Below are 72,089 nucleotides of genomic sequence, written 5' to 3' on the forward strand. Positions count from 1 at the left end.
AGCAAAGCCACTCCATTCGTTTGCTTGGATCTGCCTTTCCTAGCCATTGAGTGGTAAGATCTCAAAGGCTGAGATCAGGTTGTAGGTGCAGGTGAGAAGAGTCTAAAGGACCACCATTTTCTAAATGTTTTAATGAGCCAGGAATTCTCAAATCTGCCTGCACAGAGCAAAGAGCAGCGCTCAGGCTCCACCCAGAATAATTAGACCAGACTTCAGAGGCAGGGCCCAGGCATCTGTAGTCTCTAAAAAAGATTCTTCAGGTGATTTTAACATTAGGTCAATACAGAAAAGCCTGACTGCCTGATAGTTCAGTTGGTAAAGAATCCACCTGCAATGCAGGAGACCCCAGTTTAATTTCTGGGTCGGGAAGATCCCCTGGAGAAGGGAAAGGCTACCCACTTCAAGTATTCTGGCCTGGACAATTCCATGGACTGTATAGTCCATGGGGTCATAAAGAGTCGGACATTACTGAGCAACCTTCGCTCACTCACTCTCATCTCATCTGTAGCACAGGCAAATTTTCTTTGAATAATTCTGCTATGAATGGTAGAACATGTTATTTATAAAAATATAAAAGACATGAAACAAAAATACATGATTGCTAATGTTTCGATTGTATTCAAATTTTTTATTTTTTGAAAAACTTAAGACAGTGATTTTAAATAATAAACATGGTATATTATAGACACTTTTTTTTAGACAGTTTATTAAATTTGGACTCCTACAGTTCTGCTGTGATGCTTTCTTCAACATGTACATAATTTCTTATCATTTTATCATCACTTCAAACTTGCTAATAAACAAACAATCGCTCTGTCTGCTTAAGTGAAGCTTCATTGGAAGGAAATACTCCACTATCACATAAAAAACACATATACAGAACAGTCATTTTTTAATATTTACAAACACAAGAAGTTTGTCCAGCCATTTTGGTTTTGCTGTTACACCGCCCATACTGAGATCAGCAAAAAACTAAGGAATAAGCAAGATTTCATTTCAGCAGTGCAAAAGATGGCATCAACCAAACTTCATTAAACAAAACCAACAAATCACAAACATGGTCAGCAAAATTCAGCTTGTATGACAATGACTTAAATAAACAGAGTGGGTCACAACTAGACTGGTTTGCACTGTGCAACTTTCCTCAGGGAACAATACTACCCCCCATTTCACATAGAAAGGAATATGCATCAAAGCCTTTGTTCATGAAGAAAATGCCCTTCAAACAAATTCATCATAAGGCAAAAAAAAAAAAAAAAAAAAAGAATGAAGCAGTTTGGCCCAGAGAAAGCTTGCATATAATGTGTACGTACACACAGTATATACAGGTTTACCAATACACTGCAATTTAAACCATGTATATACTCATTACACAATTAAATGAAACTGGCTCAGTAAAGTGAAAAAGTATTCATATAAATATGCAGTTATTGCTAATAAGTGACACATAATGTTTTGACATGGAAACTGCAGAAACTTAGAAAAGTGTTTGAAGCTGCCACATTGCCAGTGTCAGCCCTGCAGCAGGCGTTCATATGGACAACATGCCATCCCTTCCTGAAGAAAAAGCAAAAAAATTCCACAACAGTAAAAAAAAAAAAAAAGAGAGAGAAAAAGGCTTATGCACTGTCCCTTACATTTTTGCCTTTTTTTTTTTTTAAACAAAAATAAGTCCAGTTCACCACAAGTTAAGCACAACCTGACAAGCGAGTTTAGCGGCATGATGGGGAGAGAATAGTGAAACAGAGCATGCATTTACAACCGTCACTGTTCTAGTCTATTTTGTCATACAAACTGGAATACAAAAACCCAATTTAAATAAGACTAGACTAACAGGAATTAAAAAAAAAAAAAAAAACACACACAGTAGACTTAGTTGGATACTGATTAATTTTAAGAGTAAAACTCATTCTGTCCCCTCTTAATACTCTACTGCAATTTATTTCTTGATGGCTAGAATATTTATTTACTTAAAAAAGATATTAAATACCTGTATCATGAAATTACATTCTTTTTAACAATAAGACAGACTGTGTAAGAAAATAGCTCATGTGTGAAATGTGTCTGAAATGCATTTTTCCTCACAACTATCAAAACATCCACTCACACTAAAACAAACCCCCCTCCCCCCACCCCCTGACAAAAAGTTGAGGAAAGATGGGGTGGGTCAGGCGAGGAGCAGGGAAGGAAAGGTTCACCAGCACAGTGATTAACAATGGTTCAAGACAGAACCAACAAGAGTTGGTCAAAAAGATGCCTTCGAGACATGGCTACAATTAAAAACCAAACTCAACCACTTTTGGTTCATTGCGGTGAGATCGAAAAAATATTTCTCACAGATTCATATAAATACTAGACTCCAGCTCTCTTGTTATTATTACTTTTAAAGTTTTTTCCGTTTGTTTTTGCAAGGCCTAGCTACCATATTACAATTTATATTTGCTCTGCAACGACTACAAGAGGTAGGCATGAAGCATGAAAAAGTTTCTCAGTTAGTACCTCGTTGTGGGTGCTTCACTGCATAATACCTTTCACTTCAGACATGAAAAGGGATTACACCTTCTGGTCTCTTCTAACCACCCCAACAAAGCTGCTGCCATCTCATACATGTTCTAAGAGCGTACTCACCAGTAAGAAACTTTCTCTACTGAAGGATACTGTCAGTGTTTGTTGCAGAACATTCATTTATATATAGATTTATTTAAAAAAATAAACAACAACAACAAAAACCGAACCCAGGTTCCTAGAACCAATTCTCTTGATTCTCTACTTCCACAAAATAAAATACAACCATTTGGCCAAGACTACAGATGTGTTTTTTTTTTTTTCTTCCTTTTTTTTTTTTTCTTTTCACAGATGCAAGCGCCATGCAAAAATAAATTAAAGAACAGATACCAAAACATACATGTGATAAAACTACTGAAGGTAGATTTTTTAAAAGTATTTATATAAACATAATTTATAATACTTCTCTTTTCTCCTTTATGTACAGTCACAAAGCTGTAGTTATACATCTAGAATTTCCTCAGCTGTGCCTCCACAGCGCAGTCTGTAGCGACCAGTTCTCCAGCTTATCGTTGGGTCCCATAATGCCGACAAAAAAATGTATATTGTCATGGATTCACGGATGAACCAAGCTACTGCATAATCAAGTTTTGAAAAACACAGTGTGCCACCCTAGGAATTAAAAACACAAATTATTTACTGCCTGATTACAGACCCAGTTAAAAAGTGAAATGCTTCCATTTAACTCTATTAAATACATTACATAAAATAAAGTTTGGGGCTTCCCTGGTGGCTCAGTGGTAAAGAATCTGCCTGCCAACGCAGGAGACATGGGATCGATCCCTGATCCGGGAAGATCCCACCTGCCACGGAGCAACTAGGCCTGTGCCCCCGAGCCCAGGAACCGCAGCTACTGAAGCCTGTAGACCCTAGAACCTGTGCGCCACAACAGGAGAAGGTACTGCAGTGAGAAACCCACGCGCCACAACTAGAGAGGAGCCCCTGCTTACCGCAACTACAGAAAACCCCATGCGACAAGACCCTGCACAGCCAAATATAAAATAAATAAATAAAAACTATTTAAAAAATATCAAGTTTGCTTCTTTAGATAATGTAACTGTCATGTTATACTGGTTAAGAAAAATGTTCATTAGGAATAGAAGCAGTATTAAAATAAACTGCTACCCTAACATATTTTAAGTTTGAAGACTTGTCAATTTGCTTTAATATCATTTTTTTTGGAGTCTTAATAAAAGTGACTGTATTACCAGCTGAAAGCTGAAAATCAAGTTCAGTTTTATGTCCACATTCCACTAAGGAAACTAATGCTTAATTTGATTTTAATCTTCACTGGGGGGCTGAAAAATGGCTCAGACAGATTTTCAACTTTGCACACCCATCCACATACCTGGACACCCCTGAGTTGAATGTAGTCAAATATAAACCATGCCAGGCAATGACACATGAAAAATACCATAATATCCCATCTGAATACATGGTGGGCTGCCCATCCAATAATTAAACTGGCAACAAAGCATTCTGAAATTGGCTCACAAATTATTGTAGCAGGAAGCATGTTAATTCGCAATTTGGTCCACCTTGGGGAAAAAAAAAGGATTTTCTTTAAACAACAGCCTGATTACAAGACTGATCAATTTTTCTCAAAATGATCAACATTATACCCTGTTATTTAAAGGCCTTTTATATACACTTTAAAGAGTATTTAATGAATCTCTTTTCTATTTTTATTTAGTGTCTCAAAGAAAAATGTCTATCAATTCATTTGCATGTCCTATACTCGGGTGAGTAAAGATCATAAAATTCCAGGGGTAAAAAAGCTAGAAAATAGAGGTCAGCATAAAAAAACCCCAAAGTCTCAACATCTCTTTTTTGAAAGCTTACAATGGAAAGAAAATACACTGAGACAGTAACTTTATTTTAATGAAGAAGTTAACTTCTCTTTTCTGGAACAAAACAAAATCTGACTTTTCATTTGTTTTTTTTTTTAACCAAGTTAAGACCATGTAAAAATACTCCCCATCCCCTTTTTCTTTTAATGAAGTATAAAAAGAAGAAAGCCAGCTGACTTACCTGATCATTCTGGACTGAAATTGAGAAATTGAATACGAGCCAGAGTTTTGCATTGCAACTTGAGTGGACATTGCAAACCTCCAACCTCTGAAAATTAAGACAGTTACAAAATGAGCTATGATCATGAACACATACATGCAAGGATGACAGGTATATGCATTTATTCATTACTGTAAAGAGTAAGCAGCTTCATTTACAGTAGCCAAGATATGGAAGCAATCTGTCAATCAACAGATGAATGGATAAAGAAGATGCATTCCATGCATACAATGGAATATTGCTTAGCCATGAAAAAGAATGAAATCTTGCCATTTACAACAATGTGGATGGACATACAGGGTATTATGCTTAGTGAAATAAATGAGACATAGAAAGATAAATATTCTGTTATCACTTATATTTGGAATTTAAAAAATAAATGAGTGACTAAACAAAAAAGAGACTTACAGAGTTAGAGAACTACTGGTTACCAGTGGGGAGAGGGAAGGTGGGAGGGGCAAGATAGAGGAAAAGGATTAAAAGATACAGACTACTACGTATAAAATAAATAGGCAACAAGGGTATATTGTATAGCACAGGGAAATACAGTCATAATTTTGCTATAACTTTAAAAATGGAGTATAATATATGAAAATACTGAATCACTATGCTGTACACCTAAAACTTTATAATACTGTAAATCAGCTGTTCTCTTTTTTTTTTTTAAGTGAGCAACTGCCAGTGTTCAGGGTGAGCCTCATCCCAGGATAGCACCCTACATAGGGTGTATCATACTTAAAAACATTTCAGTCATTACAGAAGCCCATGACAGTACCACCTAAGAACTGGAAGGAACTACAACCCCTCAGTTCACAGTTTAATAAACTTAAAATACAGACATTCTGAAAGTACTAAATGGAGTGGGGCCTGTATTTAACAGTCTCTGAACACTATTATCCAAAAAAGGAGTAGTGGGGGATATGTATGTGAATATTCAAGAAGAAATATAAACAAAAGTGGCATTCCACATCTCACGAGAAACAATATGAAACCACAGACCATACTAACACCACCAGAAGATAAGTTTGAAAACATACTTCAACTTTTAAGATCACACCTTCAGTAAATTATCACACAAGGAAATAATCCCCTTTAAGGAAGCAAATGAGTGTCATTTTGTGATAGAGAAGTGTGATTAAGCCAATCGTGAATCATTAGGTAGCTTCTTAGCAACGTATCAAATAATCTACTGAGAAATTTCAAAATTTGAAATCTCATTCTTTAAATTTTCACCTACCAGCTTTATGATTGCACTGATACTTTTAATTCTTCTAAAACACATAAAAATTTACATTCATAATAATGAAAATTTACAGTCACAGAGAAGCTTCAATTTAACCACTTCAAATCACCTAAATTTTTTTTAAGAGTTTACATGTATTTATTTTTTAAATTGAAGTACAGTTAATTTACAATTGCAGTTTTCAAGTGTACAGCAAAGTGATTCAGCATATACTGGGTTGGCCAAAAAGTTTTTCCGAAAACCCCAAACGAACTTTTTGGCCAACCTGGTATATACTACATATAGGTGTGCTATACAGTAGGTCCTCGTTTACTTGATGGTGGTGGTTTAGTCACCAAGTCTTGTTCGATTCTTGTGGCTCCTTGGACTGTAGCCCACCAGTGTTCTCTGTCCATGGGATTTCCCAGGCAAGAATTCTGGAGTAGGTTTGCCATTTCCTTCTCCAGGGGATCTTTCCTACCAGGGATCATACCTGCATTGCAGGCAGATTCTTTACCACTGAGCCGCCAGGGAAGCCCCCTATTTTATATACAATAGTGTATATACATTAACCCCAAACTCCTAATTTATCTCCTCCCCCATCCTCCACTATCCCCTTTGGTAAACATTAAGTTTGTTTTCTATGTCTGTGAGTTTACGATATTTGTCTTTCTCTGTCTGACTTACTTCACTCAACATGATAACCTTTAGGTCCATCCATGTTGCTGCAAAAGACAGTATTTCGTTCTTTTTTTATGACTGAGTAATATTCCATTATATATTCAGATCACATCTTCATCCATTCATCTGTCAATAGGCATGTGGGTTGCTTCCATGTCTTGACTATTGCAAATAATGCTGCTATGAACACTGGGGTGAATGTATCTTCAAATTAAGACTTTTCTTCAGAAATATGCCCAGGAGTGAGACTGCAGGATCATATAATAACTCTATTTTTAGTTTTTTAAGTAAACTCCATACTGTTTTTGAAACCGCATTAATTTGAAGAATGTAGAGAAATTAGAATATTTATTGGCTTTATTAGTGTGTACCTGAATAATTAGTAGGAATTACATTATAAAAGTATTCAACTATTCTGTACTTACTAGCAAAAAATAAAATAGCTCTAACCCATGGGTTTAACAAACAGAAAAAGCCAACATAAGTTCGGAAATAAAAAATACAACAGCCTAATTTGATTTAATTTTCTTACCGGTCAGCTATTGCTTTGGCCATAAAGTAATCTTCAGCAATATATTGAGCAAAAGCTATAAGCCCTCCTGCTTGATCTAACACATCCTTTCTCATTAAACAAGACATTCCCGTCACACATTTGAAACCAGTGACATTGGCAGAGATATAGGACCTTGGATGAGAGGTTCCAAAGTACACCTGCCAAGACAAAACCGAAAACATATGTATACAATTAGAAGTTTACGTTAGAAGTATGATGTTTACAAATTCCTCTTCCTAATGAACTTAAGAATGATTGGGTGAACAGTCTATTATTCTTACATAAACTACCTGACTAAACAGTGGTACGAAATAATGTTTACATATAGCAAGCAGTCAGTAATTTCTAATTTGATTGACTACTCTTGTTGTTGTCACTTTTACAAACAAGTAGTATGTACTTCTGGGAGGGAAAAGTATACTTTATTCTCAAATAAATACTGTCTTTCCTAAAACTCCAAGATTTAAAGATTTATTGAAGTAAAACAACTTGGATTTAAATAAGAGAGGTGAAAATATCACTTACTGATATACGATATTAATATTGAATGTGTCTTCTTTTCATACTGTTCACATAAATATGTACACATCTACATACATAGGTATATGGACATATGTGTATGTGTATATGTATGCATGTGGCTATACACACATACACAGACAACACTCACAGGTACATCAACCAAGAGAACAATCCTATTTCTTAATTCCTTTTCCTGTATATTTTTGTAGTTAGCTGTCTCCTGCCCATGTCACTAAGCTTCTAAAATTCCCCATTTTTCAGTGTATTTTTCATTAACAGGGTGGACACTAATATTCTGTCTCCCATTTTACTGCCTCTTTCCTAGAGTGCTTTGTAGTCATCAAAAATGCAAACTCCTAAATTAATGGTAGAATAAAATGGTCATCCAAACTTACCCAACTTATCAGATATAAAACCTACTTATTATTTATATCTTAGAAATGTTGCCTTTTCTAATTAGTCATCTCTGTATCCTAGGGGGATTGGTCCTAGAAGCCCTGGACCAAAAATCCACCAATACTATTTGTGTATTATCTACACCTGTCAGATTACTTACCATACCTAATACAATGTAAATGCTACATAAATAGTTGCTGGCTCAAGGCAAATTCACATTTTGCTTTTGCAACATTTTTTTCAAATACTTTGAGTCTACAGTTGGCTGAAGCCACAGATGTAGAACTCACAGATTTGGAGGGCAATAGCAGCTCGAAATGGAGAGAAATGATCTTTCTTAAAGGCAGAAATCACATACATGGCATAAAATAAGCTAATAATCACAGATGAAGAATGCTATTCTTCCTACCTAACCTATACCCAGAGTGGAATGAAGCCCTAGTATTTGTGGGATAGAACTGAACCAAACTTCTAAAACTAAAAACTCCTATCTTAACTCCTTAAGCAGTTATTAAGTGAGGTTCTAGGAATGAGGTGGGACTGGGCACTATGATGAAGGCTCCCACAATTTCTTTACAGACTGGAATAATTTCTTGGGCCTATCTCCATTCACTTTAAGTATGACAGGGTGACTTTTAGGGATTAAACTTAAACTAAGGGAGTGAGTATAATCTGGGAGATATCTATTATTGACATACATATCAAGTTGGATATTTCCAAAACAAAAACATAACATGGAGCATAAGAATAAAAAGCATTTAATTTTAAAGCAACTACCTAGAGTTTCTTTACTAAACAAAAATTGTGGTATCTGGGCTTCCCCAGGGTCTCAGTGGTAAGCTTGCAGTGCAGGAGATGCAGGAGACTCGGGTTGGATCCCTGGGAGAGGAAGATCCCTGGGAGGAGGGCATGGTAACCCATTCCAGTATTCTTGCCGGGAAAATCCCATGGACAGAGGAGCCTGGCAGGCTATAATCCATGGGGTCACAAAAGAATGGGACAGAACAGAAGCAACTGAGCATGCATATACATGTATGATTCACACTGCCAAAGGTTGAATGCAAGCTTCTACACTGTACCCTTCACCCTCAGATGATTGCAATTCAAAAGAATATAAATACAGATATGATTCAAGTTGGTATATTTGGAGACTGAAACTATATACCCTTCTGTTATAACTTTAAGACAAGTCTTTTCTCCTAATGTTTAACACCACAGGAATGGTTAAGTATAGGACACACTTATATAACAAACTATGATCCAGCCAATAAAAATTACTTTTATAAAATAATATTAATGATATGGGGAACAGTTTATGAAGTACAAGAATAAGACACAAATTACTTTTAGTATAATCTCAACTTTGCTTTTTAGAAAGTACACAGAGGAAAAAAGTCTTAATGCTAAAATAAACTAATTTTTAAAAAGAGAAACTTCCTCTAACTGGCAGGGTTTCTGGGAGTGGTTTGTGTTTTGATTTATTCTGCTTATTATACTTCCTCCTAACTTACAGTAAGTGTCCTACACGTAAGTCTGTATGCTGTTAAAAGGTGTGGAGTAAAAATGGAAAACATGAATTGTTCAGATAATTTTTAGAAATCTGTTGTAGAAGGAAATCAAGTGGATTTTACAATGATTCATACAAGCAATTTTCCTTTTTTTGTATATATTGACATACTTCATGATACTTAAAATGCATTCTTTTCAGACTGGATCTTTGAAAGAACTGTATAACACATACTTTTATGTAAGTCAGTAATCTGGAACTGAACTCAAGAATTGAAAGTAAGGACCACAAGGCAAAAAGAATATACTGTGCTAAGCTGGTGGTAAGACCACCAGGTGTTTCGGGGGCACATCTGTTCCTTGCCAGAGCACAGTTCAGTTGGAAGGGATTCCGGGGCCCCAAGCATTTGTTCACTGATGAAAACAGCTCCTCTCAACTTAAGGCTGCCAGTACTCAGCAGGTTGTGTGGGTGCTAAGTTGCTTCCATCGTGTCCAACTCTTTGCAACCCTGTAGTCTATATAACCCACCAGGCTCCTCTGTTCATGGGATTCTCCAAGCAAGAATACCGGAGTGGGTGGCCATGCCCTTCTCCAGGGGATCTTCCCGACCCAGGGATGGAACCTGCATCTCTTGTGTTTCCTGCACTGGTAGGTGGGTTCTTTATCACTTGGGGAGCTCACTCAGCAGGTTAAAGCAGACTTCATACAGTTAACTCCAGGCACCTCAGCCCACTCTCAGCATAGCCTCAAGCTTCTGGGAGATTAGGGATCTGATAACAAGCATATTATCTATAAGCACTGTACTTACCTGTTCTAGCGTAGCAGCAAAGCCCTGTCTGTCTGCTACATATGGCAGCCCGTGAACCAGCCCTACTTTTTCTGTCATTTGGTTAACCATGTCCGTGAGTGTGTCTGGAATCACTATGATGCAAAAGAAAAGGTGCAGAGGGAGAGAGGAAAAAATTTCCTTTTAGTAAAATGCCCATGAATGTAATATATTCTGTGATTTACTAAATTCTTAATAAATGTTTTCTTTGAATATAGGTCTAATAAAATGAATCTCAATCACTTTTCTGAGTAGAATAGAAAATTTCAAAATGGCTAATATATGGTAGGGAATTTATTCTGGACCTTTGCAGGCTGTTAAATACCTAATATGTACCAGAGGTGGGATGTATCTTGAAAATGTTAACAGTCCCTGTTTCTGAACCTCCAGACTGGAATAATGGACAACGTGTCCTAGTGGAAAAGGAACAGGAGCAAAAGTCAAAGGACCTCAGTGTTCATTCTGGCTCCTGCATCGCAATCACAGGAAATGAGCCTCCTCTTTCTGAGAGTATGAGATGTTCTTTCTCTTAAAACCGCTAACTAGAACTGAATGAATATACCTGATGGAGGTTCGTACACTGAAAACACAACAAATATATGACAGTAAACAATTTAAGACAGCAGATGTGAAAAATGAACCCAATCTCTGCCCAAGAACTGTTAGTCCTGTAATGATCTAATTAAGCTGAAGTGCCACATTTATTACTAACTTTCAGATTTTAAGCTGATGAAATTTAAATCATTGTCCCATTTTTAAAGAGCAAAAATCTCATATGATTTTACATTTCTTCATTTTTATTACCTTCAAGTATTTAAGAACTCAAGCTACTGTATAAAATTGCATCTGGGCCTCATTTGTACATGTAGAGTCTGGGAAGTGCTTCTCAACTGCTGCCCTGCAGGGGACATGTGGTGGGTCCAGGGACAGTTCTGATCATCACAACCAACTGAGAGGTGCCACTGGTAGGGGCCAGGGATGCTGCTAAACATCTGCAGGATGGCCCTGACTACAAAGAATTACCCAGAAAAAACTGAGGTATTAGAGTATAATGGAATAATATGGAACACTGAAATTAGAAGTATGTTTTAAAAATGCAAAAATACAAATTATAATTTCAATAAATAAAAGGTGTCCTGCTAAATCTGCTAAGTAAAAAGCCATGAATGTGTTCTAAAAATGCATGTAATTCCAGTAAAATATGTACCAATTAACTTCTGTCCCTTTGCATGAGACAGTATATTGCACATGCCACAAACAGATTTAAGTAAAAGATAAGTATCATACACTTGAATAAGGGAAAACTTAGACCTATGAAAAAGCTCATAGACTGTATAATGTACCACAACTTTTTTTTTTTTTAATGGTTGGAATTTTCTCTTTAAAATGAATTTTCCTACCTGTAACATTCTAGTTTAGCATAAAAATACTACAAAATTTTAGTAAGTATAACTTGACATACTACCATGAAATAATGATAAAATGTAAGTATAACTTGACATACTACCATGAAATAATGATAAAATAACTTATTTTATTAGGTAAACAAATATGATTGATAAACATACTTTCAGGCTGCTCTTGGCATTTTATTATTGAATGAATAATTTTATAAAATAAGTAAGAAAAAACCTCACCTCTTATTCCACTATCACAAATCCATATAAGATCGTACTTCGCAACTTCATATCCTGGCATTAAATTATTAATCTTAGGATTAATGCCAACCTTTTTGCCACCTAAAATTTTAAAGTATAGCAGTGAACAATTCATGCCATATTGAAAATATTTTCTATTATACATAGTAGAGAGAAGTGAAAAGTACTTGCATATTTAATAATTAAAACAAATATACTTTAACATCATGCTTCTTCTTATTCACAATAACATATTAGAAAAAAGTTGTTCATTCTCAAAAAGAAAAGTACATCATTTATCTTTGAAAATTCATTAGTTTCAGTTTTCTAATTAAGAGCTTGTGTTAACAGGAAACACTAATCAACATTTAATAGCAAGTATACCTCCAACAGGGCATATTACAAAAATGAATTCTACCACTCAATCTCAATTATAATCAGTGAGATATAGAAAAGGCCATAGATTGAAATTATTAAAGAAACAAAAATAACAGACTCTCATGTGTGACTGATGAGTAAAACAAATTTGGGATAATTTTGTTAATCCCTGATATGAAAAACAAAATTTGTATTTATAACTTGTCTTCTCTAAAGGATAGAAACACCTTTCACTATATCTAACAAATATGCATAAGCAAACATGTTAATAACTTCAATGGTGTCTAGGACCCTAATCTACAGTTTAATGCAAAGATGATATAATATATTAAAGCAAAAAGGTTATTGTAAAATTTGTTACTCACCTATAAACAATCTAGCATCAACATTTGGATATTTCCCAAGAAGCTTCTTACACACATCAATGGCTGGATCATCATGGTCTTGGACACAGAGGAGTACTTCATACTAGTCAAAGAACATATTTTATGTAAATTAACCTCTTACAAAGATAACTACTTATTATTAGCATTTACTGGTGGATCAAAAAGCATTAAGAAAAACAAGCAACTGTACACACAAAGTTTAGAAGTTAAGAGAGTATTCATAATGGATGCAAACACTTAAGGGATTATCAAGTGTTGCTTTAACTGAGAGCAACCTCTCCAGAAGGGGCCTGTTTGCCAGCCAAAGAGAGAATGAAGAGATTGGCAGGGCCCACAGCTGAAGTGTGGCTGGATTCCCAGCTTCTCCATGCCATTATCACTGAAAACTTACCAAATGCTCACAGGGTGGCCAGCAGTGTAAAAGCAACGCAGAAAGCCAGAGAAACGAATGCACCCTTCGTTCTCTAGAAGCCTTGTCTCTGAACTTACTATTATTTCATCAAGGTGCTAAAAATTACACATCAAAGACCATTATGATACATTTAAAGGGCTTTCCCAAACTCTCCCAAGACAAAGTGACATTAGATTTTCTGTTGAATAATAATTTTCTGAAGTAAAATAGAACCTGACTTGATTAAAAATGCAGGGATTCCCGGGTGGCTCAGTGGTAAAGAATCTAACTGCCAAAGCAGGAGACACGGGGGACACGGGTTCCATCCCTGCGTCGGGAGGATCCTCTGGAGGAGGAAATGGTGACCCACTCCAGTATTCTTGCCTGGGAAATCCCCAAAACAGAGGAGCGGGGGGGGGGGGGGGGGGGTGGAGTTTGCAGAGTTGGAAGCAACTGAAAACTCACGCGTGTGCACACACACACAAGTATGCACATATCCTCCTGAAGAGCATGCTTAGCCATTTAACTATGAAACCACCCAGGATTTAATTTTGCTCAGAACTATGTTTACTCTGACAGTAAATTACGGAAGTCATTCCTTAGCACTTGGCTGGCTGGGTCAAAATCATCCTGAGACAGTTTTTTCCAAAAAGAAAATACTGGGCCCCATCCTTAAACTTTTTTTTTTTTTTTTTCATCCTTAAACTTTTGAATCAGAATCTCTGAGGTGATTCTGACACATAATCAGGTTTATAAAATCCAGAGCTCTAAGTTACGATTTTGTAAACTACTAATTTTTTAAAAAGTGTTTGCTTTCACACATAAAGATGTTACTGTATTAGTGTGTGGGCTATGTATTCTAAGCAGTAACTTTTTTCAAAAATGGTGATAAATTCTCACTGACTCTAAAGCTAATTTCCTACCAAACTCTCTAAGATAGATTGAACATTTTTAAGGAGAGGAGGAAAATTAATTATGTCCACGAAAAAAGATAACAAAGCTATGTGATCTAAAAAATACAAAGGTGGCTCAGCGGTAAAGAATCCATTTGCAATGCAGGAGATGCAGGTTCAACCCCTGGGTGGGTAAGATCCCCTGGAGAAGGAAATGATAACCCATTCCGGTATTCTTGCCTGGGAAAATCCCATGCACAGGGGGGCCGGGTAGGTTACAGTCCATGGGGTCACAGAGAGTCGGACATGACTGAATGACTAAACAAACAACATACGAGGAAGAAGGTAACGAGAAGGCTTGTTTGATTTAGTTCCATTGATAAGCACACACAAGTAAAAAGTGTGGAAAAATGCATACAGTGCCTTGAGCGCAATAATTAATTACTGTCCGCCTAATATACATTATCTCAGCAAAAAGTGGCAGCATAGAATTTAACAGTTGAGCACTTAAGGACCAGGACTAAGGTAAATGAAAGTTTAGCTAACAAGGTAAGATTTTTTTTTTTCAAGTGAAAAAAAAAAAAAAAAGTTTTCTTAATAATTTAAGTAGAGGGGAAAGCAATGTACACTTTCCTCATACTTTCTACCTATAGTTATTACACATCCCATCCAATATCTACCTTCATGATTGACCAAAATTATACCACCTGAGAGGCACTGAAATATAACTAAGCAACTTTACAGCCACTGGTCTCCAGAAATCAGATAAAAATCTGAGAACAGGATGAACACCATTCCTGCCACACCCTAAAATTTCTTCAAAGGTTGACTCTAAGTCCCATAAAACATCAGCCATCTTCCCAACCAAAATTTTTGCTTAAACCACCAAGAGGCAGTGACCTTAATGATGAAGATTAGAAAGGTTAAGTGGCTTCCCTGAAGGCTCAGCAGGTAAAGAATCCACCTGCAATGCAGGAGACAAAGGAGATGCAAGTTCGATCCCTGGGTCAGGAAGATCCCTCGGAGGAGAAAATGGCAACCCACTCCAGTATTCTTGCCTGGGAAATCCCATGGACAGAGGAGCCTGGCGGGTTACAGTCCAAAAGGTCACAAAGAACTGGACATGACTGAACACACACACACACACACACACACACACACACACACACGCAAGTGACTTTTCAAAGGGTGTAAATAACAATTCGCTTTCCTACAAAGTGAGCCTCTCAGTCATGCTTGCTCTAAAGAGTTCACTGTTTTTTCAAACATTGCATACATAGTTCTATGCTTTTAGAGTTTACGCTGCTTTACAGGTCTAAGTGAATATAGTGAAAGAAAATGTTTACAAGTAATACAATTCCATATAATATTATTAAAAATCTTTCAGCTATTTCCCCAGCAAAAGAAAACCCTGTAATACAGGACTAGATATCTACGTGATGGGAAGATAAAAGCTATACTAGGTTGCAGCGAAAACTTTTCACAAGTATATAGTGTTAGTATAAGCAAGGGAGGTGTCTGTGTGCGTGTCAGCCATTCAGGCAGGTCCAACTCTTTGCCACCCTATGGACTACAGCCCCCTACTGCAGCCTCTGTCCTTGGAATTCTCCGGGCAAGAATACTGGAGTGAATAGCCATTCCCTTCTCCAAGGGATCTTCCCGAATTCAAATGCAAGATTTAGAATTTTTGTTTTATTGATTATACATCTTAAGCTTAATTTCAAATGAAAAAACAAATACCTCCTTATTAGCCAAAAAATGCAAATGAAATTCAATTTACATCATCTAAAAAATGTTCAGACTCTTACTAAATAACTTTTGCTTTGTTGTTTCTGATACTGAAACTTAAACCAAATTGGAGGTAGTATTCCAAGTGTTCTCTGAAGAGTTAGATTTTAACCTGGAACCTTCATTTTCAGCTCTGTGTTTGAGCTCTGGGTTTGCCAGAGCCCAAACATGTAATTTGCTAGGAATCTCTGTATTTGAATAGTTAAATCATGCCAACTACACTGCAACTGGTAAACACAAGATAGTAAGTTAGTTAAAAGTTTTCTTGACTGACACAAGAATAATTTTTCAGATATGTTTATACTACCAAAAGAACTAAACATAAATATAAACATAAAAATAACATAAACATAAAAATAAAGCATTTATTAAAAATATTTTAAGAAAACATTTATTTTATAAATCTGAAAGAAATACAAGGTATAGTAAATTCCACTATAAATGGGCACAATAATAAATATATTAAATCTAGAAATAACCCCAGAATATTGTAGATGAGGTTAGCCTCATCTTAGTAAGCTTTCCATACAAATAGCTAAACTAAATTTTTCTTTTCAAACAGTGAAATGACTGAAAGCTTAAGTCCAAGAGAGGTATAGACAATCTGTAAACTGCAATTTGGTCCTTTGATATTTATGAATGAAATATCTGAAACTGCAATAATCATACATGTTACTCCCATGAATAAATTTAGATGCATAAATGATACTCAATTTAGATATATAAATTAATATTAGAAAAGTCTCCTCAATGATTCAGTCCTGTAGATATTAGGACTAAAAACTGTACTGTAGTAAATTACATAAAATATTCTCTTAAAGTAGAAAAATATTTTAACACATATTAATCAATTATATTGCATTTCAAGTAGGAATATCTTGAACCATTTATAAATAACTACACGTTTAAAGAAAAATGTTACGATGATATTTAGATTACAGCAGAATATAATAAGCTCTGTAACAGGATGGACTTAGACCCCAAATGTCTAGAACAGTCTCTGCCACTGAGTAAATAATGAACCATTTGTTAATACTTTTGTCCTAGGGTAACTTTTGAGTGAAAGATAGATGCTTCCTTTGAATGAAGGGAAGATACTTTGTAAGAAAATTGCTCTGAATTCAAAGTTTTGACACGTTATTATTACAACTTACTTGCTTTCAAGAACTATATAGTTTATACAATTTTTCAAATTTATCTGGTAAAATTCTAGTCTTTCAGAATTAATAGTTTTATTACATGTATTACGCTGATCTTTCAATAATTGAACCTATTTTCAATCTTTTACAATTCTTTATTGTCAACATTGACAATAAAGAATCCAAGTATGCCACCGGACTTTCAACACTGTAAACCCATCTCCTGTTTGCAAAAAAGAAAAGAAAATCACAATTACCATAACCTCAATCTGTTACTAACTCTGATCATTAATTTTAAAATTCTTCATATGGCCAGAATTTACCAAAGTAAAGCCATCAGGCCACTTGAGATGCAGATTACTGCATCTTTCTGATACGGCTGAACTTCTCTCTAAATGCCTACTTTTACACTGATGCCAAATAAACAATCAATTTTGTGAAAATGAGTTTTATTTATTTTTTATTATTATATTTTTCTAACAAAAATTTTCCCAAGGAATAAATATCAATATAAGGTAGATTTATAAGATATTTAAAGCACAGATATCTTTTAGGGCACTTAGTATAATAACGGTCTCACCAAACTTTAAACCTAGAAATTCAGAACAAGTACCAGTAATAAACCTTTTTGCATATGTCTAAAACTAAACAAAATTTTAGAATTTTGTGTTTTTATTTATATATATATATATATATACACACACATATATATATATATATATATGCGTGCATGTGTGTGTGTGTATGCATGTGTGTTCAGTGGCTTCACACGTGTCCGACTCTTTGTGACCCCATGGACTGTAGCCCGCCAGGCTTTTCTGTCCATGGGATTCTCCAGTAAGAATACTGGGGTGGGTTGCCATGGCCTCCTCCAGGGGATCTTCCCCACCCAGGAATCCAACCTGCATTTCTTGCCTCTCCTGCATTGTCAGGTGGGTTTTTTAAATCACTAGTGCCACCTGGGAAGTCATATATGTATTTCCAAATGGCTTATAAGGTTCCACATCAAATTAATAGGGAAAAAGAGTTATATCTAGAACAAAAACGTTTCTGTACTTTTGGAAAACAATGTTTACATTTGACAAATTATTAAAGTCTGCTGGGCTTGGCAGTTACACAACTGTTCATTTTGTGACTACATGCCTCCTTGATGACACAAACACCTCATGCTTCACACTCAGATTTGTGCAATTTCTGTGGTTTAATTTGTCTCCTGTAGAATATTTGCCACTGTGCTTGTTCTTTTAAAAGCAAATAAAATGCTGTGAGATCAACATTTTCCTTTAGAGTGCAGGTACTCTGCACTTTTGCTCTGTTTTCTAAATGTTCTATTTACACAAATAACAATTCTTTTATAATTAGAAAATAAAATTGTGAACTAAAAAAGAATAAAAACAATCTCTTGCATATAACATTATGCATTTTTGTAATGTGTCCAAACAACTTTCTCCTTAACCAAATAAATGCCTTAATGACATAACTAAGTGGAAAAGAACTAAGTGACAAAAATCTAAGTGAAAAACTAGAGCTCTGGAGATAATTCCAAATTGTATTAAAAAAAAAAAAAATGAAAAACTTCATTCAGAAAAAGAAATTGATTATTGATTCATTCCACATGTTCATAATTAATACATATTTTCCTGGGGTTATTTTAAGAAAGTCTTTAAATCCACAGCTAACTTTGGAAACTATTTAAATTTCATGACTATTATCTTACAAGAGTGGCAACATAAAAATTTCATAACTAAGTTTCAAGAGTGTTTGAATACAGAAAGGGGAAAGGGTTGGATGATGGTTAAAAAATTGAAATGTGAGATCAAGTTCCACAAGGATAAATGCATATCCTTTTTCATTTTCACTGCAACTCTCATGAAGTAAGATCTTTATACTCAAACTACCAGGCACTTAACAATGCCTGAGTTCCAGGAGCTTTACTCAGAGATTTCTAATTCACTCAGATCAGGGGGATTCCCTGTGGCTCAGCTGGTAAAAGAATCTGCCTGCAATGCAGGAGACCCAGGTTTGATCCTTGGGTTGGGAAGGTCTCCTGGAGAAGGGAATGGCAACCCACCCCAGCATTCTTGCCTGGAGAATTCCATGGACAGAGGAGCCTGGCGGGCTACAGCCCATAGGATCACAAAGGGTTGGACAAGACTGAGCAACTAACACTTTCACTTTCAATTCAGATCAACATACGGGTAGTTAGAAAAGGAAAATTAATGCACCTTCCTCAATCCCATTTCTGTCCTGTGACAACTACGACTATTATTACTATTACCACTACTATTACCACTGCTAAAGCATAAATTTGATGAAGCCAACACCATTATGAGTTTTTAATAATTTCACCTGATACCGTGTCAAAATTCCTCTGTGTTTACTATAAGTTAAAAAAAAAAAAGGTAGGGTTCAGTCCATTCCTATGAGTACAACATTGCACTTACCTTGGGATAATCCAATTCAAAGAATGTTTCCAAGTTGTTGATTAGGTTAGGATCTACTCCTTTCAGTGGTTTCAGAAGAGACACCCCTGGCAGCTTGCTATATGGCTGTTTGTCTGTTGCCTTCTTGTTGAGGTGTAATCGGCTAAAAAGCAAATGATATATATATTAACATACATTTCTGGAGAATATCTTAGTGCCAAATCTATATAAAGTCTGGATCACGCTACCAATAAATTACTGAATTCTAAATTAAAAAAAAAAAAAGTAAAAATGGACAACTTGGATGAAATGGACAAATTCTTAGAAAAGTATAACTTTCCAAAACTGAACCAGGAAGAAATAGAAGATCTTAACAGACCCATCACAAGCAAGGAAATCGAAACTGTAATCAAAAATCTTCCAGCAAACAAAAGCCCAGGACCAGATGGCTTCACAGCTGAATTCTACCAAAAATTTAGAGAAGAGCTAACACCTATCTTACTCAAACTCTTCCAGAAAATTGCAGATGAAGGTAAGCTTCCAAACTCATTCTATGAGGCCACCATCACCCTAATTCCAAAACCAGACAAAGATGCCACAAAAAAAGAAAACTACAGGCCAATATCACTGATGAACATAGATGCAAAAATCCTTAACAAAATTCTAGCAAACAGAATCCAACAACATATTAAAAATATCATACACCATGACCAAGTGGGCTTTATCCCAGGAATGCAAGGATTCTTTAATATCCGCAAATCAATCAATGTAATACACCACATTAACAAATTGAAAGATAAAAACCATATGATTATCTCAATAGATGCAGAGAAAGCCTTTGACAAAATTCAACACTCATTTATGATTAAAACTCTCCAAAAAGCAGGAATAGAAGGAACATACCTCAACATAATAAAAGCTATATATGACAAACCCACAGCAAGCATCACCCTCAATGGTGAAAAATTGAAAGCATTTCCCCTGAAATCAGGAACAAGACAAGGGTGCCCACTCTCACCACTACTATTCAACATAGTGTTGGAAGTTTTGGCCACAGCAATCAGAGCAGAAAAAGAAGTAAAAGCAATCCAGATAGGAAAAGAAGAAGTGAAACTCTCACTGTTTGCAGATGACATGATCCTCTACATAGAAAACCCTAAAGACTCTACCAGAAAATTACTAGAGCTAATCAATGAATATAGTAAAGTTGCAGGATATAAAATTAACACACAGAAATCCCTTGCATTCCTATATACTAACAATGAAAAAACAGAAAGAGAAATTAAGGAAACAATACCATTCACCATTGCAACAAAAAGAATAAAATACTTAGGAGTATATCTACCTAAAGAAACAAAAGACCTATACATAGAAAACTATAAAACACTGATGAAAGAAATCAAAGAGGACACAAACAGATGGAGAAACATACCGTGTTCATGGATTGGAAGAGTCAATATTGTCAAAATGGCTATTCTACCCAAAGCAATCTATAGATTCAATGTAATCCCTATCAAGTTACCAATGGCATTTTTCACAGAACTAGAACAAATAATTTCACAATTTGCATGGAAATACAAAAAACCTCGAATAGTCAAAGTAATCTTGAGAAAGAAGAATGGAACTGGAGGAATCAACCTGCCTGACTTCAGACTATACTACAAAGCCACAGTCATCAAGACAGTATGGTACTGGCACAAAGACAGAAATATAGATCAATGGAACAGAATAGAAAGCCCAGAGATAAATCCACAAACCTATGGACACCTTATCTTTGACAAAGGAGGCAAGGATATACAATGGAAAAAAGACAACCTCTTTAACAAGTGGTGCTGGGAAAACTGGTCAACCACTTGTAAGAGAATGAAACTAGAACACTTTCTAACACCATACACAAAAATAAACTCAAAATGGATTAAAGATCTAAATTTAAGACCAGAAACTATAAAACTCCTAGAGGAGAACATAGGCAAAACACTCTCTGACATAAATCACAGCAAGATCCTCTATGACCCACCTCCCAGAATGTTGGAAATAAAAGCAAAACTAAACAAATGGGACTTAATGAAACTTAAAAGCTTTTGCACTACAAAGGAAACTATAAGTAAGGTGAAAAGACAGCCCTCAGGTTGGGAGAAAATAATAGCAAATGAAGAAACAGACAAAGGATTAATCTCAAAAATATACAAGCAACTCCTGCAGCTCAATTCCAGAAAAATAAATGACCCAATCAAAAAATGGGCCAAAGAACTAAACAGACATTTCTCCAAAGAAGACATACAGATGGCTAACAAACACATGAAAAGATGCTCAACATCACTCATTATTAGACAAATGCAAATCAAAACCACAATGAGGTACCATTATACGCCAGTCAGGATGGCTGCTATCCAAAAGTCTACAAGCAATAAATGCTGGAGAGGGTGTGGAGAAAAGGGAACCCTCTTACACTGTTGGTGGGAATGCAAACTAATACAGCCGCTATGGAAAACAGTGTGGAGATTTCTTAAAAAACTGGAAATAGAACTGCCATATGACCCAGCAATCCCACTTCTGGGCATACACACTGAGGAAACCAGATCTGATAGAGACACGTGCACCCCAATGTTCATTGCAGCACTGTTTATAATAGCCAGGACATGGAAGCAACCTAGATGCCCATCAGCAGATGAATGGATAAGGAAGCTGTGGTACATATACACCATGGAATATTACTCAGCCGTTAAAAAGAATTCATTTGAATCAGTCCTAATGAGATGGATGAAACTGGAGCCCATTATACAGAGTGAAGTAAGCCAGAAAGATAAAGAACATTACAGCATGCTAACACATATATATGGAGTTTAGAAAGATGGTAACGGTAACCCTATGTGCAAAACAGAAAAAGAGACACAGAAATACAGAACAGACTTTTGAACTCTGTGGGAGAAGGTGAGGGTGGGATGTTTTGAAAGAACAGCATATATATTATCTATGGTGAAACAGATCACCAGCCCAGGTGGGATGCATGAGACAAGTGCTCGGGCCTGGTGCACTGGGAAGACCCAGAGGAATCGGGTGGAGAGGGAGGTGGGAGGGGGGATCGGGATGGGGAATACATGTAAATCTATGGCTGATTCATATCAATGTATGACAAAACCCACTGAAATGTTGTGAAGTAATTAGCCTCCAACTAATAAAAAAATTAAAAAAAAAAAAAAAAACCATGGGGGAAAAAAAAAAAGTAATTGGCATCTTTTTAAAGGGGTCTCTGGAAATGAAAGAAAGTATCAATAGAATGAGGTAAGGTTCCAGAGAGGAAAACCTGAAGGAAGCAGAGTGAATGTCCCAGTGAAGGCTGGAGCTTAAGACTGTTGCTTTTTGCTGTTTTCTCAGCAGCCAGAACTATGCCAGCCCTGGAGCAAGCATTCAATAAATACTTGGTGAAAGAATGAATGACAGTGTTATTAGCCCACACATTAACTGCCTTTCCTCCCAAATCACCATCAAGGTGGCCAAAGAACTATAAAAAGAGCAGAAGGAAAAATCCCTATCTTCATCAGAAAAATATGGACGTGTAACCAGAAAATTTTGAGAAATTTCTATAACAGTCCACACAACTAGTTGAAAAAACTACCAAGCCAGCCTGCATGGCAACCAAGGAAATGGGATACCGAGCAAAACTCCCAGTGTTCACACGCTCGGAATGGCAGTGATGGAATGGAGGGAAGCTGAAGGTAAGGGGAAAAAAAAAACAAAAACTCAGTGATGCCAGAAATGTCTATTAAGACACTGAAAGATAAACCAGTGCCACCGATTCCCAGATAAGCTGGCAAAGGCTCTCAGAGCCGCTCCAGCCCAAAGGGTGGGCAGCACAGCGCTCCTTAAGAGGGAAGCTTTGCCAATTAGGGAAGAGAGAATGTGTCCCGGTTCAGGCCAGGTGAGTCACAATAAAGGGTGTTTCAGCAGAGTGTTGAAGTTTCTAAAGGAAGTCACCAAAGGCATCTTCCCTCCTTCTCCTACATAAGTCTCCAAGCACTCAACAGTAATTAGATGCTGGAACGATCACAGGGCCATCTGCAGGGTATTTTAAGACACATTCTTCCACATTTTAACATCTCTGAAATCAATGGCATCTTACGATCGCTGGCAGCCATATGGCAGCCCAGACTTAGCAGCATGGAAACCATCCCTTCTAGACGATCAAGAAGATGCCCGTATCAATGCATCTTAGGTTAGATGAAATATACTATTCATCTATGGGTGATTTCTGGAAGTTCACTAGTACCAAGAGTCTAGAGCAGTTAGTCACAGACTCACTCCCCCAATTAAGGCAGAGGTGTGCTGCGGCAAATATCTCATGTTTCAGATAAGACCATAGTGTGTCTTTGTGGAAAGAAAAGCAGGCGACTATCTACAATGGAAAAAAAATGTAAAGCAACACAAAAAATTTTAAAGAGTAGCACGGTCTTGGTTTCTGATCCACAACACTGGATGCCAGAAAGTAACGAGCACCATCTACAGCGGCGCTGCTCTGGGTGGCGGCGGTCCACAAGTTGCTTTATGCTGGCAGGTGATGAAAAGAAATGGGAGAAAGTATTTAGAAACTTTTCTAGCAGTTTGACATTGCCATGCCATCCAAGCATATGATCAGTCATTTATTTTTACTGCAGTTTACCAAAGTGTCAGTCCATGACAGATTGGAAAACTTGAAAGGAACTGATCCTTTGCCACAGACCAACCTGGCAAATATTGATCTATAAAGTTCATCCAGAGGGCTGGAAGATCTAAAATTTATATAAACCACAAATATGATCACTATTCCATTGCTAACAAAATAGTAGACTACATGTCTGGAGAAACCCACCCTGTAGAGAATATCTAGATGGCCAGGGGGGGGAAGTTTATATTTAATTGGTTGAAACAGTAATATATCCACACGGTTCAAATCACTAAAAATATTAAGATGTTCATATAAAGTCTCCCTGTCATCTCTAGCCCCCATCAGTCTTGTTCCCATCACTACCCTCCCAGCATTATTAGTTTCTTACTTATCTTTTCAGAGATTTTTCAAAAATGCATACTAAGCCAAAACATACACACATGAAATTCTTATATTTATAATTTTCTCTGCTCTTTCTTAAAACAAGCACCCTAAAAGCATGTTTTAGGGACTTTCCAGGTGGCGCTAGTGGTAAAGAAGCCCCCTGCCAATGCAGGAGACGTAAGAGATGCCAGTTAGATCCCTGGGTCAGGAAGATCCCCTGGAGGAGGGCATGGCAACCCACTCCAGTATTCTTGCCTGGAAAACCCCATGTCTACATATGGTCCACAGCGTCGCAAAGAGTCAGGCATGACTGAAGTAACCTAGCACGACTTAGCACGCATGCAAAAGCATGTTTTTAGACATGTGACTAAACTGTTACAATAAACAGGAAACCTCCCAGCTCAGAAATGAAGAGCAACCTCGGAGCAAATGAGTGCTGGATACAACACTTACACTGGGACCACCTGCTGGTCTCTAGTGACCTAGAGATGACAACAAGCCTGAGACAGGAATGACTGAAAATCTGTTCCGAGAATCTTGTAGAAATATGGAATCTTTGAAAGGCAAAGTAGAAAACTCCTGGCCCACAGAGGAGAGATGGGGATGCTGCCTAAATTGGATTCAGTCCAAAATAAAATGGAATAAAAGCAAAAAGTCTTCCTGGAAAACACCTACCTATGTGGGTTTTGGGACCCAGAATCCAGAACACAAACTGCAGGTGTTGCTTGAACAAAACCCAAGAGATGGAATGAGAGACCATCATATGTGACCATGAATACGTGAAAAGAACCACATAACATCTAGAAATGAAAATGGTGGTCACTGACATCAAAAACTCAATAGATGGGTCATGGAGAAGCTGCATATACACAGTTCAAAAAACAACTGGAGAACTGGAATCAGATTTGAAGAAATTATCCAGATTACCGCACAGAGAGAATAAGAGGCCAAGAAACTGAAATCATGAAAGGGTTTGAGACATGGATGATAAGAGTAAGAAGTCTAAAATCCCAGTAGTTGCTATCTATTAGTTCTACTGTATGATCATTGAAAGTGAAAGTGAAGTCGCTCAGTTGTGTCCAACTCTTTGTGACCCCATGGACTGTAGCCTACCACGCTCCTCTGTCCATGGGATTTTCCAGGCAAGAGTACTCGAGTGGGTTGCCATTTCCTTCTCCAGAGGATCTTCCCAACCCAGGGATTGAACCTGGGTCTCCCACATTGTAGGTAGACGCTTTACCGTCTGAGCCATCAGGGAAGTATGACCATTAAGTGCTATTAAACTAACAAAACATCCATATAAGGTGACGGCCAATTACAGAGAAACCTAGCCCACTAACACACTGCATTTGGGGAGGCTTAAGATTAAAAACAACAATAATTTAAACTTCTAAACAGTCTAGTTTTGACTCTATTTTTTCCTTTTTCCTCTTTGTCTTCATTAAGACATCTTACTAATGCTAATATATTTACATAATGCTAATATAGATATATATCTCCTATCCTTTCATATCAAGAATGCAGCATTTTATCAAAGATAGACTGACCTGCCAAACCACCATGAAGTTTTCTTTAGGTTTATGGTGAAGTGAATTGCTGATAAGTACCATGACTGAAATTTCTACTCAAGATTATCATAAGTCCAATTATATTACAGGGCCTTTAAAAAATTCTAATTTATGCCTCCTCCCAATATCTAGGTATGTATCTAGCCCTCTCCCTCCCTTCTCCCCGCCTCACAATTTTCTTTCCACTTCCCAAGGGATCACCTTGCAGTATAGTATGCCAGCTAGGATACCAGAATACTACTCCGGAGAGCATTGTTTTGACTTAGGTAATACAACACACATATACAATCACATAGCACTCTGCTGTGTACACAGTGGTGCTCTACGAAGCATTCCCTTACTGAATAAATCTCTTTGGACTCCAAATGTGTATCAGGCATTATCCTATGCACCGGTGACAACACGATGTGAAAAGAAGTGTTAGTCGCAGAGCTGTGTCCGACTCTTTGAGATCCCATGGATTGCAGCCCACCAGGCTCCTCTGTCCATGGAGTTCTCCAGGAAAGAACACTGGAGTGAGTAGCCATTCCCTTCTCTGGGGGATCTTCCTGACCCAGGGATCAAACCCAAGTATCCTGCATTGCAAACAGATTCTTAACCCTCTGATCCACCAGGGAAACCCAAGGCACATTCCACACTGTCAAGGAAGTGGGGTTTAATGGGGGCAGTGCCCACATACAGAAGCCTCTTCTACTCACTGAAATGATGCTGATGGGTACCTTGGCCTTGGCCGTGGCCGGGGTGTTGGAAGGCAATCTGTGCTTTTCAAATTATGAACAACAGCCCATTTACCTGGAGTCTCAAAAGTGGCCTGAATGGTGAAATCCCCCAAGGGGGCCAGTTTCATGAGTGGCTTTGACAGAGCCCTGCAAGGTTCCCTGGTTTCAAAGCAGTTTTTAAGGATCTCAGGTCAGGGTTTCTGCATTACCTAGACGGCATGAACGTGAGTTTACAGCTCCCACACCTTGCACAAGATTTCCTGTGGGTGCCTGTTTCCACCCTTAGCCTGATCAGGTGATATGCCTTCTTCCAGGATCCTGGGATCCTTTTTCAGTTTCAGCTGCCATCCTGGGAATCCACTTCTACCTTCCCCTCATGCATTTGCCTTGCAACCTTGATGTTTTCGTAGGGGAGTCAAGGAGTACTTTTTTTCGCTACATAACACATAAAATTACATGAAAGTACACAGCTCACTGAATTTTCTCAAAGTGAAACACCCATGGAAACTGTAGCCAGATCACGAAACAGAGTCTTACCAGAACCCCAGAAGCCCATGCCTGTCCCCTTCAACTAACTACCCTCTCCTCAAGGTAACCACTATCCTGACTTCAAGTACCAGAGACTAATTTTCCTGGCTTCAAAATCTATCTAAATGGAGTCCCTCGGGATGCTCTCTTCTGCATCTGGCACCTGAAGACACACTACAGTAGGCTGTTAAGTCTCCAGGGTCCAACGAAACAATGATACATAGTGTGATCTCAAAATTTTTTAATTTTATTTTTTAGTTGAAGTATAGGTGATTTACAATGTTGTACCAATCTCTGCTTTATAGCAAAGTGACTCAGTTATAGACAAATTGACATGCTATGCATTTTTTTTTTTAAGTTAAATAAATGAAGAGTAAAAAGTGGTTGGCTAAATACTGTTGGAAGAAATGGTTAGTCTAGAGAGAAAAACACGCGAGCCATCCACAGTTTAGTAAATACATAAGCTCTCCTAGGTGGGGCATGCCATTAGCAGTTGGTTACAAATCAATATAACTAATATTTACATAACTGGTAATGCATGAAGACGACCCAGAGTGGAAAGAGCCAGGAAGAAAGTGAAGCCACAGAAGAGTCTGTTAGGCTGGGCTATTTTCTTTTTGAACGGGTTCAAGAAAGAATAACATTGAATGCTGCCGAGAGGACAAGGTAAGAACTGAAATGCCCATTGGATTGAAATATCCACAGAACTGAAATGTCCACTAGAATGTGTGAACACTGGTGACCTCAGAGTGCTCTGGGCAAGGGGCAGATCAATAAAAACGGTTGAGAAGCAAATGAATGAGAGGTGAGTGGTGATAACAGTGAATAAACACTAGTTTCTCCTGAAATCTGACAGTGAAAAAAGGCCAAACTTAGTAACCAGATGGAGAAGAGTTTTTCAGTTTAATTTTTACTTATTTTTAATTTTTAAAACTTGAGTATAAATGGTTAGCGGAAAGAGCTAGTCAAAAGGTAAAGAGAGAGGAAATAAAAACTAAGGAATGGCCTGAGAAGATCCACAGTGTGAAGCAGGAGTTAAGGTAATGTGGCAAGGATGGGGGGTAAGATGGTGAAGATTTAGAAGAGGTGCTGCCAGTCATGGGTGTCAGAGCTAAAAATGGAAACAAAGTATTATCTGATGCCAGCACCGGCTCAGGGGTGAGATCTGAGCCCATGAAGGTGTAGTAGTTCAATCCATGTGACTGCATGATTATAAGCTATAAATTATGAGATAGATTCAGGATAACTGGGCAGATTGATCCAAGGGAAGGCAAGGGCAAGATGAGGAAGTGAATTGTAGTGGAGAATTCAGTGAAGCCCAGTAGCACAAGGATAAACAGCCTCGGACAACTGTTCTCAGCCTTGACTGTAGAAGAAAATCACCTGGGAGGGTGGGTGGGGGTGGGGGTGTGGGGGTGTGGGTGTGTAAATTCCTTACTGAATCTCTTGAGTTGAGGCCCAGACAGCAGCATGATTTTTTGTTTTGTTTTGTTTTTTTAAATCTTCCCCAGTGACTCCAATGTGCAAAGTTGAGACCCATGGGCCTAGGAAGTCTGATTACTGTAAGAATAGAAGAGGGCAGAGATGGAAACTTTCAGAAAGATCAGCTGTTCCAGGACCGATGGAAAACAAGAAGCCTCCAAGGAGCCCTTCAAGTTGGGGAAGGGTGGGAGAAGAGAGAAAGAATGGGGCTGTCTACATAGTGACCTCAAAGTTGCCGGTTATCAAAAACTTAAGATTCAGAGCAACTGGAGAAATTTCCATACAGATATTCTATCCCTATGGATTACTTCCGGGGTTACTTTTAGGTTACCACCCGCAGTATATACAGCACATTGGTTTAAGTAGTGAGTACTAGTGTGCTTAATCGTGTCTGACTCTTTGCGACCCAAAGGACTGCAGCCCACGAAGGTCCTCCCTCCATGGAATTTTCCAGGCAAGAATACTGGAGTGGTGGCCATTCCCTTCTCCAGGGGATCTTCCCCTGACTCACGGATCAAACCCGCATCTCCTGCATTGGCAGGCAGATTCTTTACCACTGAGTCCGCTAGGAAAGTCACAGTGAATTTTAAGAGCCATGGCTGGAGGAAGACTGTTTAGATTTCTGTACCAGCTTCAAAGTTAACTAACTGTGTATCCCTGGGCAAGGTATTTCTTTATCTCAACTTGCTTTTGTTTTTTAAAGTGTGGATAAGAGTACTTACTTCATAAAGTAGTTGTGAGAAATAGATGAGATTAAGCCACAAAGTAAACATTCAGCGATAGCTATTTCTAGTAATTTTTCAAAAAGAACATTTTCCACTAAATTTAACCCTTCTGAAATATCATAGTTCTGATTAGAGATTTAGAGGGATCAAACACTGATGCAATGTATATAACCAAAAAGGAAGGACTAGAAACTCATATACTTAAAAGTTATTTCATATATGTTTAAAGAGTAATACATTATGTTGGTTTTTCTTTTTAAAGATAAAGTCAATTCTTACGTATTAAGAAAAATTAAAAGGTGGGGGGAGGGGACTTCCCTGGCGGCTCAGTGGTAAAAAAAAATCCACCTGCCAATGTAGGAGACATGGGTTTGATCCCTGATCTGGGAGTCCTATGCCTGCACCACAGCTATTGAGCCTGTGCTCCAGAGCCTGGGAACTGCAACTACCGAGCCCACGTGCCACAACTACTGAAGTCCGAGCACTTTAGAGCCCATGAGCCCATGTGGTTCTCTGCAACAAGAGAAACCACCCCAGTGAGAAGCCCAGACACAACTGCAGGGCAGCCCCCACTCGTGACAACTAGAGAAAACCCTGTGTAGGAAGCCCTAGCACAGCTAAAAATAAATGAATACATAATTTTTTTAAGTGTAAAACTATTTTTTAAAATGCAAAAAAAAAAAAAAGACTAAAGGGGGAAAGGGAATCATTAAAAGTCTCAAATCGTGGTTAAAACAGTAAATCAAAACATGGGATAAAACATTTAGTGCAAAGTATTAATATATACCGTGTTTAAGTTAAAGTTATAGTCAAGGTTAAAATTACACTCAAAATTTAGGAACCAATTTAAAGTTCTATAGGTATAATCCAAACGTGTAGAAACAATGCAAGTGTGAGACGGAGAGACTTTAAATGACACAAATTATTATTGCCTAAAAATGACCTGTTACTGTTTTCTTAGGTGAGCTCCCCTTTAAGACTATTAAAAGGGTTCTCAGCTGGGCAGAGGTGCTGGCTTCTCGAAATTTCTCCACGCTCAGAGCCTGGCTCAGAATGTTGGATTCTGCAGTCACAAGAATCCCCCGTTCCCTAGGCTCTGCTGGATGAAAAGACTGTCAACCTCAGAACTGAGAGGCAGAGGCGTGATAATTTCCACAATGCAGCAGGTACAGGGCACAGAGTGACTACTGGTTACTGTATAATCCAATCAATACCGCCTTCTATCATGGAGATATTCCGAGGCATTCCAAAGGAGTCTATTCTTTTTGGCTGGCCATTCAATCACTACACCTAACACAGTCCCCAGAACAAAGACTACAATGCAGCCTTCCTCCTGGGGAGAAAACGCCCCTCCCCACAGCTTCTAATACCTGGAAAGTTCTCAGCAGTGGCAGCAGATCCTAGGCACTGTGACCACCAGATCTGGGATTTTAATACTATTCTTAAGTTCTCTTGAAACAAAATCTCCCCTCCCAACACCTGTCCATTTAACTGTCAGACATCTGATTTTATTACATTTTCAGGAACACATTCAGAAAGAAAAAGGGATAGACCAGGTATATGCTAGTCAATGGTTTGCTTGGCTTCGTTTCTGAAGAACAAAATGATCTTGAAACTAAGGGAGCACCTGGGGAAGACAGGAAAGTATGGTAAATTTTCAATACGTGTTCTTTTCCCAAGGCATTATTTCTAAATGACATTTTAAATTGAGAGCCGGAGTCACTCCTCCATCAAAAAAAAAAATTAATTGATGTAATTAAGGCCTGTCACTGTCAAGGACAGGGAGTAGGGTACTCACAGTAAGCTGCTGCAGGGCAGTACCTGCCAGCTGCAAGGCCAGGGAACGGAAGGGCAGGTACCATCTGGGGTGCCGCTCAGAGTACCAGTTAGTTCAGTCTAAAAGGTCAGGGGAGATGAATCACAGGCAGAGAGAGGCCCACGGGGTCTTGCTTTTCTATTGTGAGCTAAAAGGACATCTCTTCAGAGAACACGTCAAAGAACTCCAACTGCTTTTCTATTGTGAGCTAAAAGGACATCTCTTCAGAGAACACGTCAAAGAACTCCAATGGATGGTAAGGAGTATTCGGGAACATTCTTCTGGACTTTATGGATGCTTTGGCTTGATGAATCTTACGTGCCTCCCTGCACAAGGGTTTTTTGACTTGTGAACTGATGGGATGGCCGTGCTTTTCCTCGTTGATTTTCATTTCCTAACATCTCAGTCTCTAAAACTGTTACTGTCCTTTCCATCATTTTAGCTCACTGTTTTATCCTTTGAATCTTTTAGTGCCCTTTCGGCCCCTCCGCAACAGTTTGTTTAATGGTTCAGTTCAGTTCAGTTGCTCAGTCGTGTCCGACCCTTTGCGACACCATGAATCGCAGCATACCAGGCCTCCCTGTCCATCACCAACTCCTGGAGTTTACTCAAACTCATGCCCATCGAGTCGGTGATGCCATCCAGCCATCTCATCCTCTGTCGTCCCTTTCTCCTCCTGCCCCCAATCCCTCCCAGCATCAGGGTCTTTTCCAATGAGTCAACTCTTCGCATGAGGTGGCCAAAGTATTGGAGTTTCAGCTTCAGCATCAGTCCTTCCAATGAACACCCAGGACTGATCTCCTTCAGGATGGACTGGTTGGATCTCCTTGCAGTCCAAGGGACTCTCAACAGTCTTCTCCAACACCACAGTTCAAAAGCATCAATTTTTCGGCGCTCAGCTTTCTTCACAGTCCAACTCTCACATCCATACATGACCACTGAAAAAACCATAGCCTTGACCAGACGGACCTTTGTTGGCAAAGTAATGTCTCTGCTTTTTAATATGCTATCTAGGTTGGTCATAACTTTCCTTCCAAGGAGTAAGCATCTTTTAATTTCATGGCTGCAGTCACCATCTGCAGTGATTTTGGAGCCCCCACAAATAAAGTCTGACACTGTTTCCACTGTCTCCCCATCTATTTCCCATGAGGCGACGGGACCAGATGCCATGATGTTAGTTTTCTGAATGTTGAGCTTTAAGCCAACTTTTTCACTCTCCTCTTTCACTTTCATCAAGAGGCTTTTTAGTTCCTCTTCACTTTCTGCTATAAGGGTGGTGTCATCTGAATATCTGAGGTTATTGATATTTCTCCCGGCAATCTTGATTTCAGCTTGTGCTTCTTGCAGCCCAGCGTTTCTCATGATGTGCTCTGCATATAAGTTAAATAAGCAGGGTGACAATATACAGCCTTGACGTACTCCTTTTCCTATTTGGAACCAGTCTGTTGTTCCATGTTCAGTTCTAACTGTTGCTTCCTGACCTGCATACAGGTTTCTCAAGAGGCAGGTCAGGTGGTCTGGTATTTCCATCTCCTTCAGAATTTTCCACAGTTTATTGTGATCCACACAGTCGAAGGCTTTGGCGTAGTCAATGGCACCATTTAAAAATAATTTATTTTATGGCTTTATATTCAAATTGAGTTTTGAGCAGGAGGGGGGCCTGGAATGAAGGGAGACTTCTGGGCGAGAGGGCAGACTCTGCTCATCCCTTCATCAGCCCCTGGCTGCTTCTGCCCATGGGATTTCCCAGGCAAGAATACTGGAGTGGGTTGCCATTTCCTCCTCCAGGGGATCTGTCCCACCAAGGGATCGAACCTGCGTCTCCGGTGCAGCAACCTTAAGACAGCACTACACCTACCAGAAAAGAGGCACAAGAATTTCCCTCAAAGCTTCGAAGGGGAAGATAGATTCCTTGAGGGCAAAGTTCACCTTGCTTAACAGCCCCAGACTGTGCTGTTTTTATAGCTCTGCTGTGCAAGTCAGTTGAAGCGATTTATCTGACACTGGGAATTTTCTCCTTTGCCATCAAGCTTGTTAATATTTCATGTAAAATTAAGTTGATTGCTTGATCAGCAGATCCCACACTTCATATAGTCCATCCCAGCAATTCCAAATGATAAAAGGCTTCTTTTGTTGTTGTTTTTAGCTATGGATGTACTCTAGAAGGTTGTTACCATGTCTGTAATCAGTAGTGTCATGATTAATGTTACCTCCATATAGCATTTATCTTCAAACAATGGTACTGCAGCAAAATGAGCTTAATTAGCAAAGCACACCACATCACAAAACATACCTTCTGGTGCAACATTAACTCTGTAGACACAAGATCCCCCAGAGAACACAGAACAACCCATTAGTGAGTTACCTTTATAGGAAAACACAAGCTATTTCCATTGGACAACAGACTTGTACACTAGAGAACACAAAAGATTCCGTCACCGGAAAAAATGAGGAGACCTTTGTTAATTTTGTCCCCCCGCCCCCCCAAACAACCCACTAACCCTTCGGTAAACAAAAGAGCTAGCCAGAGTGTATGGGAAATAGAGCAACGTATTTTGCTAATAGCAACAAGTAGCTTTGCATTTCCCGAAGGGTAGATCCAAGTGTACAGACTACTGAAGGCATGACAGGTATTCCCTTTGGAAAACCCTGGGGGGATATTCAGATCTAACAAGTAATTTGTAGGTGAACATGTGATTGGGCTTCCCTGGTGGTAAAGGATCCGCCTGCAATACAAGAGACCTGGGTTTGATCCCTGGGTTGAGAAGATTTCCTGGAGAAGGGAATGGCCACTCTGGTCTTCTTGCCTGGGGAATCCCATGGACCGAGAAGCCTGGTACGCTATAGTCCATGGGGTCCCAAAGAGTTGGACGTGACTGAGCACAATCAGGATTATGTGACTGATATGGCCCTGTTTCTATTTTAACCCACAATCAGAAATAGTGAGACAAAGATTCCATTTGGTCCAATTCATTTCATGAAAAGCCATGGCCACTGAATTTGCCCCAAGTTCTGTCCATCTACCTGAAATCACAATGGCCAAATAACACTAAGTTAATAAGTGAACAAAAATCCCACCATTACTACTGGGGAAAAAAAAAATCAAAGTTTATTCATTCGACATGCAATGATCAGCTGCCAAGTAGCACTGAAGATACAATAGTAAATAAGACACCTCCCCACTCCCCAAAGTTTATAATTGTAAGTGGGGAAAGAGACAACAGAACACATAGTTTTTAGATGGGTAAATTCAAGATACTATGGAAGGACGTAAGAGGGGGTGCCTAACCCAGTAAGGCGCTAAAGCTTAATGAGGAGGAGTTAGTAAAACAAAAAGGAAGGGAGGGAAGGAAGAAGGGAGAGAAACAGAAAAAAGGAGAGAAAGAGAATTCTGAAAAAATTACATTGCACATTCAGAGGAATGCCAGTAAGTCACTGTGGCTGGAGAAACAGGCATAGGAGATGGCTCACCTCCTCAAGAATTACACGCCTTGATAAGGAGTTTGAATTTTAACCTGAAGGCAGTGGGGGACCTCTGTAAGATTTTAAGCACATGATCCAAGATTGCTGCTCCAGAAAGATTACGCTACAGTAAGAAAAACAAAGTAGATAAAGAGCAGAGCTGTAGGTAAAAATACCAGGGAGTAGAGATAGTTCAATAATCTAGGGTAGTGATAATATATACTGAACTAATGATGTAGGTAGGAAAAGGAAGGCATGATGAATTAAGAGAACCACCACTAAATAGTAAATTTCCATTTTGCTTTTTTTTTTTTTTAATGTCCAGTTTGCTTTTTAAAGCTATCACAGTATTGTCCAATTCCATATCTCCTCAAGGCTCAGGTTCAAGGGGCTGAACTACCTGATTCATGCACCCAAACGTGGTTTGGGCAGCAATGGCCCCGACTGAGCAACATCTGTTCAAAGTCCAACTGCATCCTCAGGACTAAACCCAGAAAATAAGCTCTCCTCGGTTTACACTCTACTAAGGCTCAGAACACCATACATGTAAGGCCAACTTAAAAAAAAAAATCATATTATCTAAAAATAATATCTGAAATGCTAAAATTCACATTAAAATCATAATTACTTTCTGACAGGCAGTTTATCACAGTTATCCTGATACAGTGAGTATTTAAACTCTACTAAAAAATTGTGCAGCAAGTTTAAAAGTTGTTATACTGGAAAAATTAGGACAGGTAGAATTAACTTGAGAAAAAAAAATCTTCAAGAAAAGAATGTTTAGTAGACGGCAGTTAATATTGGATGGATACAAGAAGTATTGCCACCGTACCATGGCACCTCCAGTCAATTAACAGAAAACAAAAAGGCTATCACTAAACAGGATACCACACATAAAGGGGAAAACATGATTAAGTCCAAGGAGTGAGAAGGATGGGGAGCTGAGAGGAGAAAAAAGCAAGGTATCTTGCTTAGAAACTCTTATCTAGCAGAATGGTTCCTAACAGCTACAGAGGGAAGAAAAATAATTGGTTCCAGACTTTTGTATGAATTCGCCACAGTCCCCCAGCTATCAAACCACACGAGCTCTCAACAAAAGAGAAAAAATTCCATAAAAAATCACTTAACTAACTCTGCCTACAGAGGATATAATCATTAGTTTCTTTTTTTTTTAAGAAAACAATCTTCAAAATAAGAGTCTTGAATTTCAAATGCTCTAATCTAAAAGTTATCTTTAACCCTGGTGGTCCAGCGCCTTTACTTGTCATGGGTCTGGGGTTCAATCCCTAGTCAGGAAACTAAGATCCCACAAGTTGTGTGTGTGTAGGGGGGGGAGAGGGTAGGGGGGAGTGGGAGTGCGTGCAGAGACATTTTAGGCAAAATTCCACAAATCTCTGCCATCTAAAATATGCTATGAAATGATGAAGCATCAGTCAATATTAATTCTGGAAAAGAGCAAAGCAGTAGGTAAAGATACCAGTGAGCAGAGAAAGTTTCAAAATATTGAAAATAATGGTTCTCTAGTTATAAACCACCTCAATTTTTAAAACTGTAAGCTTATACGATTTATAATATATTTATGAAATCAGAGCAAAAAATGTCATTGAACAATTGTTCACTGTATTAATTACATTCTGCTCCATTTAAAAAATACAGGCCAATACTTAGCTTTTTAATCTCATTTTAAGAAGCTACAATACAATAGAACATTGGATCCAAAGTAACTAGATACCATAACACACTGTATTTAATTGTAAAAAAATAACCATGGGTTTTTAAAAAATGTTCTATTGTTTTGTTTTTTAGCAATTTCACTGCAATGTTTGTATTACTTAAATATTTTTAAACATTAGTAGCTCACAGATTACGCTCCTTAACCTGACAACCAGATATGGAACCATATAAGGTTTGATAATAGGCTCCATTTCCACCAGTTTCAGGCACAAGGTTTTAGGAGGCACATTGATTAAAAATCTGGCTATTTTAATTTATTTATACTTTACCATATTCAAAAAAGATTTGAGAGGATACAGACACATGTTCAGGAAATATATTCTTCAATAAAATACAGAATGCTTAGCATAAAATTTTAACCAAAATATCACTGCCAATATTCTTTTGCCTTGCTTGTCAAAATGCTAAGAATATCAAAATGTTGAGATTATCAAACCTGCAAATTTACTAAATACAGTAGAAAGAGGAGAGGACAAACCCTTAGTGCTCTGCTTGAAAACAACTCAAACTGGGAAGCATCTTCACTTCAGTAAGAAAGGAATCAAATCAAACAGTAAATAATAATGACGGTGGGATGAGATGAAAGGAACTTAATTTTTTTAAAGGCAGCATATAATTTATACATAAATTAAGCTGTTGATTATTTACATCATGTTCTTTTACCTATTTCAGAAAAATATTCTGAAGATTCCTACTAATCTGTTATAAACTAATTGCATTTTCTTTGCTGTATTTTCATTTAACTTTTCTGGATCCTGTTACTGTCAATATAAAAGGTAACTTTGTGGAGCATTAAAAAAGAAATACAAAGACTACTGTAAGTTTGTGTTATTCTCTAAAACTGAAAGTATTTTAAACAAAAAGGTATTTAAAAATTTTTTTCAGTTTATTATTAAATACAAAATAACTTAAAATAATTCTGGAGTTGTCACAGTCTAAGAGTATAAACACTCTCAGATGGTTACTTGAAGTATTAAGCTACTTCACTAGTGTTAAGTAAGTGTGCCTTTTAGGTGGTGCAGTGGTAAAGAATCCGCCTGTCGATGCAGGAGACGCAAGAGACACGGGTTTGATCCCTGGGTCAGGAAGTTCCCCTCGAGTAGGAACTGGCAACCCACTCCAGTATTCTTGTCTGGAAAGTTCCATGGACAGAGCAGCCTGGTGGGCTACAGTCTATAACTGTCACAAACAGTCGGACAGGACTGAGCATGCACACACACACACACATCATAGAGAGAAGGTGTTCCATCATAGTCCTATGTTAAAAGAAGGCAACTTCCTTCAAATTGGGCTGTGAATTTAACAATTCCAATTTAAATACAAGATTACTTAGAGTCTGGAGGGAAAAAGGTTCTAAAGTTCAAGTAAAAATGTATAAAAAGTCAAAAAATTTACCAAAGAATAAGGAGGGGCCAGCCTCACCAAGTAACACTGTAATAAAGGTAATAATACTTCACTAAAACAGTGGATACTGGTACACGTTATAAGGGGTAAAGTGTTAAAAAAAAAAAAAAAGAAAACTCAAAATACTAAAAGAGATATTACATAATAGGGCAAATGGAAAAGATAAAAAATTTTACCAGTTGGGGCGGGTGAAAGACAAGACTACCTAAAACACACAGGCACACACACTTTTCTACATGTGAAATACATGTACAAAGTTGAAAGACAAAAAACAAGTTGGGAAAAAACTGCAGCATATCACAGAACAATCTTCCTATGAAAAATATTAGCATAGCAATAGATTGCACAAGCAAAAGATTTATGAATATGAAATTTACAACTAGCTGTAACTGGCATTAAATATATGAAACACATTTGATGAAACCAGTAATTAAAGGAATGAAAATAAAAACAGAGAACAGTAAAAACCCTAATACTTAGTAAGGGGAAATGGGGACCATCATACAATGTTACCAGGACTAGGAACAGATACATTTCTGTAGGGTAATATGTATCCAAGTTTAAAATGTGCACCACTTCTGGTCCAATAATTCCTCTTTCAAAATGTAAACTAAGGAGATCATTTCTCAAAGATGGAAGCCATTCATCACAGTGCTGTTTGTAATCGTAACAAACTGAAAATAGCCTAAACGCCTACCAATAATAATAATGAACACATATTAGTGCCTCATAAACAAAAATGTCATGCATCTATTAAAAACGATGGAGAGATCATACATGGATTGACATGAAAAAATTACTCATGACATTTTACACGGAAGCTCCATGAGAGCAGGGGCCTTGGGTATACTGTTCTTCAATCTTATTTCCAGCACCTAGAACAGTGCCTTGTACAAAACAGCTTCCTAGGAAGTATTTATTAAATAGATGAATTTTAAAGCTGGTTACAGAACAATCATGGTATGGCCCCTTCCTCATTCCTTCCTGACCTCCCTTCCTTTCCCTCCCCCTACAGAAATATAATTGGAAGGATAGCACAAAAGGTTGACAGGCAGTGGAGTTTTGGTGCCTGTGTTTAACTTTCTTCTTCTCTGTAGTCTAAATTCCCTATACAGTAAGCCTGCTTTATTTCTATGATCAGATAAAGTAACAAAATTGCTTTTAAAGACTCATATTTAAAATGAACTCCAGAATGTTCACTGCCTATAGCTCACAAACTCCAAAACCTAAAATCAACAGTATCCAAGAAGCATTTTTCATTCATCTTCAGAGAAATACCAGCATGCCTTTACAATGTATCAGTAGCATCTTCCTCCACTACCAGGAAATGCCACACTATACTAATAAAATGCAGCATTTCTAAAAGGAAGAAGTACACTTTTTCTGCAGTGAAAAGGGAAAGAAAAACTGTAAGTAATTAATTTCTTAAAGTCCTACCCTCTCCTCTACTAACATATACCCTATTCTAAATTGTGGTAAAGCTCACTATGCACAATCTTTTTTTTTTTTTTCCCCCAGCTAAAAGTCTAGTGAATCCAAGAGTAATGGACTGTGTCAATTCTTTCATTTCCTTACAAAGACTTTTTCCATTTTAAAGACATTCAAACAATTGAAATATCAAAAGTGGCTACACACCCTATGTCATATTCATCCCATTACCCGATTTTATTTCATAGTCTTTATCACTATCTGAAATAACCTTATTCGGATTTTAATTATGTCTCTCCCTTCTGGAATGTAAGCTCTATGAGGACAGGAATTCTGTCTTGCTTGCTACTGTCTTCAGTGAATGGTATCTAATGAAAAGGTCTGTGCGTGGGGGCGGGGGACCCAAGCTAAACAAGAAAAAACAAGGAATTGGTGGGGGGTGGGGGGGAACCACACTGAAATGTACAAGCTGACATGACTTAAGGTTATAACACCAGTTTTCAGAGGTTTGGTGGACGTTTTTCAAGATGGACAGGTGCTTCACACCTATCTAAGGGCAGAGAGCTCATCCAGGAAGAAGAAAATCCACCGGGAGGTCTCCAGGTGGCTGCCGTGCAGCTCCCAGAAGAGTGGAAACGATCATCATCATAATAGAAATGTGGCCCGGGTGGAGAGAGGGGAAAAAAAAAATACACCATACATCCTGGCCCAGATGAAAAACCACACGGATCCGTACCACAATCAAACCAAGCAAGCAACCTTTCGCTCTACACATAAAAAGAGTACAGTCTCTTTCTCCTGGCTGTGAAGTCGCCTGCAGCCCAGCCACCCCCCTCAGTAGCTACTTCTCTCTTCCAATGAAACCCCCGGCCCAGCTGATCCAAGGCTAGAGAGACCGGGAAGAAGAGTCTGAAAATTGGCTGTCTCCACCCCCATCCGAGCCCAATCTCCTCCAAAGCGAAATTCCTCCTACCCTCGCCTGTCCCCGAGGCCTGGACCCCGCCACGGGCTCCTCCAGCTGCCCCTCACTCACGTGTAGATGATGGCCATGAAATGCATCAGCCACAACACCAAGAAGAGGACGAACCCGAAGACGGCCATTCCCTCCAGGGCCAGGTCCAGCAGCGCCATCCCCCGGCCCGGCCCGCTCCGGCCGCCGCAGCGGACAGCGCTCCCGCAGGAGGAGGACTGGGTGGGCGCCCGGCGCGGGGGCGCAGAAGGGGAGAGAAAGGTGGGGAGAGGAAGGGGCGGAGGGGGTGGGGGCGGAAGAGGCGGGCAGGGCCTGCGCGCCCCCGCCCGCGCGCGCTCGCTCGCGGATGCAGGCGCTGCGGTGGCCGGACTCAGTGGTCAGGTCGGCCGTGGCCCCGCGCTCCCGCTCGCCTCTCCACCACTTCGCGGCCGCCGGCCGGACACCGCGCGCCTGGCGCCGCCGCCTCCGTCGCCGCCCCGCCGCCTTCTCGCAGCCCCGGCGCCGGGCTCCGGGCAGCGCAGCTCCGCGCCCTGCTCTGCCGCCGCAGCTCCGCGCACTAATCGAAACCGCCAGCAGGCGCCCCGACTCTCCGGCGCACCCCGCCCCGCCCCGGCCCTCCGAAACCGCGGTCCCGCCCTCCGAGGGGCGGTGCGCGCCGCTCCTCTCCGCCCACCCTGCCGCCCTCGCGCTGGTGGCGTCACTGTCGTGAGCGCGCCCCTGGGCGGGTTCTTCTGGGTGTTCCTCTCGCGGCTCCGGCCGCCGCCCACCTCTTGGTGACCGGAGAATGCGACCCGGGCAGCCAGCTCTGCACCCCTGAGCCCGCCTCTGTCGGCGGAGCGCGACCCTGTGTCCAGCTCGGAGGACACTTTCCCTTTGTCCTGCTCTGGTGTTCCAGGGCGTCCTAGGAGAAGACCCGGGGTTCCAGGCAGCCCCGAGTTGTCTCGCAGGGCAGCTTCCAAAGCTGTGTCCGCAGCCTTTGCTCTGGGCATTGCCCGGAGCAGCCCAGACCTTCCTCCAAGGCATGTTCCTGGGCGTCCGGGTGTCCCATTGCCTTCCTCCCTTGCTACTTTCAATGCTGTCGAGCCTTGGATCACAACGTACCGAGAGTGAAATCTTCTGCTTCACAGATCTCTAAGCACCTTAGAAGCAGCATGTAACCTACAAGAAATTCTCAAACTCAGGATGTAAAGGATCAGCTGATTCTGAAGTCCTCTAAGACTCCTGCCCAATATAATAGCCATAGGCGACTATTGCGCGCTTCAAATATGGATAGTAGGAACTGAGTGAGTTGTGTTACGAATGTAAGTCATACACCTGGTATGAAGATGCCTCATTAATTTTATATTGACTACAAATTTTAAGAATATTTTTGATACTTTGAGTTAAATTATTAAAATTAATTCAGTCGTTGCTGTTGTTTTTTAAATTCTGCTAGCTACTAGAAGATTTTAAGTTACACAGGAGGATAGCACTCTAAAATGGAAAGATGGAAAGATGTGGCATTTTGGATAGTTAAGGAAACCTAGTGTTTATCTTAATTTTAAATCAGTCCAGGGAGATATTTTAATCTAGTACTAAAAAACGTTTCTGTTTGTTTCTTTAGCCTAGATGAGTTTATATAGTTTCTTCATTGTTTTATGTTTAGACAGTGTTTATTATTTCAAATGATTTCCTTTTACATAATCCATGACTTCCTTGAGAGATTTCAGAATAGAATTCAATTTTGGAAAGAAGTTGTTTATCATTGTTATTTATATAGTTAATATTGATCGAATTAACTACCTCAATCTACAATTAAATGATAAACTACAATCAGAAAGGGGCTTCCCAGGTGGCTCAGTTATAAAGAATCCACCTGCATGCAGAACATGGGGGTTACCCTGCATCGGAAAGATCCCCTGAAGAAGGAAATGGCAACCTACTCCAATATTCTTACCTGGAAAACCTCATGGACAGAGGAGTTTGGCAGGCTACAGTCCATGGGATAGAAAAGACTTGTATATGACTTAGCGACTTGAGTGTATGCACACATTCAGAAAAGAGTTTAAATTAATGTCTGTGTTGAGAACCAGTCTTGGATTTGCTGTATCCTTTGTTTTACCTGGGTGAAGTCAGTAAGAAAGAACAAGGCTTAGAAACCAGACTTCATTGCTGAGAGTTACTGGTTGATAAAATTATAGCCCAATAGTGTACTAGCATGGAAATAACACTGCAAGTGAAAATTTGAAAACGTTACTGTTTTTGTTAATCAATTCTGACTTAAGAAGAAACATTTGAATATATTTTAACATTTCTGAAATGGAAATGGATCTCACAGTCAATGGCATCTTACAATTAATTGGTGTTTTTTTTCTTAGTTGTATGTAAAATAATGCTGCAGCTTACCACTACTGTACTCTTCAGATATGATGAACTACATCAATTGGTCAGTTTAAGCATTTTGTTTTATTCTGCATTTATCCAAATTGTTTATGGAACCTTACAACAAAGGATTTTATACAGTATAATCAATGACATGGTGAAGCCAAAGAAAAGTGAAAGAATCAAATATTCTTAAGAGTTAACAGAACTCCTCTAATTGGGTATAACCAGTAGATAGAAGATTTGCTGTGTTGTACTTTAGCCTATTTAAACTTAGTCTGTCCAAGCCTGGTTGATGATTTTAAAGGAGTAGCATTAGAATGTGTAATCCTAAGGTTATATAGGCTTCCCAGGTGGGGCTAGTGGTAAAGAACCCACCTGTCAATGCAGGAGACATGAGACCAGGGTTCAATCCCTGAGTGGGGAAGACCCCTTGGAGAAGGGCATGGCAACCCACTCCAGTATTCTTGCCTTGAAAATTCCAGGGACAGAGGAGCCTGGCTGGCTACAGTCAATGGGGTCACAAAGAGTTAGACACAACTGAGTGACTAACACTTTTATTTCACTTTCAACATTCTTTAGATATGGTAAAAGTATAAACTTCTTCCATGTAGCATAGCAGCATAGAAGTTTAGTAAAAACCTTGTCCGCTGATCTTACTTTGGGCAGTTTACATTGTTTTGGTTGCTTGTCTAAAGGGCTCTCCTGTCTCTTTGAACACCAGTTCTACCAAGTTCCGGGCCTCTGATTTTTTTTTCAGTGGCAATTTAGTAGCATTAGTGATTTAAATATGTACATTTTTAAGGAGCAGTGTTTTTAGCAAATTTGACTGTCATTTAATGGCCATGGATAGTTTAGTTTTAAAACCTTAACAAGAAAAGGATTTAAAATGTCTAGTTCAACCACGTAGTTGGAACACATTTTTGGTTTGAACCAAATCCAAACCAAAATAACTGTAGCTGATTCCAAATGAAATGAAATTATATTGGTTCTAGTTCTATGTCCCAGAAAAGACAAGAACAGAAGCTGGGAGAACATAGGTACTTAAGTTAACTTATAGCAATGAAACAAACTTTGGCAAGTTGATTGTTACACCGTGCCCCAAATGCCTATATTTAAAAGTGCATTTACATTTTTAAAAGTTGTAATATTTTCAATAATCAGGGTTCTTAGTTTGGATTGTGTCTAAGAAAAATCATATTTAGTGAGATTTCTAAAAAAAATCATATTTAAAATGTGACACAAAAGCTATGCATACAGAAAAAAGACTAAAAGATAGTACATCAGACAATCAGTTATAACTACTTGTCTTTGAGAAATGAAATATGTTGATTTTTTAAAATCTACCTTTTTATATTGTTGACTTTCTATATTGAGCATTATTATTTCCACATAGAAAAATGACCATTTTCTATTTTATAAATGAATTAATCAATGATGAAAAAAATCACATAAAAATTTGAAAAATTTTAAAATAAAAATTATGAGTGATACAATCACTTTGGAAGATAGTGTGACATTTACTTACAAAACTAAACATAATCTTAACCATACAATCCAACAATCACATTCCTTGTTGTTTAGTCAAATGAACTGAAAACATACTCATACAAAAACCTGCACACAGATGTTCATAGCAGCTTTATTCCTAATTGCCAAAACTTCTCAGGTAAAGAACTCACCTGCCAATGCAGGAGACATAAGAGATGTGGGTTCAATCCCTGGGTTGGGAAAATCCCCTGGAGGAGAGCATGCATGGCAACCCACTCCAGTATTCTTGCCCAGAGAATTCCATTGACAGAGGAGCCTGGTGGGCTACAGTCCATAGGGTTGCAAGCATGCACACCAAAAGTTGGAAGCAACCAAGATGTCCATCTGTAGATGAATGGATAAATCTATTGTCCAGTCCATCCATACAGTGGAATATTTTTAAGTGCTAAGAAGAAATTAATTATCAAGTCATGAAAAGACATGGAGAAATTTAAATGCGTTTTACTAAGTATAATAAAATAAGCCAGTCTGAAAAGACTACATCCTGTAGGATTACAACTATATAACATTCTGGAAAAAGCAAAATTATGGAGACAGTAAAAATGTCAGTGATTGCCAGAAGGGAGTGAGTGCGGGGGGGGGGGGGGGGGGTTCCCCCTTCCTGCAACAGAGGCAGGTTACAGAGGATTTTTATGGCAGTGAAATTATTCTGTATAATAGTTCCTGTATAATGGTAGATATATGTGTTACACATTTGTCAAAAAACCACAGAATGTACAACACCAAGAGTGAACCCTAATGTAAACTATGGACTTTGGGTGACTGTGATGTGTCAATATAGGTTCATCAGCTACAACAAATATACCAGTCTGGGGCAAGGTGTTGACAGTGGAAAACTGTGCATGTGTTGGGCGGGAAGTATAAGGGAACTCTATTTTCTGCTCAGTTTTACTGTGTACCTAAAACTGCTTTAAAAAATAAAGTCTATTTAAAAAAAAAAATTAGTGAGTGCTAGACACACACACACAAAAGTATTGGAAACATTCCAAGTGTCTGAATTCATGAAATAAACTAGTTTGTCATCACATCCCAGGGCTTCCCATCTTCTAGGCAGTCAAATATTTGTTGAACAAGTGAATTAGTTTATTTAAATGGATCTGCATTGAGAGAAATCACTAGAAACATTGCTCAACTTTCTCCTTTGTTTGCAAATGCTTTAAACATGTTTTTTTTTTACTTTGTAGAAAGGAAATACACATTAACTACCCATGCCCTTCCTTCAGATTACAAAGTTAGACCACAGAGTTAGGGTGAGAGTAACTACATATTAGTTCACCTAATCACAATCTGAAGACCTGCCCTAAAGCCCATGCTCTGCTTGGCAGAGTCAACAGCATCATTTTTATGTCAATATTGGACATTCAATATTGAACAACAGGGGTCCACTTAGACACAGATTTCTTTTTTCAGTAAATACTACTACAGTGCTACATGATCTGATGTTGTTTGAATGTGGTTAATGTGTTATTTTTTTAAAGATAAGTTTACTGTAAATCTTCAGCCCTATAAAAAAAACTTCTTTAAAAAGTAAAAAGTAAAAAAAAAAAAAAAAAAAATTTACCCAGAAATTGGGTAAAGTTGAAGTTTCAAAAACAAAGTTAGAATCAATTGATTATACAAATTTGTGGTGCTAATGCCCAAAGAAACAATTTAATTCTTGGCCTCCTCCCCTATCCCCTAAGCCTGTTTGAAATTAGTAGAAAAAATGCTCTATGTACTTATCAGCTCAGGTGCTTAACCTCCAGTCATTTTGTTACCCGTAACAAAATGGTAACTTCATAAAGGCCTTCAGATCCTAAGATACTGTATCGCTATGAACAGACTTCAAAGGTACAAAGTTTCTAGGCAGATTGTCAGTTCAGGGCCTCATCTTGATAAACCACTGGTAGAGTGTGTTTGTATGTTACAGGTGTGGTCCAGGGTAGAGCCAAGAGTTTACTAGAGTTCATTTTATTCTCAGCTGTTTTGCTAACTGGTACTCAAATGACTAATTAAAACGTTAATTATACTCATTTCTTTTCAAATGCTATACTTGATTTTGTTTTAATCCATAGTGTGCTAGGTTGAAGCACCAATGTTCATTCCTAAAGGAAGTTAAATTCTAAAGATTTCCAAATGTATCCCATGTAAATATCAATTATTTTTTCAAAATGTTTTTGAATTTGCTTTTTTTAAGATAGAGATTCATGACTCAATTCAATTATTTATTTAAATGTACAATGTCAAAACCTTCACCTCTGCTTCATGTGTGTGCATCTATATGTGTATGTAAATCAACTTGGTAGATTTATTGGAGAATGAGAGAGAGACAGAGACTGGAACTGAAATCTACTCCTCCCTTGGTATCAGTGGGTGATTATTTCTAGGACCCCCTCAGACACCAAAATCCACCAATGCTGAAGTCCCTTATATAAAGTGACATAATGTTTGCGTATAACCAAAGCACTGCAGGTATGTATTATATAAGCATATACTCTTGTATGGGCTTCCCAGGTGGCTCAGTTGGTAGAGTCCGCCTGCAATGCAAGAGATGCAGGCAGACTCAGGTTCAGTCCTCTGGTCAGGAAGATCCACTGGAGGAGGGCATGCAACCCACTCCTGTATTCTTGCCTTGAGAATCCCATGGACAGAGGAGCCTGGCAGGTTACACTCCATAGGGTTGCAAAGAGTTGGACATGACTGAAGCAAACTCTTGGGTACTTTAAATCATCTATCACTCATAGTACCTAATGCAATATAAAATGCTGTGTAAATAGTTGCCAGGACATACAGCAAATCCGTTGTGCTTTTTGAAACTTTCTGGAACTTTTTTTCCAAATATCTTCTATTCTAGGTTTGAATTCCCGTTGGTTGTATCCATGAATTCAGAGCCTGTGGGTACGGAAGGCAACTGTATTTATTTGAACACAAAAGCATAAGTTATGTGCCAGGCAAATTTGAAAATATTAACTTGACTTTCACAAATGTCATGAAATTGGAAGCCAAAAAGATAAAGGTAACTACTGAGTGACACATCTTATAAGTGAGGGAGCTGGAGTTTGGACCCAGGTCTGTCAGACTTCAAAGCCAGTGCTCTTTATATTAAAAAAAAAAAAAATACAATATTAAGTTAATTTAAACATAGTAGATGTTCAGTCCTCAAGTTTAGATAGCAAAGTATTGATAGATTTTGATTTAGCATTATTTAGTTTGCTAACCAATATTCTGTAGATGTCAATTTCAACATCTGAGACCTGGGAAAGTGTATTAAGAATAGATCATATATTTCATGCTAAATTGCACTGGCAATTTAAACATCTTACTCTTTTACCACATCTTTCTCTTCAGTTGAGAGGAATTTCATGAAATACATTGTCATTTCAGAACAATTCATCTAAGAGAGTACACAACAAGTAGATGAATTTAAAAGATCAGGAAAAGGCCAATAAAACCTGTTTCTTGTTATATTATTTCTAAGTATTAATAGCAATATAAATAAAGTGTGAATTTAACTTTTACTAAGGAACCAAGGCTCTCCAGGAAACCTAGATCTTTTGAGTTCAGGATCTCTACAAAATGCTTTGTTTGAGGATACAGTGAAGACTATTGGTTAAGCCCATACATACATACATTGTGAATGTCAAATTGGCTGGGTTTAAATTCTAGTTATATCATTTACCAGCTACATGACCTGAGTTGTGAGGACTGAAATTAACATATATAAAATATTCAGAATGGTTGCAGGTGCATGTACATTTCATGGAAATTTTATTATTATTCCTTAGTAGAAAGCATTCATTCATTCTAATTTCATCTAGATCACTAATTTTTATTTTCTCAATTTCTTCCTTTACTGTTTTTACCCATGAAAAACAAAATTAACAACACTTAAAAGGATTTTCTTTTTAAAGCAAATTGGTCTCTCTGTAAGCAGAAGCATTCAACAACCCCCAATTTTTGCTTATTACACAAACCAGGATGTTCTAGAGATCTCATCTTTTTCCTAACGTAACTGGCTTAGTCAATCAGAAACAAATGCAAATAGATAATTGTATAGAATAGGAATAATATTACAAAGTAGAGAGCAAACAAAGATACTTTTATTCCATGAGAAAAATAAATTTCAGGCCTTGAAATATTCTTACAAGCAAAGAATAAGATTTAAAAGGTATTTAGATACACATGAGGTCTTCTGACATGTATGAAACAATGATATTGAATAAGTGTTCATATTATTTTCACTAATAAATACCTTTAAAATAGTTAGAATAAAATGTGTCAGGATATCAGGATTAACAGAAGGCAGTTTTCAGAGTCTAGTTTACATGACAATTTTTTTTAAAGGTCTAAATTTTTTTTTAAAGGTAACATTCTGTATGAATGAGACCAAATTAAAATGAATTTGTGAAGAAGATGAGCCCTCCACTCATTTTAGTAATTTAATTGTTCAGAAATCATATCAGATTATTTTTAAGGTTTTATTTCACTGTGGGTATAATATATTTGAAGTATTATCTCAAATATGAGAAGCATGAAACAATTCATTGTGCAATTCAAAGAAACAGAAACAACTACTGGGGGTCCTATATATTAAGCTCATTCCTAAATTCTATTACCCATTTTAATTATTTTGAGATCATTTGGACTTGGGAGACCTTGTTAATTGTTATTTGCTATACAATGGAAAATATTGAGCAAAATTATTTGAACAGACTGTTAAAATGACAAACAAATGAATGGCTTTCCTTCCATTTATTCCTCAGCACACATCAAAAGAAACTATGTTCCAGGAGTACCTTGTTCTCATGCTTTGGATACAAAGTTAAAAATGATAAAAATCCTTTTTTTCAGGGGAATTTCAAAGTTGGCTATGGAAGATAAAGACAAAAACAGGATCATGGTAATGCAATGTTACAAGTGTGGATAAAGAGGGAGGAGGAGAATTGTGTGGGAGTTGGGAATAATTACTTTTATTTAGAAAAGTCTAGCAAGACTGAATGGAGAGGTTCCGGGTCCTGAAGAAAGAGTAAGAAGAAAGCAGAATGTCTCACATGGTCACTTTTTTAAATCGAGACAACTGAATAGCCTCTGGGAGGATGCTGGGAGGCAGTCAGAAAACAGTCCAAATGAACACAGCTTGAAAAACAGTCCACCTTGGTTAACTGCTAAGTTAATTGATATGTGGTTGAAAATCCATTTATATTGAGGGTGACCATATAAATGATTGTCCAATGGGACACTTTTGAGAAAGAAAACTATCAAGCTAGAAAAATCTGGTGTAAATTGAGACTGTCATAGGCAAATTAGCCATATGGTCACACAGAAGTATTTAAAAGATTATTTAAAGGAGTCCAGCAAGGCTCAGTCAGGGCTCTGACTCCATTGTTGTTGTTGTTTTGGTCTTGGCTCTCCTCCTCTATGTGTCACTTAGGTCTTCAAGCTGACTTCTCTCATGGTTGGAAGATGGCTGCTAACCTGTACCTCATGGTTTTCCCTTCACAGGCAGGAAAAGAGAAAATGTGCTAGTTATTCACAACCTATCTAACAAAAATCTGGCCTCCCCCCGCCCTAACGTCCCCACAATTGGAATACCCTTGATGCCATTTGTGTACTGGTTTATGTTATGGCAAGGAAGACCAGAATGGTTAAATTAGGACCCACTGAAGCTGGTGGTAAAGATAATCTCACCCAGACTGCGTGGCAGCTATGTAATGGATGGGGAAAGTAGAACTGGAGAAGTAACCCTCATCCCCATTACACTGGGTTTTCACAAAATAATGACTGATTGCTAGGATGTTTTAAAAATGAACGATCCTAGTTAAACTCTCAGTTTTTTGTTTTTAATAACAGCTTTAAAAATTAATTAACTTATTTGGCTGCATTGAGTCTTAGTTTTGGCATGCAAACTCTTACATGTGGCCTGTGAACTCTTAGTTGCAGCATGTGGGATCTAGTTCCCAGATCAAACCCAGGCTCCCTGCATTGGGAGTGCAGAGTCTTAGCCACTGGACCACCAGAGAAAAAGTCCCTTAATAACAGCTTTATTGAGATATAGGCATACCGTAAAATTCACTCTTTTAAAGTATTTGATTCAGTGACTTGATGTATATTTACAAAGCTGTACAACCATCACCACCTAACTTCAGAACATTTTCATCACTGCAGAAAGAAACCTCATAGCCATTAGCAGTCATTCCCCAGCTCCCCTTCCCCCTAGCTCATTGCAACCACTCATGGAATTTCTGTCAATAGATTTGCCTACACTGACATTTAATAAAAATGGAATTATACAATATGTAGCATTTGGTTACTACCTTCTTTCACAGTGTAATGTTTTCAAAGTTCATTCCTGTCATAGCATGTATCAGAACCTCATCACTTTTTAAATAGCTGAATGATGTTCCATTGTATGAATATACTACATTTTGTTTACCTATTCATCAGTTGAGTTGGACTTAGGTTGTTTTCATTCTTTGATTATTATGAATTATGCTGTTATGGATAGTCAGGTACAGATTTTTGTGTTTATTGTTTAGTTGCTAAGTCATGTTGAACTCTTTGCAACCCTGTGGACTATATAGCCCACCAGGCTCCTCTGTCCATGGGATTTCCCAGGCCAGAATACTGGAGTGGGTTGCTATTTCCTTCTCCAAAGGATCTTCCTGACCCAGAGATCAAATCCCACATCTCCTTATATTTTTCTCTTGGCTCTGAGTCTACAAGTACTGAGTTGTATGGGAACTTTAATCTTTTGAGGAACCCACAGAGTGCTTTCTGAAGTGGCTGCATCATTGTACAATCCCACCAGCATGCAATGTGGGTTCCCATTTCACCACTCCCTCACCATAACTAGGAAATTCCAGCATCCTAGTATGTGTGAAGGGTATCTCATTATGGTTTTGGTAGTATTTTCTTAATGGCTAATAATGTTGCTATGGTATGAACATAAATCCCCAAAATTCATATGTTTAAATCCTAACTCCTAAAAGTGGGTGATATTATTAAGAAGTGGGCTCTTTGAGAGGTGAGTAGGTTGTGAGGATGGAGCTCTCATAAATGCAGTTAATGCTCTTATAAAATAAATCCTATAGGGATTTCTCTGGCTGTCCAATGGGTAAGACTCTGTGCTTCTAATGCAGGGGGTGTGGGTTCAATTCTAGGTTGAGGAACTAAGATCCCACATGCTGTGTGGCCTGTCCACAAAAAAAAAAAAAAAAAGAAAGGAGCCCACAGCGCTCTCTAGCCTCTTCCAGCACATGTGAACAGTCAGAAGTCACTAGTTGTGAACCTTGAAGAGGGTTCTCATCAGAACACAACCATGCTGGCAACTTGATTGTGGCCTCCTCAGCCACCAAAACTGTGAGAAATAAATTTCTATTATTTATGAGCCCCTTAGTTTATGGTATTTTGTTTTCACAACCCAAACAGACTAAGACAGATGTTGAGCACCTTTTCATGTGCTTATTGCCCATTTGTATATATTCTTTAGAAAAATATTTATTAAAATCCCCTGATGATTTAAAAATTGGGTTTGTATCATTTTATTATTGAAACTTAAGAGTTACTCAGGTCTTCCCAGGTAGCACTAATGGTAACCCATCTGCCAATGCATGAGACAAGAGACGTGGGTTCTGTCCTTGGCTTGAGAAGATCCTCTGGAGAAGGGCATGGGAAACCACTCCAGTATTCTTGCCTGGAGAATCCCATGGACAGAGGAGCCTGGCAGGCTATAGTCCATAGTGTCACAAAGAGTCGAACAGAACTGAAGTGACTTAGCACAAAGAGTTATTCATGTAGTCTAGCTACAAGTCCCCCATTAGATATTGATTTGCAAATATTTCTCCCATTTTGTGGGTTGTCTTTTTCCTTTTCCTGACGGTGTCCTTTGGAATACAACATTTTCTATTTTAAATATAAACAAATGTTGTTTGTTTTCCTTTTGTCACTTGAACTTTAGCATCATATCAACGAAACCACTGCCTAACTCAAGGTCACAAAATTCACTCCTATGCTTTCTTCTAAGAGTTTTATCATTTTAGCTCCTATGTTTAGGTCTTTGATCCAGTTTGAATTAATATCCGAATACAGTGCTTGGTAGGGGTCCACTGTCATTTTTTGCACGTGGATATCCAGTTATTTGGGCTTCCCTAGTGGCTCAGATGGTAAAGAATCTGCCCAAAATGCAGAAGACCTGTGTTTGATCCCTGGGTTGTGAAGATACCCTGGAAAGAGAATGGCAATCCACTCCAGTATTCTTGGTTTGAGAATTCCATGGACAAAGTAGCCTGGAGGGCTACAGTCCATGGGGTCACAGAGTCAGACACAACTGAGTGACAAATACACACACACATTCAGTTTGGACACCATTTGTTTAAGAGACTAGTGTTTCCCCCATTGAACGGTCCTGGCACCCTTGTCAAAAATCAGTTGACCATATATATATGGATTTATTTTTAAACTCTTAATTGTATTCCATTGATCTATATGTCTATCCTTTTGCCAGTACCATATGGTACTGTAGATTTGTAGTAAGTTTGAAATTGGGAAGTATGAGCTCACCAACTTTGTTCTTTCTTAAATATTGTTTTGTTTTTTGTGGCTCTCTTGAGTTTAAACATGAATGTTAGGAACAGCTCATCAACTTCTGCCAAAAAGATGGCTGAGATTTTGACAGGTGAGGTACTAGATCAATTTGGATATAATTGCCATCTTAATCAATTGTCTTCTGATCCATGGACATGAGATAACTTTCCATTTATTTAGATCTTCTTTAAGTTCATTCAACAGTGCTTTCTAGTTTTCAGTGTACAGGTCTTATATTTCTTCTGTCAAATTTATTCCAAGTATTTTGTTCTCTTTGATGCTATTATAAATGAAATTACTTTCTTAATTTTATTTATGGATTGTTCATTGCTAGTGTATACAAATAAAATTGGTTTCAATCTGGGTATCTCTTATTTCTTTTCCTTGCCTAATTGCCCCAGCTAGAACCTCCAGTATAATGTGACTATGAATGAATAGCAATGGCAGAATTAGATAACATTGTCTTATTCCTGATTATAAAGAAACTCTCAGTCATTCACCACTAATTGCAATGTTAGTTGTGAGTTTTATCTGCATGAGGAAATTCCTTTCTTTTCACAGATGGTTAAATATTTTTAGCATAAAAGTGTGTTGACACTGCTATATTTAAAGTGGATAACCAACAAGGACCTACTGTATAGCACATAGAACTTTGCTCAGTAATATGTGGCAGCCTGAATGGGAGGGGGGCTTGGGGGAGAATTGATACACATACGTGTATGGCTGAATCCTTTGCTGTTCACTTAAATCTATCACAACATTGTTAATTGGCTATACCCCAATACAAAAGCTTTTAAAAATGGTTATAAAGGGTGTTGAATTTTACCACATACATTTTCCACTGTTGTTTCTGTCCTTTATTAATGTGATGTATAATATTTTTGATTTTTCAGATGTTAAAACAACCTTGTATTCTTGGAGTAAATCCCACTTGTTCATAATGTGTAATCCCCTTTATATAGTGCTGGGTTCAACTCACCAGTATTTTGTTGAAGATTTATGTACTCACTTTGATAAACGATACTGGTCTGTAGTTTTCTTTTTTTGCAATATCTCTGCTTTTGGAATCAGCAGTTTTGGCCTCATAGAATCGTTGGGAAGTAGTCACTCCTGTTCTAAAATTTGGAAAGTTTTTGAGGGATTTGTGTTTATTCTTTTTTAAGTGTTCAGTAGAATTCACTATCAAAACCATTTGGGCTGGGGCTTTCCTTTGGGATGCTTCTAAAACCCTAAAGACACTACCAGAAATTACTAGCGCTAATCAATGAATATAGTAAAGTTGCAGGATGTAAAATTAACACACAGAAATCCCTTGCATTCCTATACACTAAAAATGAGAAGACAGAAAGAGAAATTAAGGAAAAATCCCATTCACTATTGTAATGAAAAGAATAAAATACTTAGGAATAAATTTACCTAAAGAAACAAAAGACCTGTATATAGAAAACTATAAAACACTGATGAAAGAAATCAAAGATTACATAAACAGATGGAGAAATATACCATGTTCATGGATCGGAAGAATCAATACAGTGAAAATGAGTATACTATCCAAAGCAATCTATAGATTTAATGCAATCCCTATCAAGTTACCAACGGCATTTTTCACAGAACTAGAACAAATAATTTCACAATTTGTATGGAAACACAAAAAAACTTGAATAGCCAAAGCAATCTTGAGAAAGAAGAATGGAACTGGAGGAATCAACCTGCCTGACTTCAGACTATACTACAAAGCTACAGTCATCAAGAGAGTATGGTACTGGCACAAAGACAGAAATATAGATCAGTGGAACAGAATAGAAAGTCCAGAGATAAATCCACACACCTATGGACACCCTATCTTTGACAAAGAAGGCAAAAATATACAATGGAGAAAAGATAATCTCTTTGACAAGTGGTGCTGGGGAAACTGGCCAACCACTTGTAAAGGAATGAAACTAGAATACTTTCTAACACCATACACAAAAATAAACTCAAAATGGATTAAAGATCTAAACATAAGACCAGAAACTATAAAACTCCTAGGGGAAAACATAGGCAGAACAAATCTCTGACATAAATCACAGCAACATCGTCTATGACCACCTCCCAGAGTAATGGAAATAAAAGCAAAAATAAACAAATGGGACCTAATGAAACTTAAAAGCTTTTGCACAACGAAGAAAACTATAAGCAAGGTGAAAAGACAGCCTTCAGAATAGGAGAAAATAATAGGAAATGAAGCAACTGACAAAGAATTAATCTCAAAAATATACAAGCAGCTCCTGCAGCTCAATACCAGAAAAATAAATGACCCAATCAAAAAATGGGCCAAAGAACTAAACAGACATTTCTCCAAAGAAGACATACAGATGACTAACAAACACATGAAAAGATGCTCAACATCACTCATTATCAGAGAAATGCAAATCAAAACCACATGAGGGACCATCTCACACCAGTTAGAATGGCTGCTATAAAAAAGTCTACAAATACTAAATGCTGGAAAGGGTGTGGAGAAAAGGGAATCCTCTTACACTGTTGGTGGGAATACAAACTAGTACAGACACTATGGAGAACAGTGTGGAGATTCCTTAAAAAACTGGAAATAGAACTGCCATATGACCCAGCAATCCCACTGCTGGGCATACACACCGAAGAAAAGGAAAAGGAAAGGAAAGTCGCTCAGTCGTGCCTGACTCTGCAACCCCATGGAATGTAGCCTGCCAAACTCTTCTGTCCATGGAATTTTCCAGGCAAGAGCACTGGAGGGGTTGCCATTTCCTTCTCCAGGGGATCTTCCTGACCCAGGGACTGAACCTGGGTCTCCCACATTGCAGGCAGATGCTTTACCGTCTAAGCCACCAGGGAAGAAATACACTCCAAGGAAACCAGAACTGAAAGAGACATGTGTACCCCAATGTTCATCACAACACTGTTTTCAATAGCTAGGACATGAAGCAACCTAGATATCCTTTGGCAGAAGAATGGATAAGAAAGTCATGGTATGTATACACAATGTAATATGACTCAGCTATTAAAAAGAAGGCATTTGAGTCAGTTCTAATGAGGTGGATGAAACTGGAGCCTATTATACAGAGTGAAGTAAGTCAGAAAGAAAAACAACAATACAGTATATTAACACATATATATGGGATCTAGAAAGATGGTAATGATGACCCTATATGCAAGGCAGCAAAAGAGACAGATATAAAGAACAGACTTTTGGACTCAGTGGGAGAAGGTGAGGGTGGGATGATTTGAGAGAACAGTACTGAAACATGTATAATACCATATGTGAAATAGATCACCAGTCCAAGTTTGATGCATGAAACAAGGCACTCAAAGCCAGACCACTGGGACAAACCAGAGGGATCGGATGGGGAGGGAGGTAGGAGGGGTTTTGGGATGGAGGTACATGTACACCTGTGGCTGATTCATGTCAATGCATGGCAAAAACCATCACAATATTTTAAATTAATTAGCCTCCAATTAAAATAAATAAATTAATTTAAAAATTACTATTTCAATGTCTTGTTATGGGTCTATTTAGATATTCTATCTCTTCTTGAATCAATTTCAGTAGTTTGTTTCTTTCTGGGAATTTCATCTAGGTTATCTAATTTGTTGACAAAGTGTTGTTCATATTATTCCCTTGTAGTCCTTTTTATTTCTGTAAACTTGGTAGTAATAGCCCCATTTTCCTAGCTGACTTTAGTAAGTCAGCTTAATCCGCTTCTTTTCTCTTGGTTAGTCTAGCTAAAGGTTGTCAATTTTATCTTTTCAAAGTACCAGCTTCAGACTTTATTGATTTCTCTATTTTAAAATTCTCTATTCTCTTTATTTCCACTTTAATTTTTATAATTTTCCTTATGCTTACATTTGGGTTTAACTTCCTCCCCCTTTTCTTTTGCATTTAGAAAATTTTTTATTTTGCTCACTCTACACAGCCTGTGGGATCTCAATTCCCTGACCAGAGACTGAACCTGGGCCATGGCACTTCTAAGCAGTTTTAAGTTCTAAGCACTGAGTCACTGAGTCCCAACCACTGGACCACCAGTGATTTCCTAGTTTCCTCTGTTTTGTTTTTTGTTTTTTTTTCAGTTTCTTAAGGTGGAAGCTTAAATGACTGATGTGTGATTTCTTCTTTTTTAATACAGGTATTCAGAGCTATAAATTTCTCTCTGCACTGCGCTAGCTCTATCCCATAAGTTTTGGTATGTTGGAGTTTGTGTCCACTCACTCAAGGTAAGCAAATAAGGTACATATGAAAATGTCAAAAACCTAAGTGTTTTTTACCTAAATTTTTGCCATTTGTCTTAAATAAATTCTCCTCAGATAGTTGCAGGTCTTTAGGTAATTTTTAGAGTTAGTTAAGTTTGACCATTTTTGCTAGTGTTCACATTGCTTTCAGTGTTTCAAAAATATAAAATTTAATATTTTTGTGTTAGCTTGGAGTATTTTACTAACAATTTAGAATATGTGGTACAATGGGGCTCAGGCTATGTCCTTACTTAACATTGACTAGGAAAGGGAAATTTTCACAAGCACTAATAACCTCCTATTACAGCACCATTCTCGTACCCTTCTTATGTTTATGCCATCCCTCACCTTGACCAACTCATCTGGCCCATGGGCCTTGACTGACGCCATGATTTAGATCACTGATTAACCTTGACTAGGGTGCATACACTTATCAGTGGAACTGGAATACTGTCAGAGCATTATAAAATGTATACACCAGAAAGAGACAGGAAAGAACCTAACATTCTAAAGAAGGAACAAAAGGAAAGTAATTGCATTAATGTTTGGCAATTCATAACTCTTCCAAGAGGTGCTATTATTATTAGGTCCTTAGGAAAAATAAATGAGAAGCAGATTCAAAAATGTTATGCCTTTCTTTGATTTGCAATGGAATCTCCTCATTATTACCATTAGGGTTGATGTTGGATACTTTGAGCCAAATTATCCCCAAGATTTTAGTGAAAATTTGGCTCCTGTTGGATCACCCAACTGGCAGACTAACCACATTTACTTATTATTTCATTCAACAAATGTTTATTGAGCACCTGTTAACATAATAGGCACTGTTTTGAGTGATGGGGAAATAGCAGTGAGCATCACTAAGTTCCCGTTCTCTGGGTCTATATTCTTTTTTTTAAAAAATTATTTATTTATTTGGCTGCACTGGGTCTTAAGTCACAGCATGCCAGATCTTTGATCTTTGTTGTGTCATGTGAGATCTAATTCTCTGATGAAGGATCGAACCCAGCCACCTGCATTGGGAGCATGGAGTCTTACTACTGGACCACCAGGAAAATCCCTTGGGAGCCTATTTTCTTGTAAAGCCAGCAGACAATAAAAATAAACACATAGTGTAGTGTGAGAGAGTGAATATGCGTGCTGCAGCAAGAGAGGGCTTCTCTGAAGATATGACAGTTGAGCAAAACCCAAACACAGTGAAGGAACAAGCCATGCAAATGTGTAAAGAAGGAGGGTTCCATTTAATGGAAGTTCAAGTGGAAGGGCCCTGCAGAGGAGCACATTTGACTTCTTGGAGGAAGAGCAGTTAAACCAGTGGTGCTAAGTAGAGTGAGCGAAGGGAAGAAAGGGAGGAAATTGGTCAGAGTCATGGCCAGAGGCCAGGCAATCTAAGGTTCCAAAGGTCATAGTGAGGACTTCGGATTTTACTTTGAGATGTGAAGTCACTGGAACATTATGAGCATGTGGATGACAGGATTGACTCATAGTTTAAAAAGATCTCTCTGGCTATTGTATAAGGAAGAAACCATGCGGATATGAGTTAATCATCTACTTGGGAGACTTTTAACATAGTTCAGGGGAAAAATGGTATGGATGGTGAGGGTATATTTATTTTTATTGCTTGCCTGTGTCATTAGAATATAGGATCCATGAAAACAAGAACAATGAAGGTGGAAAGAGTGAGCAGTCAGATTCAGGATATATTTTGAAGATGGTGCCAACAGGATTGGCAAATATAATAAAATCAGATATAGAATATGAAAAAATGGAGGACAGTTGCGTCTGCTCTGAGATACAGAGCCTGCGTAACTGGGTGCATAGTGGTCCAGTTTTCTGGGATGGTGATCACCAGAAGGAGATTTGCAGAGGAAATTAAGAGTTTTGCTTGGATGAGTTACAAGTAAGATATTTATTAGACATCTGTGATAGATTAAAGATGACCATGGATTCTTTGCTTCTCTTCCCTTTAAGAGGTACAACCTAATTCCCCTCTTCTTGAATCTGGACTGCTTTAGAGACTTGTTTGACCCATAAAAGGTAGAGAAAGTGGCATCTTGGAAAACCTTGGCCATGAGAAGCCTTGCAATTTCTACCCATGCCTGTTACACACTCCAGGGTGCCCCAGTTCTCAGTGTGAGAAATCTTACTGCTTTCAGACTGAAGACATGCTGGAGAGGCCACAGTAGGTTTTTCAGTTAATGGGCCCAGATAGATAAGCTCAGCTTTCTCAGCCATCACTGCCAGGGTGAAGCTATCTTTGACTCTCTGGACCTGGCCGTCTGCCAGTCGAATACCAGTGAATGATCTCTGTCAATATCAGAGTCCTTCCATACAAAATGATGAGCTATAATGGAACGGTTGTTGTTTTATGCCACAATGTTTTTCGACAGTTTGTTACAAAGCAGTGAATAACTGGAATAAAATTTAAGTGTTGAAAATATAAATCTGAGGGTCATCTCAATGTAAATAAACATTAAAGTCATGAAACAAATAGTGCAGGGTGTTCTTAACCTTTTCTGTGCCATAGAACTTCTTGGTAATCTAGATTTCTATGAATCCTTTCTTTTAAAAAAATGTTTTTAGATGCAAAATATAAATTGTAACAAAGGAAGTCATTATTTTGAAATACCATTCTATCCACAGGCCCAAAAGATGAAAAAATCATTGACATTAAAAGAATTTATAGAACAGATTGATAAAGTCATGAGTATTGATTTTAAAAAGAGACCTGAGGACTGAACTCTGAGATACTCAGACTCAGACATTTAAAATTAGCAAAATAAATTAATCCAACAAGGAAAACTGAGACAGAATAACTAGTGAGGTAGGAGGAAAATCAGAAGACTTTAGTGTTATAGAAATCAGATAAAGAAAAGGGTAAGGGACTTTCCAGGTGGTCCAGCGTTAAGAATCTGCCTTCCAATGGAGGGAATGTGGATTTGATCCCTGGCTGAGGAACTACGGTTTCACATGTGATAGAGTGCAGCCAAAAAAAAAAAAAAAGTTAAAAAAAGAAAGGGGTAAAAGGGAAGAACGTGATTAATTATGAAATATGAATATGAGTAATTGTGATTGGGCTTCCTTGGTGGCGCAGATGGTAAAGAATCCACCCTCAATGCAGGAGACCCAGGTTGGATTCCTGGGTCGAGACAACCCCTGGAGAAGGGAATGGCAACTGACTCCAGTATTCTTGCCTGGGAAATCCCAAGAAGAGCCTGGTGGGCTACAGTCCATGGGCTGTAGCACAAAGAGCTGGATCAACTGAGCAACTAACACTTTTACTTTCAATTATGATTAACTATACCAACATTTGCAGAGGTTCAATAGAATAAGTGCTGAGAAATGACCATTAGATTTGTGACTAATTAGACCATTAGCCTAATTAGATCATTAGTGACTTGACTGAGTGGTGCCACCTTTTCTGGGGAGGACATAGATGATACTTGAGTCCTATAAAGCAGAGCAGAAAAACAGGGAACTACATAAAGGGGACATGCAGTCAAGGAAGATTTTGGGATTTTTTTCCCCCCAAGAAATGAAATACTGCAGCAAATTTTTAGACTAATGCAAGTGATCTGGTAGAGAGTAGTGGAGCAACAGGAAAATGCTAACATGGAGGTGGCAAATGTCAGGATCGACCTCAATAAGTGCTTTGCTGTTGTTTTTTAGTCTTAAAGTCGTGTCTGACTCTTTGCTACCCCGTGGACTGTAGCCTGCAAGGCGCCTCTGTCCATGAGATTTCCCAGGCAAGAATACTATAGTGGGTTGCCATTCCCTTCTCTAGGAGATCTTACTGAACCAAAGATCAAACCTGAGTCTCCTGCATTGGCAGGCAGATTCCTTACCGCTGAGCCACAAGGGAAGCCCTAATAAGAGCTTAGGGCTCTAGAAAAATGGAGCACCAAAAAACAAAAACAATTAATTAAAAAAATTTTTATGTTAATTTTTTTTTAAACTCAAGATTGTCGTCATAAGGAAAACCTAGAATTTGTTTGACTTCCTGAAATAATATAATTCATGATTCGTTATTTCTTACTTTGAAAAGTTATTTCTCACTTAACCAAATCTTTCTGCTCTCCAAATGTGGAATCAGGTATATCATCCACCAAGAATTCCTAGAACACGTGTGATATGGAAGACCCAGTTTGACCAAGTGTGAGAACAGGAATGTGATAAGGGGTGGACATTAGGAAGCTGAAGTGAAATAAGCACCTTTCAGTTTCATGTCTGTCCTTTGAAACTAGAAATAGAGTTTTACTGGCACTCCTTTGGGAGAAGCTTCGTCCTTTTTAGCTTTATAGATCTATGCCTTGACTGCCCCATATCAAAGAAACAACAAATGGTAAAATTTGTCATCTTGTCTCCTAGTTTGAAAAATGCTTTCAGCAAATATTAAGAAAAGGATAAGCTTGTAGAGACCTAATGAATTGAGCTCAAAGATGGAAATTTTGAAAAATTTACCATAAATTTATGCTTGAGAATGTGGAAAGTTAAAGAAGGCTCAAGATGTTTATTTATATTTTGAAATAATTTATTTGGATCTTTTCCTTTTGTGGATGCACATGTGAAATTTTACCAGGCAAAACTCTTCTCTCAAACACCTCAATTCTTTATAAGCAGAAGCTAAAAGAGTCTTCTTGAGAGTGTCTGAAGGTCATTCTGAAACATATAAACTTTTTCACAGGCTACCAGATATAGTTATGCTAAGGTGGTCCAGTATTAATGTCATTAATATTAATTCTCCATAGACAGTGAAAACTAATAGTAATTTTTACAAGGAGTTCCAACTTGATTGTACTAAAGAATCTTTAAGCTGGTTCAATGTCAACTTTGTCATCATTTTAGAGCCCTGAAATGGAAAAGTCTAAAGCAATGTGCTGCTCCAACTGGAACTTATTACCAAGTCTCCAGAATTCCTGATATTTTTAATCATTCAAGCAGTTTTCACTGTCACAAAAAAAATTACAACCTTTGGATCCCAAACAGTGTATTTTGAAGGAGTGCTGTTAAGGTTAATCAGTATTTATCTCCAGGATATCACTGATCCTCTGTTGCTACTCCTATGTTTCTGAAGTCCCCAGCAAACTTTCGTTTCATTCTGACAGTGCGCAAGTAACAAAGGCTGTTCCACAGTTTCAAGTGATGATTTGAGAATAAGTTGGTTCTCACTGGAGCAAGTCTATCTAGTATCTAACTGGTGGCAGGCTATACTCTGGAAATGAGAAATGAAAGAGAACATCCTGAAGGGTAAAAGAATGTGCACTTCTGAAAGGGGAACAGAGTGACACAGTGAGCACCAGGCTACACAAACTAAATCTGGTTGTGTATATGCTTATGCCACCTGGTTTTCACTTACAATAAAAAAGAAAGACGTATAGGGTACATTGCTTTCTTAGACAGTCACTAAATTAACAAAACCCAAAACTTACTATACCCCCAACCAAAGAAGGAAACTTTGTATGCACATGAGGGGTTTACTTTCAATATTAGAAAAGAACAGTATCATGTGACCGTACACAGAATGCATGACTCTAAACCAGTGAAATTATTTTTCTAATTATAGCAGTAGCCTGACTCAAAGTTCCATGTTTCTCTTTTTGCTTCTTTTTCTTATTGTTTAGGTCTCAGCTTATATATTACTTCTTCAGACCATCAAGTCTAAAGTCATTTGGTTTTCATTTTCTACCAGGTACTTATTATATCTGATTTTTCAAACTTATCAATTTACCTCTTTACTTCTGGTCTACCCTACTTTAGAATGAAAGCGCTATTTCCTGAATGTAGGAAGCTTGTCTGTCTACTGCTATAACCTCAGAACCTAAAATTAAGCTCAACATACCAGAAATATTTATTGACTGAATGTATTAAGCATGAGCACTGAAAAATGAGTAAACTTTCCAATTTATTATGTAAACCCAACATAATCCTCACATGAAAACTAGAGTTAACACATACAAAAAGAATACTGGCCAGGACAAATTAATTAGTGAAAACAGATGTGAAAATTCTAAATAAAACACTAGAATAACAAATACAACTGCAAATTAATAGAACTACCACCATGATCAAGTAGGGTTTCTCTCAAGGTTTTGGTCCTTTACTTAAAAAAAAAAAATATCAAAGTAAACAAAGATGTGATCTAATTTTTCACATTAGGATAGAAACATAGAAAATTACAAGTGAACATCTTTTACAGATTCTTACTGCCAAATCTTATTCTACTTTCTATATTTGCTCCACTACTCCTACCCTACTTTGGCCAGATACAATGACATTGCAAAGGCTAGTTAACATGTTATCTTCTTCATTTATTATAAATAAGACTTCTATGTTCTGTGGCAAAAAGAAAATTGATTTAACACAAAATCAGAGTGCTAGATAGTGGTCAGATCACTTAAGGCGTAAATAGCTTTTAATCTAAATTTTAATATAGATCTGAAAGTTCTAGTCAATGTTGCAACATGCAAAATAGGAATAAAGGTACAATTCTGGAAGAGGATCAGAAAAAGCTTAAATTATTTGTTTAAATTACATATGAGGGTACAAATCACATACTTAGTAGTTCAAGCACATTTATTTTTATCTAAATTTCCTAAACTTCTTTATTTTCTGCCTACTTAATATTATCAACTGATAGTGTTGAGTGAAAATTCCTATTATACTTTTTGCTTCTTTCCATTTTATTTTGTATTTCTAATAGTTTTTTATTTATGCATTTTGTACAGTTATATAGAACATGAAGTTCTAATGATCACATTTGAATATAAAAATAAATGTCTCATGCTTATTATTTATCAATGGAGATATTTTTATCTCATTCACTTCAATTTTTAGACTACTATATAGTTTTTAGTATATCAGTGACCCATAATTTATTTCAACCAGTCACCCATAATCAAGGGTATATATCAGACCTTTGTTCTTGCTGTTCTCTTTGCCTGAAATGTTCTACACTCAGATACCTGTGTGGTTGACTCACTTCCTTCAGACTTCTGGTCAAATGCCATTTTGTTATAGATGGATTTTCTGACTGCTGCTCACTAAGATGGTGTACATATGTACACTTACGTGAACACACACATACTCACATACACAGTTACTCTTTAGTTCCTTTTTCAAACATACATATATGCACAGTAGAAACCCTTTTATCCAATGAAGTCAAGACTATCAGTGGATGTTTAATCAAAAAAAGTCATACTATAGGAAATCATGAAAATATATATTTTTGAACATATTTTAACAATTGAATTTTAACTTAAAAGATTTTCTTTGGGTATGAATTTATTAATTAGCATTTCATGTTGTCTTTCTTGAATAAACTACATCCAAAGTATGTTTTTTATGCTTTTCATTTAAAGCAAGCCTGTAATTTTTCAAACATTATTTATATCTAAGTAAATGAAGTAAAGTTCAAACTTAACTTTGCAGCAATCTCATCACAAAATCCTTCTTGATTTTTCAGTTCCCCCCATTGATTTTTAGTTGTTTCTCCCATAGCTAATTTTTTTTAAAAAAGAAGTAACCTTTAGTAACTCTTTCCAAAGAATTTACATAAAATGATTGCTTCTTTTGTACTCAGTTTTTAATTAGCTTATGTAATATTTAATTGAATTAGTTAAATATAAAAATAGCCACAATTGGTATCAGTTCAGTTCAGTCGCTCAGTCATGTCCGACCCTTTGCAACCCCATGGACTGCAGCACACCAGTGTTCCCTGTCCTTCACTGTCTCTGGGAGTTGTTTAAACTCATGTCCATTGAGTCAGTGATGCCATCCAATCATCTCATCCTCTGTTGCCCCCTTCTCCTCCTGCCTTCAATCTTTTGCAGCATCAGGATCTTTTCCAGTTAAGTCAGCTCTTCACATCAGGTGGCCAAAGTCTTTTAGCTTCTATAAAAAGGCTTAAAATAAATACAACTGACTTTTGGTAAGCATGTAACTTACCTGGTAGAAGCTGTCATGTGGATGCTGTAGGTATTCATTGTGTGCTTCACAGGAAGAGTGAAGAGTGTTGGTTAATCTTATGAGTCAGTTAAGTGGAGGTTTGTTTAAGAAAGCATCTATTTTGAGTGGAGGTATGTGTTTATGTGTGTATAAGTTACTATACAGAGAGAAACTTTGTGATTGGAAACTCAAGAAATTGCTAACAATAGTTGCCTCTGTGGAAGATGACTGGAGTAAGATTTGGAAGAGAGTGACATCTCACTGTAAAGTTTGAATTTTTTGCCATGTGCGTGTACTACTTTCTTCATTAAAAACAATTTTAGAAATGTGATAAGCACATTTCAGCCTACAGTTTTTGTTTGTTAGGCATTCATTCTATCTCTTCTGGCCAGAGATCCTGACTCCCTTGCCTCTGGCCCAGGTGAGGCAAATTAGAGAACTATGCCCTGTGGCCAGTGACTCATAAAAGGAAGAGCATGTGACCAAGGCCAATATAAGAAACATTAGGTTTTTCCTAACATTTTTTCTCCTATTGGAAGCATCTTCCAGGTGAAGAAACTATAAGAATAGAGCTCTGCTTCTACTTAGGAGGTAGAAAGGCTCAAAACAAAATTAGTTTTTGTTTTGGTATTTCAAAACACCATTAGCCCCACTCTAACTATGCAAAAATGCCAGATAATTGACAAAAACTTAACTTTTTTGAGCCCATCACAAAGCTTAAGTCATGAGGCAGTGAAGTAGGAACTTTCCTGGTGGTCCAGTGGCCAAGACACTACATTGTCAATGCAGGGGGCCTGGGTTCAATCTCTGGTCAGGGAACCAGATCCCACACACCACAACTAAAGATCCTGTATGTTATTTAAAAAAAAAAAAAAAAGCCCTACATGCTGCAGCTAAGACCTGGCACAGCCAAATAAATGAATAAATAAGTATTTTTTTACAAAAGAAAATTAAATAAACTGAATTCCAAAGAGTGACAAGCTACTCCAAAGAGAGACAGAACACATAACACTCTCCCCTGTGGCAGATCATGGGAGGAAAGGGTTACCAAAATAAAAACGGGTAAGAAGAAACTGGCTAAAATGTTAAAGGCCAAGTATGATCTAATGTCATTTTGAAATCTCTGCAATCCATTCCAGACAGAAGAAAATTTTGCACTCTATAGCAAACTCTATTCCTTGGCCTCCAATGGCCACTCAGAATAAAGACTAGGAGCAGGACAGAAAACTTGTGAGTGTCTCCCCCAGGGGTGCAAGTATGAAGAAGATGATCAGCTGCTACTGGGGATCAGGCACAAAATCCCACTCAATTTCCCAGACCCTTCTCTTAAAGGAAATAAAAGCCTTAAGCCACTGGGCAGAAGCAACGAATCTTTTCACTCCTAGAGCCAGGTAAAACTCTATGGCTGGTGGAACAGGAGTACAAGCAAAACAGTCTAGCACCAAACAACACAAGTAATATCTGTCTACTAATCGGTGGCAAGAATATGGACAGACCCCATCTGTGGTACACATATACAGGAATTGCTGAAAGCTGAGAGTGAAGCAAGGAAACACATGTTCCAGGACCTCAGGCCCTACTGTAAGCATAAGGTAATAGAAACCAACTGCTTGGGGAATATGAAGACGGTGAAGCAGTGAATGTAATCAAACAACAAAACCCAAACAGCTCAATTTGTGACTAGGCCGACTAACTTCTCACAATATTAGTCTGACAGAAGAAGAGGTGTACTTATTTCTGGGCATAAATACTATTAACTCATTCTCTTTCTGCTTTGCTATATATACTATCTTTTGTTTCTGTTGTTCAGTCGCTAAGTCATGTCCAATTCTTTGCTACCCCATGGACTATAGCCCACCAGGCTTCTCTATCCATAGGGTTTTCCAGGCAAGAATACTGGAGTGGGTTGCCATTTCCTACTCCAGGGGGTCTTCCCCACCCAGGGATCGAACCTGCATTTCTTGTGTCTCCCACATTGGCGGCAGATTCTTTACTACTGGGCCACCTGGGATGCCCCTACTGCCCAGAGATAAAGTTGATCAATAGAAACAGGCAGAGATGACTCAGATGTCAAAATATCAGATACAGACTTTAAAAACAACTGTGATTAACATGTTAAAGGATCTAGTGTTTTTTTTTTAAAGGTGAACAATAAAAATAGATGGTAAAGTTCATTAAGAGATATAAACTATAAAAGACAGTCAACTGGATGTGCTAAGGAAAAAACATGAAAGAAATGAAGAATTCCTTCAATTGTCTTGGCAGCAGGCTGGATACAACTAAGGAAAGAATTAGTGAGTCAGGTCAGTAGAAACTGTCCAAACTGAAGCATTTTGAGAAAAAAAGAAAAATACAGAAAAGAGCACCCAGACCTGTGGTGTCAGTCTGATAAAATGTATAATTGGAGTGACAGAAAGAGAATAGAGAACAAAGCAGAAGATACAGATCTATAAAGCCCAGAAAAACCACAAGCAGGATCCAGACGCCTCATAGTCAAACTTCTGAAAATAAAAAGTGAAAGAGGACAGGAAGAAATAGAAAATCTTAACAGACCCATCACAAGCACGGAAATCGAAACTGTAATCAGAAATCTTCCAGCAAACAAAAGCCCAAGACCAGACAGCTTCACAGCTGAATTCTACCAAAAATTTAGAGAAGAGCCAACACCTATCCTATCAAACTCTGCCAGAAAATTGCAGAGGAAGGTAAACTTCCAAACTCATTCTATGAGGCCACCACCACCCTAATACCAACACCAGACAAAGATGCCACAAAAAAAGAAAACTACAGGCCAATATCACTGATGAACATAGATAGATGCAGAAATCCTTAACAAAATTCCAGTAAACAGAATCCAACAACATATTAAAAAGATCATACATCATGATCAAGTGGACTTTATCCCAGGGATGCAAGGATTCTTTAATATCCACAAATCAACCAATGTGATACACCACATTAGCAAATTGAAAGATTAAAAGCCATATGATTATTTCAATAGAGGCAGAGAAAACCTTTGACAAAATTCAACATCCATTTATGATAAAAAAAAAAAACAAAAACAAAAACAAAAAAAAAACTTCCAGAAAGCAGGCATAGAAGGAACATACCTCAACATAATGAAAGCCATATATGATAAACCCACAGCAAACATCATCCTCAATGGTGAAAAACTGAAAGCATTTCCCCTAAAGTCAGGATTAAGACAAGGATACCCACTCTCACCACTACTATTCAACATAGTTTTGGAAGCTTTAGCCACAGCAATCAGAGAAGAGAAAGAAATAAAAGGAATCCAGATTGGAAAAGAAGAAGTAAAACTCTCACTGTTTGCAGATGACATGATCCTCTACATAGAAAACCCTAAGACTCCACCAGAAAATTACTAGAGCTAATCAATGAATATAGTAAAGTTGCAGGATATAAAATTAACACACAGAAGTCCCTTGCATTCCTATACACTAACAATGAGAAAACAGAAAGAGATATTAAGGAGACAATTCCATTTACCATTGCAATGAAAAGAATAAAATACTTAGGAATAAATCTACCTAAAGAAAAAAAAAAAGACCTATATATAGAAAGCTATAAAACACTGATGAAAGAAATCAAGATGAGACAAATAAATGGAGAAAAATATCATGTTCATTGATCAGAAGAATCAATACAGTGAAAATGAGTATACTACCCAAAGCAATCTATAGATTTAATGCAATCCCTATCAAGCTACCAACGGCATTTTTCACAGAACTAGAACAAATAATTTCACAATTTGTATGGAAACACAAAAAACTCGAATAGCCAAAGCAATCTTGAGAAAGAAGAATGGAACTGGAGGAATCAATCTGCCTGACTTCGGACTATACTAAAAAGCTACAATCATCAAGACAGTATGGTACTGGCACAAAGACAGAAATATAGATCAATGGAACAAAATAGAAAGTCCAGAGATAAATCCACACACCAATGGACACCTTATCTTTGAGAAAAGAGGCAAAAATATACAATGGAGAAAAGATAATCTCTTTGACAAGTGGTGCTGGGGAAACTGGCCAACCACTTGTAAAGGAATGAAACTAGAATACTTTCTAACACCATACACAAAAATAAACTCAAAATGGATTAAAGATCTAAACATAAGACCAGAAACTATAAAACTCCTAGAGGAAAATATAGGCAGAACACTCTCTGACATAAATCACAGCAGGATCCTCTATGACCACCTCCCAGAGTAATGGAAATAAAAGCAAAAATAAACAAATGGGACCTAATTAAACTTAAAAGCTTTTGCACAACGAAGGGAACTATAAGCAAGGTGAAAAGAAAGCCTTCAGAATGGGAGAAAATAATAGCAAATGAGGCAACTGACAAAGAATTAATCTCAAAAAAAAAAAAAAAAAAGAAAGAAAGAAAAAAGCAGCTCCTGCAGCTCAATACCAGAAAAATAAATGACCCAATTAAAAAATGGGCTAAAGAACTAAACAGACATTTCTCCAAAGAAGACATACAGATGGCTAACAAACACATGAAAAGATGCTCAACATCACTCATTATCAGAGAAATGCAAATCAAAACCTCAATGAGGGACCATCTCATGCCAGTCAGACTGGCTGCTGTCCAAAAGTCTACAAGCAATAAATGCTGGAGAAGGTGTGGAGAGAAAGGAACCCTTTTACACTATTGGTGGGAATGCAAACTAGCACAGCCACTATGGAGAACAGTGTGGAGATTCCTTAAAAAGTTGGAAATAGAACTGCCATACGATCCAGCAATCCCACTGCTGGGCATTCCACACTAAGGAAATCAGAATTGAAAGAGACACGTGTACCCCAATGTTCAATGCAGCACTGTTTACAATAGCCAGGACATGGAAGCAACCTAGACGTCCATTGGCCAATGAATGGATAAGAAAGCTGTGGTACATATACACAATGGAATATTACTCAGCCATTAAAAAGAATGCATTTGAGTCAGTTCTAATGAGGTGGATTAAACTGGAGCCTATCATACAGAGTGAAGTAAGTCAGAAAGAAAAACACCAATACAGTATACTAACACATATATATATATAGAATTTAGAAAGATGGTAATGATGACCCTATATGCGAGACAGCCAAAGAGACACAGATGTACAGAACAGTCTTTTGGACTCTGTGGGAGAAGGCAAGGGTGGGATGATTTGAGAGAATAGCATTGAAACATGCATATTACAATATGTGAAATAGATCGCCAGTCTAGGTTCAATGCATGAGACAGGGTGCTCAGGGCTAGTGCACTAGGATGACCCTGAGGGATAGGATGGGGAGGGTGGTGTGAGGGGGGTTCAGGATGGGGAACACATGTACACCCATGGCTGATTCATGTCAATGTAGGCAAAGACCACTACAATATTGTAAAGTAATTAGCCTCCAATTAAAATAATTAATTTTTTTAAGTGAAAGAGGAAATCTTAAAGGTAGCCAGCAGGAAAAGAGCTACATATTGTGAGTAAAAGATAAGAGTTACAATAATTTTTAATGAGAAAAAGATTACAGCATACTTAGAATTTCAGCCCAGAATTTCATAGTTCATGAAAATATCTTTCAAAAATTAAAAAAGTTTTTTTTCAGATGAACAAAAACTAAAACAAAACTGAAACATTTATTGTCAGAAGTCCTGCACACTAAGGAATGTTAAAGTAGTTCTTTGGACATAGTATGATACCAGATGGAAATTTAGTTCTATACAAAGAAATGAAGAGCATCAGACACTAGAATAATTGTGAATACATGTGAAAGACATTTTTTTAAAAAATCACTTTTAAAGGAGCTATGAGGCTATAAGTCTACAACTTCTGTTCAGCTTCATTAGAGAAGTCTGCAAGAAAAAAATTCAATAAAGAGTATGGATGCAGAGATGAGAGATGGGAGGGAAATGCATACTAACAGTATTCAAATCCCTTGTTCTGGGGACTCCTAAGACAAATGCCATTCCTGTCTATCCCAAGATTTTATAATCTGCTTGAGCTAGCATGAGTTCGGTTTCTCCCACTGTTAACCAAAGATGGTCCAACTTACCATCTTCTGTGATTTCTACTTGTGCCAAGGTAACTCTGAGTGAGACTGAGCCCCAAGAGTTTTGACTATTCAGTAAAAACAGAAAAGTCGAGAAAAGGACTAGATTTTACATAAACCAAGAGATGACCCAAATGTTAAACATATCAGATGACCAAACTTAACCCAAATTAAGTATAGATTTCCCCAAAATGACTTTTTAAAAAAGATTTAGAAACTATATTAAAGTCATTGTGTGTTTGTATCTTATTGAGTCCATAGAGTCAGATCACATGTCTATGGCTTGGTTTCCTTGCAGGTAACACATATCCCACTGACAGTAATCTTAGGAAAAAGATGTACTTTTGAGGAAAAAACTAGAAGACATGGAGAACTTAGTGGGTCTTGGAATAACGTAGGAAGAAAAACAACCCTTCTTGCTGATGCTAGAGAGTCAGATTGGCTTGAACTCTGGTATGGAGGTACCAGAAGTAATTCTAGAAGTAGAATTGTGAACTAACCTTCCAGTCATGGATACAGGTACACGAGCAAGGCAAGATGTTGGCCCTGTCAGCAAGAAACCTTAGGAAAGAATTGGATTTGTGTGATGGTTATAAGATGTTTTCAATATTGCACTATTCTTCCATGATCCCTGAACCATTAGATGTGTCCCATTAAAAATTATAGGCTGATCTCTGAACTGTGGTAAATTTCACAATTCCCAAAGTGTAAAACACACTTGGAAAAGTGGCCTTTACCCTGAGGGTCTACTGGTGATAGCAAGTGTAATTTTAAAGAAAGAATTCTGTAGTCAGCAGCTCAGCTATCTGAGTTGCAGGTAACAGAGTCTGCATCAAGGCACACTCAAGAGTGGACCACACTGAAAGCCATGCGGGGCCAGTTTCTGAGCATGCATGAGGCAACACCCTGGTGAATGCTTAGAAATTAATGAGGAATACATTTCCTTTTACTGAGTGCCCCTGGAGGCTGAGTTTGAAATAAAATTTTGATGCAGGTAGTTTATTTAGGATATGCTCCCAGGAAGCAAGAGGGAGGGAGAGGAAAAGTGAGACAGAGCAGGCTTATGTGTATAGTAGGTACAGTTGATTTTAAACAATATGGATATTTTCTCTCTCTTTTGCCCAGATTATT

At 37.9% G+C, this 72,089-nt stretch overlaps 1 protein-coding gene across 1 annotated transcript; it reads right to left on the bottom strand.

The window, feature by feature from the left end:
- Nucleotides 1-607: 607 nt before the first annotated feature.
- Nucleotides 608-40,523, bottom strand: UGCG (UDP-glucose ceramide glucosyltransferase). Its single transcript, XM_061163426.1, has 9 exons — nt 40,303-40,523; nt 19,399-19,540; nt 12,723-12,825; nt 11,980-12,081; nt 10,325-10,437; nt 7,071-7,249; nt 4,597-4,683; nt 3,914-4,103; nt 608-3,177 (listed from the first exon to the last, which is right to left on the bottom strand). Exons 1-9 carry the CDS (start codon nt 40,398-40,400, stop codon nt 3,007-3,009), a joined length of 1,185 nt encoding a protein of 394 aa, XP_061019409.1. The 5' UTR covers nt 40,401-40,523; the 3' UTR covers nt 608-3,006.
- Between the last annotated feature and the right edge of the window lie 31,566 nt (nt 40,524-72,089).

Source organism: Dama dama, chromosome 16 (genome assembly GCF_033118175.1).
Source record: "Dama dama isolate Ldn47 chromosome 16, ASM3311817v1, whole genome shotgun sequence".
In the NCBI taxonomy this organism is placed as follows: Eukaryota; Metazoa; Chordata; class Mammalia; order Artiodactyla; family Cervidae; genus Dama; species Dama dama.

Coding starts and splice junctions, on each gene's coding strand:
- UGCG (XM_061163426.1), bottom strand. CDS start 40,400: ATGGCGCTGCTGGACCTGGCCCTGGAGGGAATGGCCGTCTTCGGGTTC. Junction 12,826..19,398: donor TTGAATTGGATTATCCCAAG/GTAAGTGCAATG, acceptor TTCTTTGACTAG/TATGAAGTACTCCTCTGTGT. Junction 12,082..12,722: donor TGATGCTAGATTGTTTATAG/GTGAGTAACAAA, acceptor TTAAAATTTTAG/GTGGCAAAAAGGTTGGCATT.